Below are 70,498 nucleotides of genomic sequence, written 5' to 3' on the forward strand. Positions count from 1 at the left end.
ACCTGTAAGCTGACGGAGTTGACAAAACCACCAATTACCTCTAATGTGCGAATATAATATTATTTGTGAATATAGTGAAGGGTTAAACTGATATTTCAGGGTTTTATTTACACATAAATGCACATACATAGCATGCATTACATTATTTAACCATACGCATCTGACTTCTAGAGAATGGGCAAGCAGTGGTCTGCTTATTATTGTTACATGTAACTTTGCCAGCACTTTAATATATATATTTATTTATATATGTAGAGACAGAGATAGAGAAATGAGAAGCCTGTGTGTAGATTTTCACAACATCTGGTTATGAAAACTACATACTGCACCTAGAGGATTTTACATCCATCCATTCATCCATCAGTCAATCAATCATCCATCCATCCATCCATCCATCCATCCATCCATCTTCTGATCCGCTTAAACCCTCATAGGGTCGCGGGGTTTTCAATCAATCATATCAAGTAAATAAAAATCAGATTCTATAGTCTTATTCAAGTACATTTTTCTTTATTTCAATTTGTATTGTAGAAAAAATGGCCGGACAGAAATTGTCACTTGAGGAGTAAAGGAGAAGAAATAGAGAGTACCAACAAAAGAGAAGAGAAAAATTAAACAGTGACCAAGAGAGCAAGCATGCTATGAAAGAGAAGGAAAGACAAAGATGGAAGAAGAGAGTTAAAGACAAAAAAGTAATACAAATAGACGAGATGGGAGAGAGGACAAAAAAGAATTGGAGAAAGTATTGGAGAGAGGCACAGAAAAGGTCCAGAGAAAAAACATCCAATGAAGATGCAGTGCTGAAGGCACACAACCCACCAGATAGTCCGCAAGATCAGCATACTCCAGAATACAACGCCAGACACAGCAGATAGTCTCTCAGACAGGAAAGGGGGAGAAATAAAACGAGAAAAAGGCATTCAAGAGAAATAAAAATATATCGAACGGTTTTACACACACACACACACACACACACACCACTTTAAAGTAAATGGGTACTTACAAAAGAGGAAAGGAAAAGAAGAACAGGTGGATGAGAAGATGGAGAGCAGGAAGTGGTATAGGGGAGGCAGATGAAAACAGAAGGAAAGGAGGGCCCCTAGTTTCCCTTATTGTTTTATTGATAGTTGCAAACGGTATAATTTATAATAGTTAAAAACGTTGTATGTGCAATATGTGTTTTATAGTTTGCTTTACAGTAAGTTAAATACTCTAATAACAAGGAGTATTTTTAGTAGTAGTGTTCAAAGAGCAAATCTGTTCAATAATCAGCAATGCGCACATTTTTTGTCAACACCGTCAGATCTTCATCAACAGTGTTGGATGTATGTTTTTGTTAATTTTTTAAGAGAAAAAATATTCTTCCTTCAGTTTATGTTGTTTTTGTAATAAAGAACCATCTGATCTACATCCTCTTATATTTTATTTATTTAAGGAATTTGTTTTTACAATATTAAAATTAAAATCAAAGTTTAAAAATGCAAATATTTAGAAATCAGAGTTTTCAAAATAGTGTGAAATCATAACTAAGTTTATATATTGTATTTTGTTTTTTACATAGAGTAATTAAACATTATTATAATATACTTCAGAACTTCAGATTCTTGTATGATTGGAAGAATTAAAATTATATACTTTTTAGTGTGTCTGACGGAGTTGACAAAAATCCAGTTCTGAAGGGAAACATGTTTATTTGTTAAAAATTTGTTTTTATTTAGAACCTGTTCATTTACATGGTTAAATAGCTAAGACCTTTATCTGCAGAAACATGTAACTCTAATTGATATAGTGTGTATTTTTAAAAATATTTTTTTTAAACGTGTTTTGTCCCAACTCTCAAGAATCAGTGATATATATGTGTGTGTGTGTGTATATATATGTATATGTATATGTGGTGTGTGTATATATATATATATATATATATATATATATATATATATATATATATATATATATATATATATATATATATATATATATATATATATATATATATGTATACATATATACATATATATATACATATATATATATGTATATATGTTTTTGTATATTGTTATTTATATATTTAAAAATGTTAAATACATATATTTAAATGAATAAAATGCTAAATATTTCAGCACATGACTTTCTCAGTACTTGATAGTTTTAGTACATAACATAAAAGTACATGGCATTTGACATTTTAAAAGTCTTAAGCCCCTCCTGAACATGACAAAATCCTCGTTATTCCATGCTGTAGCGCAAATATTCCCTAGTTACTGGGGGAAATAGGGAGTACCAATATGGCGGCTGGTGGCTTCAAAGCGACTCGTTCAAACAGCAGCCGATTAGCACTCCAGTGTATTATATAGCTCAGTGTGGCCAACGAGCGGAGCGAAAAAGATTGTAATGTGACACTTTCTGAAGTGTAGAACCTTCATGCAGCACTTTTTTTCTTTTTTTTTTTTTGGAGCACAGCTTGCAAATCCAGTAATAGGTTTTTGCATGTTGTCTTACTGAGCTGACAAATCTGGGTCTCCGCTGATCGTCTCAGCGCTTCCCACCTTCCCGTGTGGAAAAGATGCGATCACAGAAAAGAGCGCAGCTCGAAAAGCCATTCAAAGACAAAGTGCTACATTCACAAAGCGCTAGAGCAGCTTTTTGTGCTAGTTTTGTCCACTTGTGATTAACTGGAAACAGACTGAAATCTGTTACAAGAGGAAGCATCAGCAGATCATATCACACCAGAGGGGAAGTGCACCACAGTTGGGCTCCTAGCTGTTCCTTTTTGGCTATGATCTATGTTTCTCGCGAGATGCCTCTCGACATGATTTGATGCTGATGTGCTGAAAAAAAGTTGAGGATGTCTTTATTTGGGAAACAGATACCAAAGTACAACTTTCCAAGATGCTCAACATTCCTCATTTTAACGCAAGGGCAAGGATGCGAGGGTTCTCATAAAAAAAAGTACTTTATTCTCAATTTTTTATTATTTTTTTTATTCTCACAATAAAAAAGCGTAGCTTGCAGCTTTGACCGGTGCATTGCAGTCAGTTCTCATTTAGCATGTCTTTTTTTTTTTTTCCAACTACCTTCTCTTTGCTTCTGCTTTTAAGACCCTTTCGGTGCCGGTGCTGCAAAGGTTGTGAGGACGCCGCTTGTGCCAATGGGTGGATGGGCTGAGGACGGTAAAGCATCATCGAGACATCAGGAGCCTCTACAGGAGGAAACCTCGGAGGACGAGCTGCCTCCTCACATACAAAAGGTAATAATAATAATAATAATAAATGTGTGGCAAAAGTCAGCCGTGTCATTTTTCTTCAAATTGTGCTGCCTTTTTGACGCATTTGTCTTATTTTTGTCTCGCTTTAGGTTACATAAGCCATATGAAGAAGTACTATCACAGAGCACTCATCCTCATCCTTCTCCATACCTGCACTTTGGTCTTCGCCGAGGCGTGAAAACAGAAGTGTGCCGCAGGGTTTATCAGAACCCCTTTAAACTTTTCAGAATTCAGCTGGATGCGTTGATGTTAATAAATGCAGCTGGACGTTAACAACCCGCGGACTTTTCTGTTCAAACAGGCTGAAACTGTACCGGTCACAGGAGGACATGCAGGGTCCAGTTATTCACTATAGCAAATGTCACTAAACATTTTCTGATGTCATATGAGTACAAAATGAAAGTCATTGTGTTATTGCGACATAGGGGGAAAAAAATGTAAAAACTCAGGACTGCAGGAAGTATCTAACTGTAATCCAGACCTCGTTCTTAATTGCTTTCTCTTTTTATAAAAAATCAGTTGCCTAAATCCATGATTTAAAAAACTACAATGGAATGATACAGGCATCACCAGGGTTTAATGTGTGTGTATATATGTTCCTGTACTAAACAGCAGGAAGATGAGCATCGTTTGGATATTTCAAACTCTTTGGACAAGTGTGTTTGCACAATTTAATTTTTTCCCTAAAATGATTGAAGAGTTAAATGTGGTTTAATTGGAGCAGATTTATGATCGTTCGGAATAATTCTTTATACAGAGCAGCAGCCGTCTCCGTGAACATACGCACATTAGAGATAATTATCAGGTTATTCCACATTAAACAATCCTTAAGCCAGTACTGTGGGTTATATGATGAATTGTGTTAATGTTCTGACCTGATGTGACCCAACGTATCTTCTTTTTCTTTATGAGGTCGTAAACGCATTTAAACTATTTTAAACAAGATCACATCATACAGTAGAACCTTGCATGGCTGTTCTGTCTCCTTAACATTTTGGAAATACGATAAAATAATAATTGCACTTTAATCATTTGTTTTAATGCCTCGGGTGTTTCTGTGTGGATTGTTTTTATATGCCTTTGTACATTTTAAGTTATTTCATGCATCAAAGGGATTGTGCCATGATGAGTGACTGCTTTGGACTAAGTATGTGTGCCTAATGTGCACCGGCATTGAAAAAGAACCACTGTAAGATGTATAGATGATGGTAAAATTAACTAATAACAGTTGATTTATGTTTTATAAATCCTGTATAGTAACGGTTTGTATAGTTGTAAATGAATCTATTAAAGACACATCAATTACTCTGTGTGCCTCCTTAAACATTTGTTCGCAGTTGATTACGTGTGGGCTGCAAAGCTAGTAGCTACGTAGCCAGTGGCGGTTCTAGACCAAATTTACCTGGGGTGGCCTAGGTGGGGCCTTTGTTTTTTTTCACAGGGGCACATAAAATAGTGAAAAAAATAATAAAACAGGCAATATTTAATTGTTTAATAATATTAAGTGAGCCACTTATGGCTCTGGATCTGCAGGTTTCAGACAACAGACTAGCAATTTAAAATTGCTAGTCTGTTGTCTGCAATCTGATGGACCAGTCTGGGTTTGCCAAGCAAGAGGGGTTCTGACTTTATAGTGCCAAGTGTAAAGTTTGGTAGCGGGAAGATTCTGGCGTTAGTGTAATTGGTCTTGGCGCCCCTTAGTTGGAGTAAATAGAACTGAATGCTTCAGCTTAGCCTACCAAGACATTTTGGACAACTCCATGCTCCTGACTTTGTGGGAAGACTTTGGAGATGGGCCCTTCCTCTTCCAACATGATTGGGCACCGGTACACAAAGCCAGGACATGGATGAGAGTTTGGTGTGGATGACCTTGATTGGCCTGCACCCAACAGAATACCTGTGGGATGAATTAGAGCGGAGACCGAGAGCCAGGGCGGCTTGTCCAACATCAGTGTATGACCTCACAAATGCACTTCAGGAAGAATGATCAAAAATTCCCATAAGCACTCCAGAACCTTGTGGACAGCCTTCCCAGAAGACTCGAAACTGTCTGTTGGAGAAGATTCTCAGTCATCCAGGTCATGATCGATCCAAAAAAATAAATCTACTTGCGAATCTAAGCTCTAACGAGGCCTTTCTTGTAGATTTATACCGCTTGGAACGCCACACTACTCCAGACATTTTTGAATTGTGACATTGTGGCATTGTGACATTGTGAATTTCTCCAATGTGAGATCAATAAAGCCTATCTTAAAGCCCATCTTATCTTATTGAGAAAGCTTCCTGGATGGGAAGCGAAACCATCTTCAGCTTCAGAATAGAAGTCCAGTTGTTTTGTTTTGTAACCTTTTTTTGTTGTTGAAACTGCCATTGTTACAAAGGGTGGACCCAGTGGATCAACAATTTGAATTTTACTTAAATTCATGTGAGTCAAAAGCTACATTAAAGACGTCGTATACTACGAGATTTTTCTTGATTCTGTTTTTGCTCTCAGTCAGAGCCCGGATAGCTCAGTCGGTAGAGCATCAGACTTTTAATCTGAGGGTCCAGGGTTCAAGTCCCTGTTCGGGCGGTAATATTTTTAAGTTTTTGGCACAAAATGAAGTTCCTTTTCAGTTTGGATCGACTTCACTGACATCGGGTATTCTCACAGACGCTATTCATCTAGTTCCCCCACCATATACTGGCCCGCTCATACCAACGCACCTCAGTCACGTGAGTTAGCAACTCTCCTCCAATGAGCTTCGCCCCTCTACGTTCTCACGTTGAATCGTTCAGCCGTTCTCGTGCCGCCTCACAACCGACCACCGAGCTCACTTTGGAGGTCAGCCAATCAGGGCGAAACCCTTCCAGGAAAAACGGTACGAAGTCGCGAGTTCGATCCCACCCGTCGACGTGTTGGGTTTTAATCGAAAAGTCCCCCACATTTGAAGTTTAAATGTTATTGAAAATAATTTATCGAATTTTTTTAACAATATTTTTAAATGATTTGTGCAAACAAGCGAAAAATAAATAAATAAATGTCCGCAATGTGGTACTTACCTGTAAACTGCATTGCATTGCTTTTTGGTTGCTTTATGCAAAGCTATGCTCAAGGTGTGTGACGCAAGGAAAAGAGCAGCAGAAATTCAGCAACTTAAAACAGTTAAAAACATTAGTTATACAGACAGATTTCCCCTTAAAGATGATTTTCAACTGATCATTTTCTTGAGCTGACGCTTACCTATTCCTAAAACAGCTGTATTATCTGCTAAAAACATTTCTCGATGTGACATCGTCCGTCCGTCCGTCTTCTTCTGCTTATCCGGGGTCGGGTCGCGGGGGTAGCAGCTTCAGTAGGGAGGCCCAGACGTCCCTCTCCCCAGCCACTTGGGCCAGCTCCTCAGGAGGAATCCCAAGGCGTTCCCAGGCCAGCCGGGAGACATAGTCCCTCCAGCGTGTCCTGGGTCTTCCCCTGGGCCTCCTCCTGGTAGGACGTGCCTGGAACACCTCTCCAGGGAGGCGTCCAGGAGGCATCCTGACCAGATGCCCGAGCCACCTCAACTGGCTCCTCTCGACGTGGAGGAGCAGCGGCTCTACTCTGAGTCCTCCCCGGATGACTGAGCTCCTCACCCTATCTCTAAGGGAGAGCCCAGACACACTACGGAGAAAACTCATTTCAGCCGCTTGTATCCGGGATCTCGTTCTTTCGGTCACGACCGAAAGCTCGTGACCATAGATGAGGGTAGGAACGTAGATCGACCGGTAAATCGAGAGCTTCGCCTTTTGGCTCAGCTCTCTCTTCACCAGAATGGATCGGTACAGTGCCCGCTTCACAGCAGACGCTGCACCAATCCGCCTGTCGATCTCCCGCTCCATCTTCCCCTCATTCGTGAACAAGACCCCAAGATACTTGAACTCCTCCACTAGGGGCAGGACATCCTCCCCAACCCGGAGAAGGCACTCTACCCTTTTCCGGTTCAAGACCATGGTCTTGGATTTGGAGGCACTGATTTTCATCCCGGCCGCTTCGCACTCGGCTGCAAACCGCTCCAGTGAGAGCTGTAGATCACGCCCTGATGAAGCCAATAGGACCACATCATCCGCGAATAGCAGAGACGCAATCCTAAGGCCACCAAAACGGATCCCCTCAACACCTTGGCTGCGCCTAGAAATTCTGTCCATAAAAGTTATGAACAGAATCGGTGACAAAGGGCAACCTTGGCGGAGTCCAACTCTCACCGGAAACGAGTCCGACTTACTGCCGGCAATGCGGACCAGACTCTGACACCGGTCGTACAGAGACCTGACAGCCCTTATTAAAGGGTCCGGTACTCCATACTCCTGGAGTACCCCCCACAGGATCCCTCGGGGGACACGGTCGAATGCCTTCTCCAGATCCACAAAGCACATGTAGACTGGTTGGGCAAACTCCCATGCCCCCTCCAGGATCCTGCTGAGGGTGTAGAGCTGATCCAGTGTTCCACGGCCAGGACGAAAACCACACTGCTCTTCCTGAATCCCAGATTCGACTATCCGACGGACCCTCCTTTCCAGAACCCCTGAATAGACCTTTCCAGGGAGGCTTAAGAGTGTGATTCCTCTTCGATGTGACATGACGTATTCAAATCTCTTTGCACATGAAAGTTTCTGCATAACTAATAAGAACAGGAAATATGCAGCAGGATATAATTGTTTAATAATTTAGCATATAATATAAAGGTGTGCATTGTCAGGGGAGTTTAATTGGTCATGTTTTTCAATCTTTCTCCAGTTTAATATGATAATCTGAAATCTGCCTTTTTTTGTTCCATTCTCTTTACTCTGAAACCCCTGAATAAAATTCACCCCAGCCAGTCAGCTTCAGAAGTCACCCAATTAATAAGCAGAGTTTGCGTCTATAAGTATATTTTAGTATAAATACAGCTGTGCTGTTCAGACATTTGAGTGTTGAAATCCTACTGAGCAGTGTTCAGGCCACTGTCCAAAAACAGAAACAGTATGGCAAAGCTACAAACCTGCCACCACATGAAGGCGCTCTGGCCATGAAAAGCAAAACAGAACGTTTTAGACATTATGTTTAAGGGGAAACTGACACAGCTCGTCACCCTGAACACGTTCAGGTGATGAAACCTGCTGGTGGCAGCATCATGCTGTGGGGAAACTTTACTTTAGCAAGTTTATAGACGCTGTTCAGTGCTAATGAGCGCATGGATTGGGGCTAAATGGAGGGCAGTCTAGGGGGGAAAAATGTCTTAGGCTCCAAAAAGACACATTACAAATAGGTTTAAGGTGCAATTTCAGTTAAAGGAGGTTCTACCAAGAACGGATTCTTCTTTTTTTTGTTTGTAACATATCTAAAAAAACAAAAAAAACAAAGACATGTCATTCTCTTCAACATCGCAATTTTTCACCATTTAGTGCTGGTCAACTGCTGAAAGAAAAAAATAACTCAATAGAATAGCCTTTATCAAACATTGCAGGGATGTGAACACTATGCAAGACACTAGTTTTTTTAATTCAGTGGAGTTTTTATTTTCTTAGATGCAGATTTGTAACTTTTACATAGAAACAAAAGAAGGAGAAACTGCAAATACCAGACGTTTTACAGAAAGTAGCTGCAAATGATAGCAGAAAGACAGAACTTGAGCATGTATAAGAGTCGGTATTAACTCTGGTATTTAGTTTTTATTGTTTATGATGGCCTTTCTGATAAAGCTCTTTCTCTGCTGTTTTAGGACTGACTTTAGATTAGATTAGTTTTGTTTTCCATTACTAAAAACTGTGTGCAATTCTGACTTTGCCACTCTCATGCCCAAACTTCTCCATTGCAGGACAATAAAGGAAATTCTTCTCTTTTTCTTTCCACAGTGACACCGTTTTCAGGTCATAAGGAGAACCGCTACCTTTCATGTTTTTTGGGATTGAGGAAATGGAAACAATTCTGGTTTTTCAGAATGTTTTTAACTCTTCGGTTATTGATCAAATGTGAGTCACTTACATGGCATAGTGTGATATAATGGTACGTTTCAGTTTGTCATAAAGTTTTGGGGAACGTGCGGCGACACAGAAGCAGTTGCTGCCCCCCCCCCCCCCGTGGATATCAGGTCGACCAACGGACCAGCACCTGGTCTCCGTCCTCGATGGAGTAAAACTGCAGCGTCTTTAAATCGCTGTCGATGTCGAACTCTGTCCCCGACATCTTGGGGCTGGTGTAGGTTAACCTGAGGTCCGCCAGCGGGACTTTCAGCAGCCTGTACAGCAGTCCTTTTACTTTCTGAATCACCATCGAGGCTGGCAGCTTCTTCTCTATGGGTCTCTGCTCGGCATGGTCGGGAAAGACGAACGTGATCTTCAGCAGCTGATTTTTCAGGGCGAACGAGTCGGGCTTCTTCAGCTCGCCCTCGTCTGGCGCGCCGTGCTTCTCGATTAGCGTCTGGTAACGTGGGTGCCGGCGAGCGAACTCCGCGCCGGGCTGATGCGGACCGCCCGCCTTCAGCCACTCCTCGCCGAACATTTTGATGTAGTCGAGCTCCGCCCCCTTCCTCTCGTTGGCGTTGATCTCGCAGTTGTTCAGGTAGACCAGTCGCCCCAGCTTGGCGATGATCATTTGCTCGGCGGTGCTTGGCTTTCCGTCGCTGCTCAACAGTTTGTTGCCCTGACATGATAACCTAACCAGGCAGGGGAGCTTGGCGAGGTCATCAATCACACGCCACTCAGAGATGTTGTTGTGGTCCAGAACGAGACTCTCCAGGGCTGAGAAGGGTGCCGGGCAGCCAGCCTGAGCGGCGTCTCCAAGCTGAATGAATGACAGTCCGGTTTGAGACAGGTTCAGGTGCTTCAGTCTGGGCAGAGCGGACAAGCTGCACACGCTTTCCTGCACCAAAGGATTACAGCTCAGATTTAGATGCTTCAGGGTCTGCAGGACGCCCTCGGGCCTCTGCAGCTCGGTTATGTTGTTATTTAGCAGAGACAGCTCCTCCAGCTGAGGCCACATCGGCGCACACTCCAGCACCTGCTGCCAGGTCAAATCACAGTCCTTCAGGGAGAGTTCTTTGAGGTTGCAGAAGGCTGGACGGTGAGCCAAGGGGTCAGAGGTCAAGCGGATCCTGTTGTAACTGAGGTTTAGTCTTTCCAGCTTTTCCAGTTGCTCTGTAATCGCCGCCACGTCTTCCCACGTGGACATGAGGGATCCGCAGAGTTCCAGCCACACAATGCTGGGCGTCGTTTTCCGGATTTCTCCAGCTGCCCCTGGTCCGTTGACTTCTTGGTTGTTCAGCATTACCGAGGGAAGATTCTCAAGGCTTCTCTCCCCAACAGCGAACCACTGCAGCTTCTTGCCGAAAACGGAGACCTCCTCTCTCAGCACTTCCTCCGTGTTGTACTCGTAGACCGTATGAAGAGCAGTCAGGAAATCCACCCCAAAGCTCACTTTCGGCGGACGGACAAAGGACCCTCCTTTGGGATTTCTGCACGTGAAATACTGCACTCCTTCGTGGCTGCCGTCATGTTTTCCTCGCTCCGGGTTATCCCACTCCACGCCAAGCCACAGACCTTCGTACGGGGGTACTTGTCCAACATAGCGCACCGTGGCCCGTTCCCCACCGCAGGCGATCCGCTTGCCCACAGGGTCCGTGGGCATCTCCGTTCCGGTCCGATCGGCTCTCATCAGTGGGCGGTTTCAGGCCAAATCTTCCAGAGGTGGCCAAGGTGGACTCACTGTTGGCAGAGGGGAAAAAAAGAAAGAAGAAGAATGAAACAAAAATGAAAGAATGAAGAATGAAACAAAAAGGGCAATTAGTTTATTTAATAGTTTCTCTATGTGAATTTATTTAGAGCAATAAAAAAAATACACACAAATTGAACAGTTTTGGAACAAATGAACTTCAAACTAAATATTTCACACGCTGCGCATGTAAAACAATAAACATTGGTACAAATTAGTTTTTGTAAAGCAACATTTTTTTTTCTTCGGATGTAAGAACGCTTCCTTATTTGTGTAGGAATGTATTTATTTTGTTATACATGGATTTCCACAGTAGGAAACTTCATTGAGCAGTCCCATATTCTGTTCAGCAGTCTCTCATCACAATGCACTGGCAACACCGTTTTCTGTAACATTATAACAGTATTCTGCGCCAAGGATTTCTTGCAAAATGGTCCACAAATGCATCAAAGATCCAACGTCTTTGCCCTTGTGGATTCACCCCTAGACTGCTAAGACGTTTCATCTGTTATGGTAAACTGGGGGTAGGTTCCTGTTCTCATTTTAACGTGGAAAAATTCAGCTGACAAGTGGCAGAACTCTCTGGGAATTTATAAAAATCCTACAAAAATAAGACGTTGAAAATGAGACCCCACATGCTTTTATCCGTCCCAAAGCTTGCGTACGCACAAAATGGCGCTTGAAACGTGCGTACACCACTTTCCACGCAAGATGGGCTCTATAACAAAAAAACTTGATCCACTTCACCATAAGCGTTCAAAACCACTGTGTCATTTATGCTTGCTCTGGTGACACAAATGACCTTTAAACAAAATTTTAAAAACGCCTATAAGCCATCTCAAATAAAAGTCTGCAGAACATTTTATCATTCCTCTACCCAATGATCACCAGGGTGACGTGTTTCAGGGATCAAATATTTCCTGGTCATTGATGATGACTAGCCAATATACCTTTGCATTTTGCTATAACCTACAGGGGAAAGTGGCTACTGGCTACACCCGCCTCCAGGTGCTGAGAGGCTGGTCTCCAACCCCCAGAGCAAATAATAATAATAATAATAATAATAATAATAATAATAATAATAATATGATCATCTTTTCCGTGACACCCAGTGCATCTGGTTTTTCAGCAGAATCAAAAAGGATAAAAACTCTCCTTGATTGTTCCATTATCACGGCACCTGCGTCCAAATTAAATCTTCCCCCGTTTTGAATCATGTGTTTAGTCTAGCTGTAAGATTGTTTTGATGTAGTCGCAGATGTCTTTATCTTGTTTATTTTGTTAATGGGGTTTCCCAGCGTTGTGTTAGCTTTGACAGCCTCTGGTAGTCCCTCCATGCTATCGTTGCTTGCTTTATATCTGTCAGACTTTGCATGAACCCCCAACCTCCTCCTCTTCCTCATCATCATCATCATCATCATCATCATCATCGTTCTCCTTCACCTTACGCTGTTCTTTATTAACAGCGGCAAAAATGACGTAATGGCCTTTTTTTTTTCTTTCTTTGTTTCCTCTGCTGTGAGGAAGCTTTAGAAAGTAGCTTAGGTGAAAACTGTGATCCTACCTGAATGTAGCTGGCTAAAAACATAACCGCTTCCTTTTTAATTTTCCAGTTAAAGTAATATTATATGAGAAAATCAAATCAGTTCATAACATTGAACGGGCTAGATTAAGCGTATGTTTAAAATAAATGTAGCCTGATGATTTCATTGCAGTACACAACAACTACACGCGACTATTAGCCAAACAACTTACCTCAGTTAAAGTCTTCTTCTTCTTCCTCCTCCTTGTCTTCTTCGGGTGTTTTTTGGCAGTTTGCACGCGGACCAAGTTAAACGGCTCATTACTGCCACCAACTGATTTGGAGTGTAGACAAGGGATGAAAGCAGAATATGTTCCTCCTAATAGGTTTCTATTTTTTAAAATTGACATAATTTTATCTTTTATCTAAATTATAACAATTCCAAAAAAATATTTTCAACTGTAAAGTTTTTTTTGTTTTTTTTTTCGTAGTGCACCTTCAAACTCTCTCCATACTCTCTCTGGTTCATGTGTGTTGCAAAGCATTAACACGTGCTGTAGCGATTCAGGGGAATTGCAATGATCACATAATCCTGTTGTATGCTTTCTACTTAAGTGTTGGATTAAGGTCTGTGTGACCTTTTCTAATTCAGTGATAATTAACTAAATTTTTTCCCCTGTTTTCCTTCCATGCCCTACACATTTTTGAATGCTGTACAAGTGTTTACCAGTATGACTTATACCCCAATTTTCCTGACAGATTTTTCTAACATTATTATTAATAATCATTTTGAATTTAGCTTTACTCACTGAAATCTGCAGCTCTACATTTTAAGATTTCAGTGGCTGTTTATCAAGAATGTCTGCATCTTCAACCCTCCACTCCTATATGTGCTGGGACCCAAACAAATTCAAACTTTCTTAATGTAAAGTTTGTGCAGAATATGATAAATCCAATCAAAAATAAATGTCCTTGTTGAGTTATTTGATTTAAGACAGATTTTATTGTCCGACAAATGGGGACAGCCATTTGCACACAAGCTTGTCTGATCTAAAGTTAGCTCAAAAGAAACACCAAGAAACAAGTCAATGCCAGAGTAAATATTGTACAATTATTTGTTATACGGTATACTCAGGTTAAAGAAAAGAAACATTCAAGTTTAACAGTGGGGGAAAAAAAACTCCAGCCTATTTACAGAACTTGAGATAATATAATATACAACATGCATGATAGTTCAGCAGCATCTCGAAGAAGCTAAGGCGTGTGGAAGTTTACCTTAGAGAGACAGTGTAAACGGTTCATGATCAGATCAGAACCCACGAAACCATTAGCATGTCTGTAAACAGTTACTGAGTCTGTTGTGGGCAGCAGAGATAATAAAGTCTAACAGCAGCTAGGAGGAACAGCCTGGAAAAGCGGCCCTCGGAGCATCTCGGATGCAGTAGTCTTTAAATAAAAAACTCTTCAGCTCTCCAACAGCGCCATGCCTGTGGTGGGAGACATTGTCCATCAATTATATTTTTCATCCAGTCCTTTTATCTCCCACCATCTGCACTGAGTCCAGGAGGCTTGGGACCCAACGACTGCTGCTGTTCCAACAGAGCACACCATAAAAGATGGCTGATGCCACCACAGAGTCAAAGAAGGTCTTCAGGAGCACCCCTTGCACTCCAAAAGACCTCAGCCTCCTCAGCAAGTAAGGTCTGCTTTGACCCTTCTTGAAAAGAGCATCACTGTTGTGACTCCATTCCAGTTTATTGTTCAGTGAACACCCAGGTACTTAAAGCTATAGTTAGTAATCCTGTTCCGAAATTCTTTTTTTTGTCCTTTCACCCTGAAAGTAGTCAATACGTTATATATTCAGAAAAAGGAGGTTAAAAATTCGATATCTGTGAGAGCTGCAGGCCTGTAAAAACTCTGACCAATCCCTGCCCTTCACAACGAAGAGTGTTATGTTTTGATAAGGGATGTATATTGTTGCTTTAGTATGTCCTGATTCTGGGTCTTTTGCTCCATCGATAAATAATAAAATTAATCTCCAGCTCTGCTTTTTTTTTTTTTTTTTTTGCCTGAATATGTCATATTGCAATTACTTGCTTTCACAGTTTTCCCTTTCAGATAATTACCTCTGTTATTTGATCCAGTGTGTCTTGTCTACAGGTTTTTGCCACTGTCCTGCCCTTGTGGAACAATAAAGGTATTTATTTATTTTTTGCTGGCAACCCAAGATTGTTTGTGCAGAAATCGAAACTCAGCCCCTCCATTATAACACATTTCCCCCGATCATACTCGTCTCTAATGATATTTAAGCACGACTTGAGACCTTCTTCTAAATATGAGACAGCATTGTGGCAGTAATTATACCTGTTATTGATTATGAAAATCTAAACACTCCTTGTGAGAATCAGAATAATTGAATCTCGAAATTCAAGCGCTCCTAACTTCAGGCAGTGAGACGGCATATTCAAACTTTCATGCTGAGAGGTAAACCCATGAGCCTTATTTAAATGGCTACAAGACCCGTCAATTAACCAGTGGTGACTAAAAACATCAATACGATTGGTCAGCCAGTCCCAGTGTTCAGTGACGTATTTGGTAGGCGGGGCTTTAAACGCAAAGTTCATTTGTCAAAAACAAACGTCCAATGTGATTGGACCGTTGGCTGAAAGAAAACTGGCTAAGGGCGGAGTCAACGCGACTTGGCGGCCATACTGAATGTTGTCTGTTGACAGTTGCTCAAACATTTCACTGAAATAAGTAAGTCTCGGGCAAATTAAGCAAAGCGGCTTTGCGTTCCTGCGCTCGGACGGATGGCCTAGGCCGTCACCGACTGCGCTGCCGAGCTATGGATGAAGCTGAACGGCAGAAGAAGTTAGAAGCTGGGAGAGCCAAGGTTTGTTGCTAACGTTCTGATGCTAGCAGTTAGCGCACTCTTTTGTCGTAGCCTTGCGTCTCTTCACAGCCAGCTGCGCCCACTTTTTGAAACTGTTTTACTTTTCTCGTAGTTCATAATTCATTTTTGGTATAAAAAAAGAAGAAAAAAAACTGCATTGGCCATGCATTTTGGTTATGCCTGGTTATTTAGAAAACGCAACATTACCTAGCTTGCCGCTATTAAACTGAATCTGCGTCTATATTAGTAACAGAAAGGTGTGCATCTTTATGGTTTGGAGACAAACCTATAAACTTTATAATTCGGGGCTTACATTTGAGGCAAGCTAGGGTAAAATGCGGAGGTGGCCGATGTGTCAGACTACAATTGCCGGGGCATTTTAATTGTTTTGTGGGTTTGTTGTCATAAGGGTCCTTAGAAATGTAGGTCTCACGAACAGCTGCAGGATCTGCTTCATTACCTTCAGCAACCTTCTAGAAGCCTAAAAGTTCATGTTTTCAAGTACCTAGTCCACACGAAATTGGGTGGTTTGGTGCTTTAGCACACACATTTTTTAACCTCTGTAAAATTTAGTACCTATAAAAGTTTGCAAATCTTGGTTTCAGTTTATGGTCTTTCAAATAGATTAGAATAGATTTACCAATGGCCAACTACTTGGAGATAAACTGGCAATAACAGGCCATTGTTTTTTTTGTTTTTTTTTATGCTGCTATCCTTTCAGCACTTGGCTGATCAATACGTTTATCCACGGGTGACAGATTGAATGAAGAGCATGGCATTTCTGGCCTGTTTAGGGGAGTGGATGTTTCTACCGCTTTAGGCTACCGCAGTTTGTGGTGTGGTTCAGGTCACCTTCGTTCACCTTGAAAACCTGATCCAGCAGGCTCACTGAAGGTTACGACGCAAAATGTAAACGCTTCATGTCCATAACATGGCAGTGAATTAGCTTAATGCAGATGCAAGCAGCCTCTTTTGCTAAACGTACAGTGTCTCCATCATGGCTGTCTTAAGGGTCGCCAAATAGCCTATCTGGTCAGTTCAGTCGTCTAAACCTGGTTGAACACAGACCGCCTGGCTTTCAACTACCACCATCAACAGAAAGCATTCTGCAGGCCCAGCATTTAGGAAAGACATAAACAACAAATGATAAGGGTGTTGATGGACCAATAACACATTATGTTTAGTGCTTAGAGCGATGGAGATTAGGGCTGAAAGAATTAATTGGATCAATCGTGATTAATTGATTACTGAAATAATCGTCCACTAATTTAGTAATGGAATCATTAACTGGAGTCTACAGACTCTAAAATGTGTCATTTGCAGAAAGAACAATCCATTCGGAGCTGTAATTAAGCCAGGACTGTACAAAATATATATACATTTTGCCTTTAGGGTGAACACCCTTCTTTGTCTGTTAATATGCTTTATCCAGAGCTCCTCAAGTGGCATCCTTTAACCTTCACCTGGTTCAAATTCTGTAAAAAACAAAAAACAAAAAAAAACAAACTTTTTGCAATTTGATTCTTAATCTGTTTATTTAAAAACAAAAATAGTACACGGGTTAAACAATTAGCAAAATAGTTGCAGTCCTAGTTATATTGTTTACTGTTTTGCAAAGTAGGGATGCGTAGATTGAACAGACGAGAGACGGACAGATATAGACTTCAGTTTGTAAATTACCAAGTTGTCAGCATAATTAGGGTTCTGTCTCTGCCATTAACAAAGCACTTAAAATATACAACAAAGAAGTTTTTTTTTTAGTTTAGTATGTTCATTTTTGAAGAGTATCTCTTTTTAGATTATTCGCTTTGTCGAAAAATAATCGCTAGATTAATGAATTGCTAAAATAATCAACAGCTGCGGCCCTAATGGAGATTGACCCATATTTTCTTCTCTCCTCTTCTCTAGTCATCACAATGTCTCACAATGAACGTCCACCCAGCTGACCAAAGTTGGAACGCTTATAGCCAGCTAAATATTGCGCTCAATGTTTTCTTTGCAAATACAATATTTCTAAAAGGGTATTGTAAGGTATTGTGACCCATGTACGGAGGCCTTAGTCCTCGAAGTGGTCGACCCGGGTCCGACTCCGACCCACGGTCCTTTGCCGCATGTCTCTCCCCCTCTTCCACCCCCCCTTCCTGTCTGCCTATTGTGTTTAAAAAAAAAAAAAAGAAGTGAGCCACTAGAGTTGTGAGAAATCTAAAAAAAATAATAATAAGAATATTTCTAAACGTTCTGCTATGCTGATCTGATATGTTGGTCATTGGTTAATGAATGTGTCGTTGCTGCTGTGTTTCCAGCGTCGTCACATAGCTGTTTTTACACCTTTGTAATGGGCCAGTGATTATGAATGACTTGCTACATTGTAAAGAAACAACAACATAAAACTGGGTCATTGGTTTGGATCAGCTAATTAGATAATATGCTCTGACAAGCCTCTGTCAGGGGACTCATATCCTCTGGCAAATATTGCTCAGGATTCAGTGCAGAACTACGTTTATTATGAAGCAGAAAACTTCCCCAAAAAAACTGAAATGAATTATTGGTATTTCCTGTAACAGAATTCAGCCGCCATGCCTAGAAGCCAGTCGGTAAGTATTGAAAGTGGGGAGTAGCCGAGGCTTTTTGCTTTGTGTTGGGGCTGATGATTGCTGCCGTTTCACTTTTACTGATCTCTATTGTGTTTTTTTTCGTGGTGGCGGCCTGTCACTATATTTCTCTTAAGTTATCATGTGAGTAAGGGCTGTTTTGGTGGCTTTGAGGAAAAAAATACTATGGTTTCACAGAATCAAACACATTTTTAAGATGAAAATGCTGATCATGGTTTATTTGCATTAAAAGCAAGAATTATTAATACTGCTGTAAATGTTTATTTAGAACAAACGAGACCGCAATAAGCATGTTTGCTTGAAAACTGCTTATAATTTTATTCACTGTTTGTTCTGTTAGTTTTTGAAACAATTACTGCTGCAAAAATGAAGGTGGAAAAAATGGCAGCACAATTTAGCAAGAGTTTTCAAACAAATATGGCTTAAAATGCTGAATGATGGGGTGTCTCGGGATGATTCTGCTGTTTTTCTAGAGCAACACAAGCTAAACAAGTGAAGGTTGCTTAACTGGTTGGACTTTCTGCTCAGGTGGACCATCGGAAGCTTAAAGGACCCGCCGCTTTGTGGCCATTAACATATCGCTTATTGTTACTGTGAAAAGCAGTTGTGACAGAAATGAACCGTGCTGTGGGATTTAACCAAACTCCAGTTGATGTTGACAAGCTCAAAATACTGTTATTATGATTGAGATTGGTACCTTTTTTTTTTTTTTTTTTCAAATCAGCTGTTGGCTGAGCAGCTGGACCAGTGGGTATAAACATAAGTCTTCATATTTTTTATGTGTTGAAAAATATGAATGCAATTATGGTGTGCTGTTTACCAACACAGTTGCACCACTGTTTCTGACTGATGTGAAGTAACCGTGTAGATGATGAATATTTTTACAGCAGTGTTTGTGAGGCTCTGGACTGCAGGTAATGATTGATTCATAACCAAAAGCCTGAATTTTAAAAAAGTTTTTAGCGTTACAGTTATTGACATGATTAAAAACGGCACGATAATGGGAGTTAACTTCAAGTCAATTTACCCAAAACGTTGGATCTGTCGCTCAACCAGTTAAATCTCAGTGTGCAGCAACAGGTGGGGTAGGGACAGCGGTACTGTCTGTGCTTACATGTGTGAAAAATCATGACTTATTCTAATATGTATTCTGGCATCTCATTAAAAGGACTTTCATCCACTAGAATTGATTGATGGATAAAAAAAAAAAAAGTTGTTTTCAGTCTGTAACTTTTTAAGACTCGGATACTGGTAACCGTCCAATGCCTTTTTAGCAGAATAAATAGATAATGGGTTCCTGTCCCTTTCTATCAACCTAGGCAATGAAGTATTTTAGCAAAAATTCCGGTTACACTTTATTTGAAGGGGTGTACACAAGACTGACATTACACTGTCATAAACATGACATAACACCTGTTATGAACATAAATGACTCATTATGAATGTTTAGGACTGTTGTCATTAATTGTCATTCGGTAAATTATGACACTATTAAAGCAAAGTTGACATTTAAAATGTCTTTGTTATGACAACTTGACATTAACAGAGACAAGGTTAAGTTTAGGGCTTGACTTGGGATTATTTTAAATTAAGGGCTTGATTTGAGATTTGGTTACGTTAAGGGCTTGTTAAACAATGTCAACTTAATTTTAATAGTGTCATAATTTACCGAATGACAATTAATGACAGTCCTAAACATTCACAATGAGTCATTTATGTTCATAACAGGTGTTATGTCATGTTTATGACAGTGTAATGTCAGTCTTATGTACAACCCTTCAAATAAAGTGTTACCAAAATTCCTAGGGTTTTTGCACTTTTGTGATGGGCCCGGCCGTCTCGATTTCACAGCATGTCTAACTGCTTCACTTTTTAGACGTAAAGCCTTTTGTCGTTGACACAAATCGTCCGCTGTTGTGAAAAATGTAAATGGTTGAGAACGTGGAGCTAAAACGACACTTCGTGGTTTTGTTTTTTTTTTTAAATGCGACCCGTGCTCACTGCCACGCTTGTCGAAGGCCACCCGGTCCTGGAGATTACAGACGCTTTGTTATGCTCCTGTTTCGCGCAGGAGATGTTGCTATGGTAATGCTTTTGCTGTCAGTTGCTCTGATTTTCTCATGTTACCACACTGGAAGCACAGTGGGTGCAAAGATTGAACGCAAATAAGGATTGGGGGAGGGAAAGGGACTTCTTTAAGCCAGTCGCACGGCAGGTTTTAGTCTTGGCTATACATTTAAAGCATTTTTGCATCCCCCCCATTTTCAGTGGGGAAGGCTCCAGCCTCGCTGCTTCAGTCAGACTCTGTGGTGCAGCAGTGGCCTTGGGCTAAACACAACTCATCTGGCTGATGTCTTCCTGAGATTTGATGTTCTGTGGCAGGTAGAAGCACCGAATAGCGCTATGGTATTATGCCATTTGTGAATGAGCCTCAATGAGCAGCAATTTGCAAGAATTGTGGTAGATGCTGATGGGGAATGAAGCTGAAAGAAGCAATCAGTGATTTCAATCAGCCTATTGCTGCATGGGAGTAGAAAGCAAAAACCTGCCACGTGATTTCTCACAGACACCGGAGCACTGACACGCTTGCAACACGCGGTGAAGTCATGCATCATGTATGTGAGTCACTGCACAGAGCAACAAGTAGGTCTCCAGGGAGTGTGTAATCTGGGATTGAATTGAGCACGCACGCTCCGATGGCGCTCGCCACACACGGAGCTTTGTCTCCTCCTCTCCGTGTGAACGCATCTCCAGTCTCCACCCTCTACCCTTGGTCCAGACGCATCCCATCATCTTTCAAGAGTTTGCGGATCTCTGCGCTCCGGAGGACGCTCCAGGATGGCGGGTCCGGCAGATTGCCGCGCTGCCAGCGGAGTACGAGAGCATCAGGACCATAAAACAACTGACCCAATATGAAGAGTGGGGGGGGGGGAATGGGGCAACTCTGACCCGTCTGCAGGAAAATAAGTCGATTGGACACTTTTGGATATGGATGGACGGCACAGAGACCGCTGCTGTGATCCGAGCAAGTCTGCTGAAGGAAGAGATGGGGCCGTGAGAAGAGGAGAGGGTGTGTCACGACGAAGGAGCGGACTGAAGAGAATCGGCAACAAAAAGGGATCCAGGAGGAGTTCGCGCTAAGTGAAATGGCTCAGTCTGGAACATTATGGAGTTATAGCTCACGGAGTGGCGGAGAAGACTTGAAGATGTTTCTAAAACTTTTGCTTGAGGAAAAATGCAGAGTAAAAGTTTTTTTTTTTTTTTTATAGTGCTCCGTTTCTGGTGTGCTGAGGTTATTCTGAGTCATTAATTCTGCTCGTCTCACACGGGGCTGCCGTCCTCCGGAGATTGGAGAATTTTTAGCATACTCACATTACTTTGAACTCAGCTTTCCGGGCAGGTTATGCTGTTCCCTATTTTGGGTGCGAGTTTGAGATTTCTTGCTTCACTGGCTCCCCCCCTTTTCCATCTAACTCTTCAATATGGGTTCCTGTTCCTTTCTATCAACAAATTCTGCACAACTCTGTATACACTTTGTGTGCAAAAAAAACCCTTTGTTTTAATTTAGTTCATACCTGGACTGAAGTCTTTTTTTTTTTTTTTTTCTTCATATTTGACTCCTGAGTTTTACAATGCTAGTGGTCTGGTGCTCTGTGATCCTGACCTACGTGTCCGTCTACATCACGCTGTCCTTCCTGCGCAGCTTGCTAGTTTCAGAAAGAAGCGGGCGAAAGGCGACGGTGCGGGGGCGGCGAAAAAGACGCAGAAGGGGAAGGGCCAGGCTGTCACGAAGAATGACGGCTCGACGCAAGATCGTCGCGTAGACGCACACCTGCGGCCGGCCGGCGCCACGGGACCGGAAGGCAAGACCAACCCGGAGGTATGGTCGGCTGTAGTTCTGCTGTGGAAATCAGACATTTCAGATTTTTGGGTCAAATCTTTCCCGCCTGACGTCACGCAGGTTCATCCACACCGCTGTCTCTGTGTTCTTTAACGTGTTCATGGCCTCTGTCTGAACGTACACTTTAGAGAACTGGGTCACTAACCATCACATTGCCCGTAAGGCCTGTTGTCATAGCAACCTGACCAGGATTAACTAAAGCATCATTTGCCTTTTTTTTCCCTCTCTCCTCCTTGTTGTTTACTCTTCTGTTTGTGTTCAGTCTACATGAAGGAACCGTTTGTTAAAGCAGCGTTTGTCATTTTCTTCCATATATTAAGGGAGCCTCAAACTCTGAAAAATCTGAAAATCAGCAGAATGACCAACAAGAGGATCAGTCCTCCAGTTTGGAGGAGCGAAGCCTTTCCCCCGTGGAGGACCTGAGAGAAGAGGAGCTGGCTGCACTTACTGGCAAAGAGCAGCTGCAGGTAGACGGGACAGACGGCTGGGTGTTACGGGTTCCTGTGCAGAAACGTACAGAATAATTCTCCAGGTCTGGATACTGCAAGTGTGGAAGTGGAAGACTGCTTTATTTCCTGTGCTGTCGTCTGCATGACGCATCCATCAATCAGTCGACTCGTTATAAAAAGGAGAGGAGGGTGCAAATCTGGAACGTGACCCACTCCCCTTCTTAAAAATCAAATTTGCCCTAAAAAATCTTTGACATATAGGTTTAAGCCAGAAATTAATCCTGACAGATGGAGAGCTCTCAAACGATAATATAATAATGAAAAGGGAGCAAATGACACACAAAAATGTAATTTTACTTTATTTTTTTTTTAATTTTTTTACATTTTTCAATTGTCATCTTATCTTTTGTTTCACTGTTAAACACTGATAAGGATTAAAAATCGCTTTAACAAAAAGCTTCGGGCCTTTTTCATGGCCATTTTGTTTATTTATCTTTGGTAAAGAGTTTTGAGGTCTTGAGGGTTTGTTGCCAGCAGGCCCGTATTAAGACAATGTGGTGCTCAAAGCCCCCCCCCCCCCCTTTACCCGTGCTGTCCTCCGGTCAAAAACATCAGACATAGTCAAGGGGATTTCTGTAATGTAATTTACTATTTACTAAGTTACACAACTACATGTAGGCAAATGAGCAGTGAGCAATATTCAAATATCTCATTTTAAAATGTTGAAATCAAAAAAATCTTTTATCATTTATTATTATTGTGACATCAGTGTTCACAAAACGAATAATGCATGGTCTTTCAACAATTTCAAGTAAATAATATAACAATTTATGAAAAATATATTTTTAAAGCATGTGTCATGTGGTGCCCCCCCATGGTTGGTGCCCCTGGGCACTGGCCCTCATGGATAATCCGGCCCTGGTTGCCATCAATATTCGGCTCCGCATCAAAAGTTTGGACTTTGGCTGGACAACTCCATAAAATTATTGCTTTCAATCACAACATATATGTTGATAAATGACCTAAATCTACAAGGGGTTTGACTCATTTTTGCCCTAACTATGAGTTGGACTACATTCACATTAGTCCATTCAGGTTCACGGTTACCAAAGCAAACACTCTGGACTCCAGATGTACCCGGCTATAGAAATGCCGTCTGTCACCTCTCTGAAAACCACAAGTTTTTAAGAAAGAATGAGAGCCTCTGTCAATGCTTGTTCCTAAATTTTCTCTGTGCCTGCAGCTTTTGCAGCAGGCTGTCGAGAAGCGGAACGAAATAATAGCCAAGCTCAGCCACAACCTGCAAGACGCCCTGGCCAGCAGAGACCAGGTGCAGCTGGAGGCTCAGTCTCTCGCCGGGCAGATTCAGGCTCTGCAGAAGCAGCTCCAGCAGGTGAGCACCTCTGAGCTGAAGCATCGTGGGCTTGAGTTATTGCTGTCGTCCAAAGCTTCATGTCGATAGTTGTTTTTCCCTTTTAATTTCATGCAGACCAGCGTGGAGTTCATGCGAATAAAAGGTCACTCTGGGGCCGAAGCCTTTGGCGGCGCCGATCATCACCCTGGCCTTTCCTCCCAAGCTCCAAACATCTGGCACAAAGAGGCGGCGTCAGAGGGATCGGGAAACGCCGGTCCTGGTTCCCAGCAGACGCCTGAAGGCTTCAGTACCGACAGCGACACGGAGGCCGACACCGTCCTGCACAAGCTGATGCTCGAGCTGGAAGAAGAGAGGAAGAAGAGCCAACGCCTAAGTGCCGAACTAGCAAAGGAGGTGGAGAAGAGCCAACACGTGCTCTCGCTGTTGGAGGAGGAGAAGCAAGGGAGGGAAGAGGAGCAAAACGAAGTGCATCACCTCCAGACCCAGCTAAGCCAAGTGCAAGCTCAGTGCCTTGTCATGCAGCAGTACAAAGAGGAGAAGGAAAAGCTGAACGGCGAAGTGCTCAGGCTGAGAAAAATGCTTCAGGAGGAAGAGGATTCAGAGAGGAGGTGTGACTCGGATACCGCCATTTGTCCCCGGGCTCTTGAGGAAGAAAAGGGGCAACTGGAGGAGGAGATGAAAAGGCTCAAAGAGGAGGTGGAGCATGTGAGGAAGCTGTTGGATCAGAGCGAAAGACAACTTCAGCAGAGGGAGAGAGAGGTGGAAGGACTCAAAGCTTATAAGAACCGGGAGAACCACGCCAAAGCTGCCTTTACCGCCGAGGTTACTAACACAGAGGAAGGCAGTCTGGGAAACGGACCCGAGGAGGGAGATCTGGACACGTCAGAACAAGGAGATATTCTGATGGAGCGGTACTTGTCCTCGGTTCCCCCGGCACATTCGCACTCTTCAGTGGTAAATGAAAGTTTCGAGCAGCCCAGTCAGCTGGATATATCTGCAGACTGCAGGTGACGGACGCTTCTGGGTTATTGCTTTTAAATCTATTGCTTCCTTTTTTTTTTTATATATAGCAATAAAATGTCCTCTTTGTGCCTCTCTGCAGCTTTGAGCTCAACAGCGAGGTTTTCGGCGACCAGCCCCTGCTGTCGATTTCAAACCGCGTCTGGGAGGAAAACGAGAACACCAGCAGCTCCCAGCCCGGCGCGGCAGAGGCCGGCGACTCCAGCGATCCCTTCGCCCCGCGGTGGCCTCACAGCCCAACATCTGGGGACATGGGCTTGAGTCGGGTGTCCGAGCCGCAGCTCGAGGAGACCAGCCTGGAAAAACAGCTGCTGAGCCAGCAGTGTTGGGAGCTGCGCGAGGAGCTGGCTCTGAAGGAGCGGGAAGTGGGCGTGTTGAGAGAGGAGGTCCTCAAGAGTTCAGAGGAGTTGGAGGAGGCACGGAGCAGGTAACGGAAACGGTCTCCCTTTTTAATGACATGGTTTTCATTTTGCATTATTAATCTAATCTTGCATATTTAACTGCAGTTGTGTTATAAAAGATTAAAATATGTTCACAACTTCCAAAAGTGTTACTACGGTTTAAACTTGTTTGATCAAAGCCAAGTAGAGCATGATTGTGAAGTGGAAAGAAAATGATGAATGAAATGTTTAGTTTTTTTTTTTACAAATTAAAAGCGGAAAGGTGTGGCATGAATTAGCATTCAGCTCTTTGAAAACCCTCCTTTTGTTCTGTAAGGGTTCTATGAATGCCATGCTGGTATAAACTAGGCCCGAACAATTAATCGCATTTTCAATATAATCGTGATTTAAAATAACGCAATTTCCAAATCGAAGAGGTCTACAATTTTTGGCTATGTAACAATTAGGGAATTAGACGCGTCCTTTAGGTGTCAATAAAATGTTTAAAGTGGGTTTGCCTCCACATGGAAGGGAAGAGAGTTGCAGCAGTGAGATAATCTAATTTTATTACTTGTTTTAGAGTTTATATAATCATACAAAGCATTAAGTACAGGTCAATCAGTTTAATACATAGACTTGCTTGTTGGTTGGACTTTGCACTTTATGTTCAACGAGGATTGATGTCCAAATCAACTAAAAGCTGTTCTCTTGAATAATATTCTGATCAATAGAAACATTAAAAGTTCATATATAAAATAGTCCTTGTTTACAAACATCTTTATTTAGAGGCCATTTTTGTTGCTTGTGGTTAATGCGGAGAAAAGAGTTAAAATTGCAATTTTGATTGAAATATATTGTAGGCAGAACGCAATCATTTCTGCTCCGAGTTTAGATGCTGTGGGTCTTTTAGCAACGGAGAGGAAACAAATTGATTTGTTGTTTGTATATATTTTAAAACACATGATAAATTAAACTGGAAAAAAAAATCGCATTAAATCACAAAATTAAGAAAAAATTAGATTATTTTACAAAATCGTTCAGCCCTAGTATAAACAGACTAAAGCTTTTGTTCCTGTTTGCAAAGTAAAGCCCGAGCTCCTTCACATCAGGGGAACGGAGTCTGTGGACACACATTTTTCTCCGTTTAGATTAAAGTCTGTGCTTTGACTGGGTCACTTGATCTAAAGCAGTCCCCTGTGCCGCTGAATGTAGGTTTAGGGTTGCTGTCTTTCTTTTCCAGTTGCTAGCAGGTTTGTTTACCGTTCAATCGTTTTGGTACGCCGCACTTTTCAGATTTAAACATGTGCAAATGTGTCGTTTTCCTCCCATTTCACAGTGATGCAGTTCTTTGAGTCGAGCCTGTAAAAAAATGAATTGTAGATGTTTGCAGAAATGGCCCATGTGTGTTGATCTACGGGAAGTGTGTATAAATTCTTTATTATCATGCACTAATATTCCCTAATTTATGACTTAAGCTTTTTTTTTTTAATGCCCTCGCCTCCTCAGGTGGGCCCAGGTCACAGAGGAGCTGCAGGAAGCGCTCAATGAGCTTGAAGAGGAGAGGGAGAGAAGGCGGCTTGTGGAGGAGGAGATGAACCTGAGAGCCCATGAGCAGGACGGCTCCATCAGCAAAGACGGCGCCTCGATGGAAGAAAGGGGAGAAGAAAGCGTGGGGACGTTAATGGGACAGGAAGCTGGAGGACCTGCTGAAGCCTCCCTCCTTCGTTTTACTACCTGTTCGTCCGAATATGCAGATGGGTTTTCAGGAGAAATGAATGAAGATGAGGAGGGAGAGGTTTCAGTTTTGGCTCCTCAAAACCAGGAGCAGCTGCTGGTGGAGAAAAAATCAACTCCGGATTCTACCGGAGACGTTTCAGAGCCGAGCGATGAGATCCAGGTCCAGACGTTACAGGTATGTCACAGCAATATGGGTTCTCGGTTCGTTACAAATAAAGATTTAGATTTCAAATAAAACAAATGACACATTCTGCGACATAAATTTTTTTATTTTTTATTTAATTTGCTTCCTGTCTGAAGGTTAACCGTGGCTATCTAGAGTCAGAACCAGAGGAGACGGAGGTGGAACAGAAAACCGAGTCAATCCTCTTAAGTCAGAAGGCGGTCGAAGTCGATTCTGCATCCGAAGAGCTCGAAACGACCCGGGCGCAGCTTCTGAAGCTCCAGGATGAAGTCGACAGACTGCAGCGAGAACTGCTCAGCAGCCAGGCCCGTCTAGACTTGGCTGGAAGAGAGAAAGAGGAGCTGGAGGCTCAGATTCACAGTCTGAGAGAAGACCTGGCCTCTCTGGAGGAGGCGCAGGCTCTGTCTGTGAAACAGAGGGAGGAGGAGAGGCGCAAAGAACAGCAGATGGACGAACAGATAAAAAAGATGGAGCAGGTCCTGGAGGAGGAACTCGAGCAGTTTGAGAACATTATGAAAGCCAAGGATGCCGAGGTGGGACATGCGCACTAACGTGATTTATGAATTACCCTCATTTGTTTGTTTTATTGATATGATCTTTAACGGAATCTAACAGTTGGCTGAAGAGAAGGAAAAATGGGAGGAGGAGAGGCAGGAGAAGGAAAAGCTCATTGATGCGACCCGTCTGCTGGAAGAAAAAATGAAAGAGAAGGACGAGGAGGTGAAGGCTCTCGTCGAGAAGCAGGTCCTGGCCGTGGCAGAAGCTTCGGGAAGACTCAAAGCGTCCCACGAGCAGGAAATAAGAGTCCTGGAGGAGAAACATCGGCAAGAGGTGGGATTTCTAAACTGTGTACGTGTTGTCTTCAGATTGTGGTGCTGAATGCCGTTTCTTCCTAAACGACCGTCTAGGTTTCCGAGTTGAACGACCGCCTGGAGACAGAGCTGCTGAAGCAGCGGGTCGTCATGGAGGAAGAGCAAAAGCGACAGATCAGCTTCATCAAAGAGGTCCCCATCACTCGCTCTGGCATATCTATAAGTTACCCTTTTTCTGCCATGATACGTTCTTTTCATTTTCTTTGCTTATTTGTTACTGTTTTCTTTCAGGTAACCGAACGGGAGCACGAGAGGATGATGTCTGAACTGGCGGCCAAACACAACGAGGAGCTTGAAAAGCTGAGGACAGAGGTGTCCCTGGAGCTGAGGGAGAGCATGGAAGCTGCTCACCAGGCTGAGATGCATCAGGCGCAGGTATGTTTCATATTGGACAGTTTTATTTGAAGAAAAGAGGAATATTTGTTAACTTTAATTATCCGCGTTCAGGTCCAGAAGACCTTGGAGCTTGAAGCTTTGCGTCTGAGCCTGACCACAGTTCACATGTCTCAGCTGGAGACGTCGCAGGCCAACATGCAGCAAGAGCAACAGTCTGCATTCGGTAAGCTGCAGGCCTCCATGAGGGAGGCGTTCACCCAGGAAGGTGCTCTTCTTCACGCCCGGCATCAGTCCGACCTGCACGAAATCCAACAACAGAATAAGGAGCAGCAAGAGAGGCTGCAGAAGCTGCACCAGCAAGAGATCGGTGGGTAAAAACAACTCGGGACGCTTCTCTGCGCGTTTGTTCTGGAAGTGTTTGCATTAATTGTTTTGTCATGTATTTGACTGTTTAGATGAGCTGAAGCAACAGTGGGAGGCTCGTTTTGCTCAGGAGAGAACCTCAATGCAGGAGAAACATGATGAAGAAATACAGGTCAGCTTGTTTTTATCTATATGATTTCATGCATTGCAAAAATATAGTAACTCTTTACATTTTATCACTTCTTTTATGTGATAGAAAATAACACGCCGTTATTTTATTTTTTTGTTTGAACAAATAAGTGTGGTACTCATTTGTATATTCAGGGCCAGTCACTCTGGGTAAAGCTGGTTTTATCCCTACCAACTTTACATCTAGAGACTGAAATAGCACGTATTCTACTTTAAAAGAGTAGCTCAAGATTTGTCAGCTTAGATGCAACATCAGTTTTTCCAAGTCTTCCCAGCAATGATCAGTCGGTAAGTCTGCACAGCCCAATGCGTGAATATGATTGGATGTAAACCATGTAGTGCCGTCCAGCTGGAAGGCGATCCCTTGCTCCTGTTTCGAGTGCCCACTTTTGAAGATATTTGCTTTTATACAGGTTTACCAATATGCAATTTACAAAACAAATGCAAGCTTTTCTGATTTATCCGCTTTCTTTGCATTTCGCAATTGTGAGCTGCTTTGTGTTAAAAAAAAAAGAGATGCATTGAAGCTATACTTTTTAAGACTTGTGCAAAGCACCCTATCACCTTTTACCTTATTTAAAAGCTAATAAGGATATATATGTATTGTTAGGCCGTTAGAGCACAGTGGGAGATGGACGCTGAAACCGCCAGCCAAAGGTCTCTATCAGAGATTCAGAACCGCCTCAATGCGACACAGACAGAACTGATCAACGCGCAGGCGACCCTCGCAGAAACCAGGGCAGCTCTGTCTCGGACCCAGTCTGACCTGCAGGAGGCCGAGGAAGTCCAGGCTTCCAGTAAGGAGCAGGTCCAGAAACTAGAGGAAGAGCTGAAGCAGGCCTGGGCCGACAAAGACGCTGCCGCCAGTAAGTTTTGTCGTGGTAACTTTTCTTTTTCAGGTCTTGGCAAAATTAAACGTTATATAGTTTTGAGTCTTTAATAAAAAAGGGAAGTTTCAGTGCTAATTATGCACTTTGGGAAATTAACTAACCTTTATATGTTTTTATTCAACCATAGAGGCATAGAAAATACTAAACCATTTTTTTAAATTGCCTCGTTATTCTTCATTTTTGTACTTTTGTTCCTTCTGTTTTAATAAAAACTTCTTGCTTTATGAAAACCTCTTAGATTCTTTGGAGGAGTTGATTCATAGTCATAAGACAGCCCTCCTGGAGAAAGAGCAGCAACTACTCCACCTTGAGGAGAAAGAGCAGCAACTGCAACAAGAGGTCAGTTTACTTTAACGATAAAAGCTGAATCTCATTTCTCGTCTAAAAAATCACAACATTTGGTCCTGGTAAATTTAAGGTCTTGCAAGAGCTCATTTTTTTTGCTCTTTCGTGTCAATCTTGGGTATCAAAATAATTTATTTAAATAATCTGACCCATAATATTGCTTTAATCTTTAAACGTATGCGTCGTCATTCAGGTGATGAGCCTTCAGGAAGAGAAGACGTTGCTTAAAAAGAGCTCAGAAGAAGAAATGGGTCGGCTGTGGACGCAGCTGGAAAGCATGAGAGCTAGCCGTCAAGAGCTGGGAGGTGAGATCAATACAGCAACCTGACACCTGCAGAGCCGTCTGTGTCTTTTATCTTTGATTTCTTTAAACAAGTTTCTATGAAATGGTATTCCTGGGAGTGAAATGGAACAGAGAAAGTAAAAGTCAGCACCATTAAAACCCCATTTTTGTTCTTCCTGTATGTGTTTTTTTTTTTCCCCTCGTCCAACAGAGCTGAAGGAGCAGCTTGTGGCTCGCTCATCTCAGGTCGAGGACATCGAGCGTCTCAAGACGGAGTTCAGGGAGCAAAAGCGAGAAATCAAAGGGCTGCATGAGGCCGAGCTGGAAAACCTCAGGAAGTATGAGAACATACCCACACACTGAGGCTCGAACACTAAACCTGGACCTAGGCGTGTTTTTACTTCATAAGCTGTAGTATTTGAAGTGACCTGCAAAAAAGCTGTTTCAAATACTAATATTAACAATAATATTTTGCTAAAATCTTCTAGCAGAATTTTAGGGTGAAGTGAATTTCCACCCAAATTATTAGACAGGTCTGTGCTAAATTAAATATTTGTTATGCAAAGCTTCCCAATGCTAAATATACTTTTTGTAAATCTGCAACCACCAGAGGAACTCGTTTATTTTCTCTGGGCCTGCCAGAGTTGATCAGGGAGGGGGGGGCAGAAAGATGCAAACTATTAAGGATTCCTTCCTTGATTAAAAACATTAAAATACAACCTGAACCACGTATTGTCAGAAGTAACAGGGTAACAGCATCACTGTCCAGAAACTGTTCTGCTGTGGGATGCTTGTGTGAGAATTTAAGAGCCCCTTCTGAAGATAGTGCTATGCGACAGAAACTGTAAGCTATGCAGAATATTTAAACATTTCATGGTAGTTGTATGATTTGAAAGAGACTGAAATGTAAAGCTGCTGGTTTTCTTGCATTAAGAAATTTTGAATAAAGCATAGCAGCAGTCCAGTTTCCACTAAATCAAGGTAGAAACGGGTTTATATCATCATAATGAGTATGAATTATACATGTCTGTCGACCAAATTTTACTACTCGAAAAATGTGTAGTTATTGTGTCAAATATTGCTATTTAATGTATAAAAAAGAGGCTTTAATCAATCAACAATACTTTTAATTTCATTTATTAATATATTTTCCAATATTTCTGTTGTTTTGCGCTTCAATAGAGTAACAAAAGTAGACCAGATATTATTTGATGAGTGGCGCAATCTGCTGCTCTCGGCTTCCAAAAGTGCACTTTTAAAATGGCGTCGCCCTTAACGAGGCACAATGCGTTTATTTCCATGGCAACGTTCATACATGTCAATTAAACCACTTCAAACTGTGTTTTTGTTATTTATCTTTTTACTTTGGTATACCCTGATACAAACGGCCCATGCCTCCTTCGTACTCCATTAACAAGCATCTCCTGATGTCGTGCTTCCGCAGGTATTTTGAGAAGCGGCTGCACGCATCAGAGGAGACCTACAAAGAGGAAATAGCTCTGCTCCAGCTGAGGTTGGTGGAAAGCGCCCTGGAGGAATCCGTGATGAAAACTGCAGACGACCGGTACGTCGGTATTCCTTCGTACGGCGCGAAGTTTCTCCCGTGCAGTTTGACTATTGAACTTACTACGGTTTCCGTTTCAGTGCCCTGCATCACCTTCTGGATGAGGAACAGGATGCAAGAGATGCTCGTCTTATTCACACCGTAAGGATGTGATGATGTTTGAAAGCAGAACGATTTGATGTTTCGTTCATTCTACATCCTTGGTTCTGTCAGTAGAGATGCATCACTGTGTTGGTTTTGTCTCATGCAGGAGTTGGTCGACAGCCTAAGGCGTGAGCTGGAGGAGAAGCATGCAGTGGACCTTTCCCAGCTTGAATCCTCTTTGGCTCTTTCTTATAAAGAAGAGCTGCAGCAGGTCAGCCGCCATGTTTGATCCATGCGAGCCAAAGACTCGCGTTAACGTCACAGTTCAGATTTTTAGTTGTTGTTGTTGTTTCCGCAGGAGCGCTCAGACCTCACGGACCATTACTATCAGGAGCTGCAGGAGATGAAGACTCGCCATGCCCTGGAATTGGAGCAACTGCGAGCCAGGCTTTCTGAAAGCCATTTACAAGGTGCCTCGCTGGGACATTTACACAAAAAGAAACGCTCGCTTTTTTTATTTTTAAAGGTCGTAACGTTCAGACAAATCTCCCCGCAGATCTCACCAGAATGCATTTGGAGGCAGAAAGGCAGGTAGAGGTGAGAGAATGAATTCAGAATCTTTTGATTTTAAATGTTTTGAGTCGTCTTTGCGGTTTTATGTCAGTGTTTTATTCTTAATCAGGTTGAGGTAGAACAGAGGATGTGGCGTCTCACTGAGGAGCTGCACACGAGGATGACGATCATCCACAGCCTTGAGAACAACCTTGCTAAAGAGCACAGAGGTGATCCCGAGGAGGGCGATCTGAAGAAACTAAGAGAAGAGCTTCGACAGAAACATGAAAACGAGATCTCTGCTTTGAGGTCAGACCTTGAGTGGGAGAAGAAGTGCCTTGAAGAAGCTCTTGACAAAGAAAGAGAGAGGAGGAAGTCTCTTGAAGCTGCTCTGGATGATGATGAAGGTACGCTCTCTTTCTATACGAGATGCGTTGGTTTAATTTGAGTTTAGTTTTTAAAAAAAGTTTCTCTTCTAGGCCCACAGCTTCTAATGGTGAAGGAAAGATTGGAGGCTGAGTATGACGACAAGCTGCAAAAGACAAAGAACGTCATGGCTGTAGAAATCAAAGAGCTCCAGGTTCGGCTGCAGGAGCAGAACGAGGAGAAGCTTCGATTAGCCCAACAAAGGTCAGGTCTATCTTCTTTTTTTCTGTGATTTATTTCAGACATTTAGATTTTATATTCTGAACTTAAAGTCCCTGGGGGTAGTATTCCTCCTCTAGCTATTAGAGAAACATGGTGTTGATCTGATTTCTTTTGCTGTCCTTTTAAACTGGTTTTTATCGCCTGTGTCTCCAGGTTCCAGGAGGAGAAAGTGGCTTTGGAGCAGCATTTGGCCCAGAGATATGAAAAGTCTGTGGCTGAGCTGGAAGACAAACACGCCGCTGAGCTCCAACACGAGAGGACGGCGCTCCTAAGCAAGCGCTCAGAAGAGATGAATGCCCTCGATGCCAAACACAAAGCACAGCTAGACTCACTCGGTGCCTGCCACAGAGACCAGCTCGCAGCGATGGCGGTTGAGCTTGAAAAGAAGCACAAAGCCGAGCTTGTTGCTCTGGAATCAGCCCTCCATGCTAAGCGGACAGAGGACCTCAAACAAATGGAAGCTGCTTTTCAGGAGACCAGTCAGGCACAGCTGGAGGCTTTGGAAGCAGATCTGTGTCGCAGACACCAGGAGGAGCGGGATGAGCTGGAAAAGAGAATGCTGGGTAATATGGACACTCTGGAGGCTACCTACTTAAAAGAAGTCCAAGTAAGTAGATACAAGGCAATCCATAAGGTTGAGTTTACTCTAGGCACTGCATGGAGGTATGGAGGTGTGTTTCCTGTTAATAGTTTTAATTCATGAATTCAACTTTATCACAGGCATTGCGCGATGAGATTAATCTACTCGAGGAGAAGCATCGCCAGGCCCTGATTTCCCAGAGTTCAGAGCACAAACGGCTGATGGAGCGTCAGGCCGCAGAGACGCAGTCCGCCAGGGAGGAGCTGAAGAGAGAGCTGGCTCAGCTACACATGGACAAGTTCAAGGCTATGGCAGCTGAGCTTAGCCATGTTCACAAGGTAGGAAGTGATGGTCTCAATATTGATCATAAAAAAACATGTTGACCAGAGTACTTGTTAACTTTTCACTATGATTTGTTTTACAGACAGAGCTGGCTGCCCAAAAAGAGACTTTAGATACAGAACACTGCAAAGCCTTGGAAGCACTTAAACAGCAGGTACAATAACCCTCAAATTACATGTTGTTGTTGTTGTTTTTTTTTTTTACATTTTTATGTCAGAAAGCCAAAAATCAGAAGCTTACGTTATGTACTTCATTATTTTTGACATTACTTTTATTTGTTTTAGTTTTAATTCAAATGTAACTTTGAATTTAGAAAACTGGTTCACTCAATGTAGACCCTGCTGTTTTAGCAATAAATGTGAATGCTAAAGTATGCGCATAATTATCTCTAACTTAAAATACTGAAGAGAGTCGATCACATCAGGTTATGCCTTTTTGCTGTAAAAAGTTTAGCTTTCATACAATTTGAAGTTGCTGGTCGAGATTGTTCAACTTCATCCCTGAAAAAAGTATGTCTGATAAGTTGAAGTGCTTTTTTATTATTTTTTTTTATTTTATTTTTTCCAGTCAAAAACTTCTAGTTCGTGGCAACCAACAACATAAATAGTTTAGAACCCTTCTATTAAATGTTTCAACTAAAACCAAATCCTATACTTTTTTTTTTTTTTTTTTCGCCCACAGGTTTTGGAGCTCGAGGAGCAACATAGCGCCGCCCTGCAGGAGGTCTCACACACTTACAGCGTTGAAAAGGAACAGCTAATAGAACAGCACCAAAGTCAGCTTCGGGTTCGTGTTTAACATGAATCAGCATCGCAGCATCGTAGTGTGAAAAAGCATCTTCGTGATTGTCCGTGAACTCAGTGACCTGAGCTGTGAATGCTCTTTAATGGTTGCCACTAAAGGTCTTGTTTGTGGGTCTTACTGCCCATTAGAGAAGGGATTACACTAGAACATTGTTTATCCTCTTTAATGCCACATTTGCTCTGTAGATGCTGAGTATTTAAAAATTTTTTTTTTTACCAGCTGCATACTGTGGCGCTGAAATTGTGTGAATTTCTGTTGTAGGAGCTGAGGGGAACTTCTGCACGGGAACTGGATGCTTGTCGCAGGGAGCTTGAAGAGGAGTCTGCAAGGCAACGGCAGCACTTCCTGGAAGAGGCGGAGCTCCTCAAGGTTCAATCGGAGGAGCGACTTCAGGACAAAATTAATCAACTGAAGGTGAAAATTAAGATGATTCAGGAACAGAACAAAAACATTAAGCAGCTCAGAAATGTTAAACTGATATCTTATATTTGAACCAGTGTCTTTTCCAGATACATTTTTTTAATGTTGTGTTGTTACTGGAATATTGCATTCTTGTTGGAAATGTTATGTAATGGCAAAAGATAATCCAGAGCTACAGTGTGTGCCGGGTGCGATGCCCCCTCTAAGCTCCAGCTGCACCAGTTCAGTGGATAGTTCCCTCGCTTGGACTCTGTCCTGTTGGAGCTTTACTCAAACCCAGTTTCTCATAATCCCACCATCATATATGTACGAGCCTCGATGTCCATCTGTTTCCATTCTCAATCTGAGCTCTTCTGGGCGATGTTTTTCCGGTCATTCATCTGAACCACAGTTAAATGGGATGGATTGAGGGGTTTTTATCCTTTAATGCTAGAGGCTTTAAAGCAGGAAAGATTTTTTTTTTATTTTTCAAACAAGCTTTTAATTGTTGACCATTTGAAATATGCAACCAGTCATTCGGTCAGATGGCCAGAGATCTGAAGGAGGTATAAATTTATAAGGTGTTGCTGCTTTTTTATTTTAATTTTTATTTTGCTGCATCTTCTAACTCATGGAAACGCATCACTGCTCTTGTTGAAGACTGAATTTGAAGAAAGGAAAGAGGTGGAGCTTGAAGAATTGAGGCGGAGCTTCACATCTCAGCAGCAGGAAAAGGAACAGAGCTACACAAGCAAAATGAGCCAGCTCACCACCCAGCTGCAGCAACTAGACGCTGTGGTTACCCAGGTAATGGAAACACTTGTACACAAAACCCCCTTGCTAGCTTTTTATTCACATGGTGCAAGATATTCAAGTTCTTTGGTAGGGTTGGTAATGCTTTTTGTTTGTTTGTTTGTTTTTTTTGGTGGGGGGCAGGCAAAGTCTTTTTCTGCAAAATAATTGCATCCATCCTCTACAATTTTCTGCTTCCTTTGCGTCATATTATGACTTACAAATAACAAAATCCTAAATTGATGTTACATGTATAGTGGTAATGATGGCTAAAACTTATTATTCTTTGACAATTGATGTGTAATTTATAGCCGTTTAAATTTCTGAGGTTTTCAATGGTTATTTCAGCAACCAGTTGATTGACTTTACACCGGTTCGTTTTCTGAGACGTAAAGGTATATAGCTATGTTATATGCCTGTACCAAAACGACCAAAATCCAGTTGATTGTGATACAATAAGGCTATATACTCCATGCGTGCATCCAGATAGTATTTTATAGTCCTTTTTGAGACTTTTTTGAAACCCAGACTTGGCGCCATCTGCTGGCAGTACCACAGAACTGCTAGAAAGTCAGATGGTCGGCATAGACACAGCTATTAAATAAGGCCCGACTGAGCCGACTGTGCTGTAATGGCTTGTGGAAAACAGACGCTCAGCGAGGTTGAAGACCAACCCGACCTACTCCCATTTCAAATTCCAGTGAGTCCTCCACCGGAGCCTCCTTCCACAAAATCAATGAAAATTACAGCTTCTACCAAACGCAAACAAGGACACAGCATCACAGTGAGAATTTTTTCAACGACATAAATAAAAGCGAAAGGATAAAACCTTTTAAGTTAGAATGGGAGCAAATTAAACGCATTCGAATGCCATATTCCTACACCCCCACCCCCCCGCCCTAACATAAGTGACATAACATGATGTTGTAATGGCAAATATACACAGAAAAGGCTATAATTACTAACAACTTTAACAAAAACAACTTAAGACAAAAATAAATACTGCACCAACAAGATATAATTATTCAGAAGAAATGTTGAATGCAACCAGAGTCAGTTACAAATGTATACATTTAACAAAATGTCTAATAACATGAATATGTACCTTTTTTTTTAAATATCAGAGTATGGGTTTTAAAAAACTAGACACGTCAAAAAGCCCAGTTATCAATGGGTTTGTAAAATCCTGGTTGTTTCTTCTGAAGATTACTGAAACATTTTCCTGTCTTATTTGTGTAACATAGTTTGGAGAAGTAGTCAGTATATAATATACCAGAGGCTAGCATTTATTTTTGAAAAAAATAAAATAAAATTTAATATGAAGGACTTGGCTCCCGTGGCTTTTGGTGTCAATTTATATTTCTATTTTTTTCAAAATCAGCCCCCCCAGCGTTAAAGGTGTTTCTGTTTATATTTGTTCCCATGGCACCTTTTCTCTTTAAAGTAAAATATTAACATACTCTCGGGTTTCCATGAGGCTGACATAGAAAGCTTTTAGCAGAGGAGGTGGAGGCTGTTGCCATGGCGGCAGCATTGTTTTATGGAGCCAGGTGGCTGCTAGAGATGGATTAGGGAGGGAAAAGGAGAGGAACGAGAGGGAAGACATGGTAAAACCACAGGGAGAGAAAGAAGAGGCAGAGAAAGGAAAGGTAAGAACAGGAACTTGTGAGCTGTGAAGAAGCTCTGTCTGCATTCAGATGAATTGAAGTAGAAACTAACTGCACCGACTTGACTCAGATAAGTTTTATCATTAAGAGCGGGATGTCAGTGATGCTGCTGGACAAGGATGCCGAAGGATTACGGTTGGGGCATGTGTGTTTTTAGCTGCTTTTAACGAGTAGCTGTGGACTCTGTGATCTATAATGGTAATGAACAAAAAAACAACAATTTGTTTTAATTTCTGAAAATTTATTTTTAGGGGGTTGTTTTTTTTTTTGCAGGGTTTTTTTATGTTCTCCAAATTTTTAAGACTTTTTAGAGACATTTAAGTTGGCGCTTCACAATATATTGTGATATATTGTCATTGCCGTGTCAGTGTCTGGAATATTCATAACACAGCCACTGCAAAAACTTTTCTTATAATGACTATATCTATCCTTGATTTGAGCGGGTAAATAATATTATCTGCCAATGGAATAAGATGTTTGCACTTAAAATGGGAACAGTCCATCTCCATCATCTTACTTTAAGTGCAGGATGTCTAATTATCTTATTTTAGGGGTCAAAATAATTACTCTATTGGCAGATAATATTATTTACCTGCTCATATCTAGGACAAAAACACACATTTTAAGAACATTTTACTTATTTTTAGGTCCGTTTTTGCAGTGCTGTGCAATATTTAGCCTGTTGGACAGGCTCTCAAGGAAGCAGATGCTAACACCGGACACAAATGCCATTGCCCAAAATGCTAAAGGCAACATAAATAATTGGCATATATCACAACTGAAATTGCCATGGCAATATCTACCAGTATTGTTTACAATGCAAGGTTTTCTAACATCGTGCAGCCCTAATTTAAGTGACTTGACATGAGCGATAAAACAGAAGAACGAGGAAGGAGGGAACACTTAGTTCGGGGAGTGAAGCAAATAAAACCTGTCTCCTCCTTCAGCTGCGAGAAGAAATCGGGTGCCTGCAGGAAGAGTTGCATGGAAAACGTTCGGAGATGGAGACGTTGGACACCCTCCTTCAAAGAAGGGAGCGAGAGAGTCAGGAGGGGGGCAACCTTCTCAAGATGCTCACTGATGACTTACAGGATGCTAAAGAGGAAAAGTAAGAATCATTTCTTTATCATATGTATTATTTTTGTCACAGGGTGAATAAATTAGATGCGTAAAACATAGCTTTTTTATTTAATAGTTCAGGTTATGATATAAGTGACAAGTTTTAAGCACTGGCAGACCAATTGTTTCAGATTTGAGTGCTTTTGATCAAGATTACCTGTAATTCCTGACAGCACTTCAGTACATCTGTCATTTATGGCTGCAATAAATGTGTTCTCTAAACACACTTAATAGGATTTTACCATCTTTTTTTCCCATGACAGGAGCAAACTGTACCATGCAAATGAAAAGATGAGCAAGGTGCTGATCGAGATGCTGCGCAGTGTCATAGCAACGGAAGAGCTGATTGGTCAAAAGATCAACATGAGGATCCAAACGAACGAGCAGACGATGCGTAAAAGTTCAACAAGGAATAAAGATCAAGAGTCAGGTCTGTTCACGTCAGACTTAAACTTTAGTTCCTTATTTCTGGAGTCAAATGGTTGGAACAGTATAAGAAATTCTGACTTTTTTGTGTTCAAGAAGCACTTGCCTATTTATTTATTTATTTATTTGTGATGAAATATGATTTTGTTTTTCTTATTTATAGGAATTTCAGTAGCAGATTTGACATCAGAAGACATGGAACTGAGCCAGATGCTCTGCGAGAGTCTGCTGGTCACCGACACGCAGATCAATCCTGGAGGAGAAGAATCGGCTCTTAAAGCTTGCAGCAGATTACGTGTAGCCGTGGAGACGCTCCTGGACCTGCTTAACCAGGCTCACGCCCAGGTAAAGAAATTACACACACGGATGCATTTATTTGAACACTTTGGAAAAACGTGTAAGGAGCCTTAAAACTAATCAAGAATCTTTCATCTCTGAATGCACACATAACACACAGTTACCAATCAAAATCAGCTATGGGCAAATGAAGAACGGGTGGGTGGGATCAGTGGCAACGCTTCTGGGCCTTTTCTGGACTCGTGCAGCATAAAGCGTGTCCAGATATACAAAAAAATTAAATATATATATATATATATTTTTTTTTTTTTTTTCTGATAATAGGAAAGCCCTTGAACTTTTTTGTGATGACTCCAAAGATCCCAATCTGCTGTAGTTGACCCATCATTGCCTAAAAGAAAGGAGCCTATGTGTCATGTCAGAGAAACCAAACATTATGGGTTATTCATTAGATGTTCCTTAAAAACTCTGAACAATTTTCAAAAAATCCAGTAGAAATTAGAAAAACGCTTGAGTCACATTCCTTTTAATGACATTTGGGGTGGTGCCAATAATTGTGCCGCCAGTGATTGTTTAAAAACAAATATTTTGTAATATTTAGACAAAACTCTCGCTACTTATGCTACTGCAATGAAAGCTTTAATTTACTTCAAGGTCTTTATCCACCGTTTACAAGGAATCCCAGCGACTCTGTCCACATCTGTAACTAATCTTGGGGTTTCTGTCTGCTTCAGTTGGAGCAGACCTGCAGTGTTCATCTCACTCTTGAGGAGAAGTTCTCCCAGGGCAGAGAAGACACCACCCAGCTCATTGAACAGCACAAGCTAGTGATGAAGCAGCTGGATGAGGAAGCCAAGCTGAAGAGTTGCCTCCAGCTGGAGCTCCACAAGGCAGAGGGTCAGCTATACGCCGTTGTTCACTTTAAATCAGCTCCCCCATTGATTCGCTGAGGGCATTCTTTTGATTTTATCTGCTTGTTTCTTTTAGGGCTTCTGGAGGGCTATGTGGCTGAAAAGGCCGCCTTAGAGGAGTCTCTGCAGCAGAAGGAGGCTCTGGAGGAAAAGCTTGTGGAGGAGCTGGAGGACCTGAAGGCGAAGCTGCAAAAGATGCAGGGTCTGAGCGCAGAGCTTGAGCTCATAAGAGTGAAGTATCAGGAGCTCACCGAGGAGCACGGCATCCTGCTGCGCCACAAGGAACATCTCTCCGCTGGCCTTGGGGAGAGAGAGAAAGGTGAGCAAAATCAATTGAAAACCATGGAACAAACGAAGAAAGACGGCGGAAAATTGTGTCTGTGGCAAACTTTAGCTCCGATTTGAATTAGCCTGACCATACACTTATGTAATATCTGTGCTCAGATGTGCCATCTCTCCGTTGGCCATTGGCTCAAATTAGATCCTGACGCAGGTTTGTGGGTCAGAGTGGAGTGTGACTGTGTGTTTGGGGGGGGGGGGGGGGTTACTTTGCAGTGTAAGGTTGCTGTGCCATTTGTTGTTCCACTTCCTTTAGCGGTATGTGTAACTGTATGTATTAAAGCAGGCTCTGTTATGTTGTTTTATTTTCTGGATTTAGCCAGAGACTTGTGACCTTTACTTCACCCTTCTTTTTGCTTTCTCTCCAAGCCTTGCTGGCAGAGACGGAGCGTCTGACCCAGGACAGGCTGGACTTGCAGAGGCAGGCGGAGAAAGACCACAAGTCTCTCTCTCTGCGCCTCAGGAACCTGGAGAGAGAGCTTGAAGACCAGGAAACCAAACGCCTGGAGAAGGAGCTGCAGCACAAGAATCACACCGAGGACCTCAGTCAGCGTGTCCAAGCACTGGAGAAACAGCTGAAACACGATAGGCAGTTTATAGAGGCGAGTTTTATAAATACTGTAACGGAAGGCGACGCAGGGTGTTCTCGTATCTTGCATTTTCGGTGCTTGACTTTTGGAGTGTCACGCCTTTGCATCTTGGACCGTCTTTCACGTAATCTGTCGTAATGCATGCAGGAGCAGGCCGTGGAGCGCGAACACGAGCGAGACGAGTTCCAACAGGAGATCCGCAGGCTGGAGGATCAGCTCCAACAGACAGGAAATGTAGATAACAAAGCACACAAGGTGAGCGCCATTAGCACTAATCTTCCAAGCCAGCCTTTTTTTTATTATTAATTAATTAATTTTTTTATTTTATTTTTTTTTTACATGATTTAATGCAGATCATTTTGCCCCTTCGTCATTTTGTACCTTTTTAGTTTTGAATGTAAAACTGTATAAAGTGGTAGATTATATGTATGCATTCAAGTAGGTATCTTCTAAATATTTATTCTCCCTTTTCTAGTTTTTTTTTTGTTTTTTTTTTTGTTTTTTTTTTACATGCATCTCTTTTGTCAGGGTTTTTGATTTTAAAAAAATATATATAAATGGAGTTCAACAATGATGTGTACATGAGAGTTGAGAATTTTTCTGAATATTTTGATAATTTAACATTTCATCAATAGAAATAAGCTGCTATGCAGTGGTGAAGTGCTTGGTAGGAAATGGCTTATTTACAGGGAGGAAAAAGCAAAGTGTGGATAAAGAATTGTGGAATAGGTGAACTAATCCTAAACTAATTGGGACCATAACTCCTGATTTTGACTAAAGCATTCGTTACTTTTACTAACTCAAAATAATCTTGTGTTTGGGTTGTCGTGTAACTACCAGAAATGATCTTAGAAAAAGCAGTTTTTACCAACATAAATGCACAAAGCAGCAGAAATTCTCACGTTAAAGTTTAAACTTGTTTGATTTGCGGTGCGTTTGTGTTTTCTACATATAATTTGTTTGTAATTTGCCAACTGGAACACAGTTGGGTTAACTGAATGATGCATACTGTATTTTGTTTGCCAATGAGCCTGACTATTGCCATGTGTTTATCCCTGTGCTGAATGGATTGCTGTAGTTTGAAGACTTGCTTCTGCAGGTATGAAATCTGACTAGTTTAATTGCCATTGCTCCTCTGACACTTTTGCATGATTTCCCTTACTCCTGTGTAGCCATCTGTAGTCTTTTTAACTCCGCTCGCCACAAGTCCGTTGTTTTTCCCTGTCATTCATTAGCCAAAAGAATATTTTCAACATGTTTTTTTTTATTTTTTTTTTATCTCTCATTTCTTTCGGGAATGGTTTAAAGTTGATTCTCTATCACTGGCTGCAAATCTGGCATGGCTTGTACAACTTTATTGTAGATCGTGTAGTTTTCCCTTTTTCAAATCTAACTCCTGTACCTGAAACTTTCAATGTCCGTGTCTGAGATTGAAACACACGTCTCCGTTATCGCTGCAGGTGGAGAGCCTTCAAGCCATAATCCGAGATAAAACCGAAGACCACGCTTTCTTGCTGGAGGCCAATCAGCAAGCGCAGCGCGATCTAGCAGAACGCAATGAGGAGATAGACAAGCTAGCGGGACGAATCCGAGAGCTGGAGCAAGCGCTGCTCAACAGCGCCGAAAGCGTCAGAGCCGTCAGTGAGATGGAGCAAGAACTGAACAAAGCAAAGCTAAGGGAACAGGAGCTCGCACAAGTAAGAGCTGCTCAGCAGTATTTACAACCTTTTTATATATATAATTTGTCCTTTTTCATTTTGTCACATTAAAACCACAAACTTAAATGTATTTTTATCAGGGTTTTGTGTGTTCAGTTGTTTTAGGTAATAATAAAATTGCCCTTTTTATAAAGTCTTTTACACTGGGACAAACCATGCATTTGTATTTAACCTTCCAGAGTCAATGCTTTGCAGAACCACATTTTACTGAAATTACTGCAAGTGCTTTGACTCAAGTGACTACCAGCTTTGCTCAACTAAACACTGAAATATGTTGCCCATTGTTGTTCTTTGTAAAGAAGTCAAACTCAGGTGGCTTGGAGTGTGTCTGTGAACATTGATGTTTCAGTTCTTGGCACAGATTCTCGATATAACGTTGACTGGGTCTTTCCAACACATTGATGCGCTTTGATGCTTTTAAACTGCGTTGTAGCTCTGGCTGCGTGTTTAAGGGTCGTCCTCCGGCTGAAAGGTCAGCCTCCAAGTCTTTTGCAGCCTCTTATAGGATTTCTCCAGGGTTGCCCTGTGACTAGCTAACCTGTCCCTGCTGAAGGAACGATCTGCACAGCATCATGCTGCCACCACCATGTTTCACAATGAGGAGGGTTTGGGCTGATAAAGGCTGAAAAGTTCAGTTTTGGTCTCATCTGACCAGAATGTCATTCAACAGAAATTTGTTGTGTCGCATGCATGGATAGATGATGAATTGTGGCGCGCTGCAAGTGGGACTTCTTAAAAAAATAAATGTATTCAGTAGACTGTGCTGGATTTTAATCAGGGATGTTAGAGTTGAGGGCTGATTGACTGCACTCCACACATTTCAGATTTACACCATCTCTACATTCACATAAAATCCTAATTTACTTTGAGTTTTTTTGGTATTAAAGTGACAAACCTGAATGAGTTTAAAGGGTTTTGAACACTACAGCGACACTCTCTCGGGGGGGAAGGTGTTTCTCAATCATCCTCTCTCTCTCTTCCTATAAGGATAAGCTTGTTCTAGAGCAGCAGCAGCTGTCCAGCAGGCTCCAAATCTCGGCTTTGCAGTCCAAACTGGATGAGACCAGGCACCGTTACCATGACAACTCCCGGGACCCCACCCATGAGCTTAGGGACGCCTTGGATGCTGCTCAGCAAAATCTACATCGCAAAGAGCAAGAGGTCTGTTGGATCCTATGCAAAACTGTTTAGTGCATTGAAATAGACGCCAGACTTGCATGTTTGACTGCAGCGCCACCTTATGGAGGAAAAGGGAATGGTGGCACATCAAGTAAGACCAATCTTTGTTTTGTTATTTTTGGCTTTCTGATTGATCGTCACCGTATCTCTTAGGTTGAGGTCTTGCTTGGCCAGTTGGAAAACTTGCAGAGAGACTCGGACCAAAAAGAAGCTGAACTGAAACACCTCGCAGCTCAGATCCAGCTGCAGGCGAATAGAAACGTGGCGCAAGTTCAGGATCTCCAACAGGAAATTTCTACCCTCAAAGTAAGAACTGTTTGGTCTTGACGTGAATGAATGAAAGTTTACGTCGAACAATAACGATGAACAAAAAAAAAAAAAAAGACATAAAAACACAAGACATAAATGTACAGAAATTAGTTTGAAAAGAGGCAGGAAGAAGTATTCGCTTATTTAAATCATACTTTTAATATACAATGTACTTCAATATAGTCATTAAACTCCACCAGTCTGTATTGTATAAATATACCATACACATACTTAACTTATATTATAATAAAGATTACATTTACTAATAAGTGATTGTTATAGAAATGTATATTATTACTGTAAATCTGATTACGTCTGGTTATTTTCTCATGTGTAAATTAACCTTTCCGGCTGTGGTAGAAGGTAACTGGATATCCGGAAACGGACTCATCATGACACGAATAACTGTATTAGTCTAACCTTCGTCTTTTTTACGTTGACAATTCGTATTGGACGTGTGAGCAAACTGCTGTGTTTGATTTGAAGGAGACCATGTCCACCATCGCTGAACTAAATGAGGAAAATAAACTAATTCAGGATGCAGAAAATGAGGAGGAGACCCTCCCTGCAGCCCTGCTTCAGGAGAAAAACCAGGAGATCGATCATCTCAACTGCGAGATCCAAAAACTGGAACAAGAGCTGGAGAGTGCGAGGCACAGCAAAGTTGGCGTAAGCATCCTGACCCCGGGCATCTCCCAAAACTAAAGTTGTGTTTGTGCGTTAAGTTGGTGGTCTGACATGTTTGTTGTCCCTGTATTCTCACTTCTCAAGGCTCTGGAGGGTGAGCTGGAGGATCTGCGATCTCAGGTCGAACACCTCCGGTCTGAAATCGCAAGAGTGCGCCAGGCAAAGCAGGAGGAAGAGGAGCGGCTCCACGAGGTCATCAGCACGCTGCAGGCAGAGCTCGCCACCCTGGGTCCCAACGTGCACGAAGTCAGCGACTCTCAGGACGGCGACAGCATCAACCCCTCGCCTTCCCCCAGCCCCGAACCTCACGCGGAGACCCCGCAGGAGAGGAGGGGAGGCCCAAACAGCCTGAAGCACGAGATCAGCCTCACGCATTCCGCCGCCTCCTCGTCTCTCCGCTCTCGTCTCAAAGCCCTCCAGAGTCAGTTAGACGCCGCCGTGGCAGAGAAGGAAGGACTGGAGCGCCTGCTGCTCACGCAGGAGGAGGAGTACAGGGCGCAAGGAGAAGAGTTCGGGAGGAGGCTCGGAGCCGAGAGGGAGAAGCTGGACGAAATCCAGGGTCTGCTCAGGCTGAGGGAGACGGAGCTGGAGCAGGAGAAGGAAAAGAAACGACTGTGTGAGGAAGAGAGGGACAGCTTGAAGGTTGAAGCTGAAGAGGCTAAGGCTACGCGTGAAGAGAAAGCCCTCCTGAGCTCGGCTGTCCTGGACTTGCAAAAGAGCGAACGAGAGCGAGCGAGAGAGCTGGAAGCTTTGAAAACCAAGGACCACGAGATGAAGCTAGAAATGGAGGTCCTCAGAGAAGCCGGCCTCACTCTTGAGAGACGCGTCCAGGAAGCCGGGGCAGAAAACACGGAGCTGGAGAAAGTGGTTTCTGAGGGAAGAGAGCGGATCACAGCCCTGGAGGCCGTGAAGGGGGAACTCTCAGCAGAACGCGAGGCGCTGAGGAGAAGAGAGCGTCAGCTGCAGGAGGAGATCGCAAAGCTCAGAGAAGAAGTGGGTGCGATGAAAGTGCTCGTCCAGGAGCTGACGCTGAAGCTGAGAGAAAAAGAAAGCAGTGAAGAAGAGCTTCAGAAGGAGGTTCTGGTGAGTGACTTGCTCTGTTAAACCAACAACACTCCATGTGCTCCTTATCGAGTACCTTCCTCCTGGTGCCCCCCTCCTCCCAAGCTCTAAATCCAAATATAAAAGCTGTTTGCTTTTTGTTTCTAGCCCCCCCTAGTGTTCAACCTGCATTGATAGTATTGTCTTTTGTGAATGGCCTTTGATTTTTAACCCATGAGCTCTCATAGACCTTTTAGCTAGCTAGACAGCCATAATACCGTCTCTGCCCACGACCTGCTTGTCCTCAAAACTTCAAAAATGACCTGATGACACTGTTCAGCTTTATGTCGGACTGGGCACGTCTTAGCCGTCCCCACAGTGGGGGGTCAGACGATGCAAACGATGATCCAAATTTCTGACTTTACAATCAGATAGATATACCCGTGTAACATAGCAATTTTATGCGTTTTAATCTTAGAAATTCTTTTTTTTACTTGAAAATTTACGACTATTTGACATCAGAAATCCAATTTTTTTTCTTGCAAAGATATGAAATTAGTCTTACATTTTTTTTCTTGTTGAAATTTGCTCCTATGGCTAGTAATATATATTTTTTTAATCTTGTAAAAGCCACTGCACCCTATCAGCGCCTAAACTCCTTAGAAGACCCAAACCCTTTTCCTCTCGATCGATGACCACTTGAAAGTAACACGTCTTGTTGAATAATGACATCTGAAACAGAGATTATACTTTACCACTTTCAATCTAGTCGAGCCAGAGAAATGGTTTTACAGAGATCAGCTGAGGCTCTTAATGAATACCGACACAGGAAATAAGGGATAGCATAGAGCCCTGAACAATTACAATCATTTTTCTCAAACACGGAGGGGCTGTGCACAACCTCACATGTTGTCAGGAGACAATCACTGTCGGCACTCAGGTTCTAGCTGATGGATCATGAACCAGTATTGTCTCCAAAACTGAACCAGTGTGCATCTGCTCTGAGATAACCAACCTTTCCCTTTATCCCTCCCAGCCTAGCAAGGACATATGATAGGATATGGTGTACAGCTATATCTAACAATCAACACTAGTCGTCATACTTTATTTTTGTTTTTTATATATATTTTTTGGACATTAAAAGAATAACGTTATAATGTCAGGCATACAAGAATATGAGTATAAACACAAGGGCTAGACTGTTTTTTGTAAGAGTTCTCATAAAATTACTACTATTTTCTCACAAAAAGGCCTTCATTCTTGTACTTTTTAAAGAAAAATTAAATAAAACACCCCCCCACCCCACCAAGAAAGGATAGCCAGTCTCTAGCACTGTTATTTTAGGGGTTGCAGCCTGATAAATTTGGGAACCCCCATGTTAGACCATTCAGATTTATATCCTAAAACTAGTTTTTGATGGATTTAGCTTTCTCTTTTTTTTTCAATTTAGCGATTTAGTTAAAAAAATGTCTGGAGTAAAGTTTGCATTGGTTTAGCCATTCTCATGCAGAGTCCACTCGTAACTTACAGTTATGGTCCAGAATGTGTGACCCTAACAATACTGCCACCTACTGGTGGCTGGTAGTGATTTTATTTTAGCAGAGTAGCGGTGCAGATACTTTAGAGTTGCAACAAGGGTCTCCACGTGTATTCCATGTGAAGCTGCATTATGAAATGTCCAACATCTAAAACAATTGTTGGACAAGAGCGGCCTCCTCTTGATGATTTTAATCAACTGATCCAGGAAATGGTCAGTATTGGCGTCACTGCTAATTATAGGCATAGTGCCATAAAGTTGAATTAGAAATTCTAGATTCGCCATCTGTGGCACCAAGACCTGGTCTTTGTGATTCTGGGGTGCAATGTCAGAAAAACAGGGAAGGAAATTAGCCAAACAAACCTTCAAAAATTAACTAAAAATACAGGAATTACCAGAAAATTCACAAAACATCCCAAGAAGATCGAGCCTGGGTTTAATCTGAGCTAGATTGTTGTCTTTTTTTTTTTTTTTTTTTTTTTTTTTGTCCATAAAGAAAGAAGAATAATTTTTGTTAGCAACTAGCTAGCATTAAATGTTCCACAAGCAACGTTTACATGGACGAAAGTAATTGGAATAAAGAGCCAATTGGAATAAAAATGCGTCACCTAAATAAGCTATTTGTAATATTGTGATCGGATTAAGATCAGTCAGAATGAAATCGTAATCTGAAGGAGAGGGGAGGTTTATGCCGATTGATAATCCGATCAGCGTGCATATTAACGCTTGTCAGGCTCAAGTTATTCCCAATGTGGCAAACAGACCCAAGTGCACGCCTGACGTAAACATGACGTATTTCCACGTTGGTGAGTGGCAGACATATGTTGGAAAGTAAAACTGTCAGGATTCCCGATATAACCTTTCTGTTTGGAAAAATAAAAAAGCTCAAATTGTTTCTTACTCAGTAATGTTTCAACTGTAATTAGAACATCATGCAAGTCCAGCCTGGGCGATCAGGAGGCAAACAAACTCATATAATACTCCTTTGTTTACTATTTTTTGTTGTTTAGAAATGGAGGAAGTACTTCTTCTACTGTGTTTTTTCCAGAGGTTCTATTCTGAATAAAGCCAGGTGCATATAAACGCACATTATAATGGGATTAATTGTGTGCCCATATAAACTGTACAATCTGATTATTTAATCCGATCCTGTTTTGTGCATGTGAACACAGCTATTGTCCTGCATACACAGTGATCCCACCAACACCTTGACAGTCCACATTTTTACCTGCAGTGGTCCAAATGATTTGGATATAGAAAAGTTGGCTTGAATTGCAAACTTCTGTTAAAGTCGAGTGATGAACGATTATTTGGACGAACTTTGCCGATTGCTTGTTTATTTAAACCGCTTTCCTTCCCTCCCTCGTCACACAGAGAGCCTCTTCCACTGCAGTGTTTTTTGTTTTTTTCTCCACTGGTGTTTCCAACTTTAGTTTACTGGAACGTTTTATGCATCTGTGTCGTCTAAAAAGAGTCTTTTTAGCGAAGGCTCGTTAACTCGTGGAGTCTGACGTGAACTCAACCCAAGCTTCAGTCAAAGCGAGCAACATGGTGTTGCTTCCCTGCCTCTCTGCAGCAGGCGGGATCACATCTGGTTGTGGTTAGGGGGCGTCGCTATTATGACGTCGCCTAAACGCTGAGGCTGTAGAAACGTCCTCGCACACGGAGGAAGTTGCTTTTAAAATGAGGAAGAATGAGGAAAATCTATGCCAGCTCATGGTTTTTAACACTCCGCAGCAGTTTTAGTTTGGTTCTTAGTTGCTCTGTCGTGACGGGATGTGGTGAGACGCAACATTTTCTTTTTAAAAGACGCTACTCTCGCTAGGTTTGGTTTGTAGGCATTGTTATTCTGCCCAGCTTTGCTTCTAGTTGGGATTGTTTTTCGCCCTGTACCTCCTTTCTGGTGTAAATATTCTGCCTGCTTTAGTTATTTAAAATGGAAACACTTCCTGCACAACAGACTCGGGCATTAATTTCGCTGCCAACATGTTGCAATGCTCCAGTTATCTTGACGCTCGTGAGCATTTCTGTGTAAGCTGTCAAATGAAAAGCATAGGATGTGAATTCAGACGCTTAAAGCCCACTTCTCTTCCGTCAGACCCACGCGGACGTAACCCTGGCCAAAGCAGACGCTGCCCTCAGACAGAAGGAGTCAGAGTTTGCCAAGCTGAAGGCTGAAAACGAGGCTCTCAATGCCGAGCTGGCTGCCGTGAAACAAGCGCTGAGCAGCAGCTCCGAAAGGGCCGCGGAACTTCACCAGAAGGTGGGGGGAGCGAGAAGACCGGTTCTCTGTCGTTCGTTCGGGCTCGATCGGTTCTGACGGGAGTCGTTTCTGTCCTTCAGATCAAAGATCGAGATCTCGTTGACCTGGAAGCTGAGAACGAGCGAATGAGGGCAGAGCTTGAGCGTCTTCAGGAGGACGTGGTTGCACAGGAAGAGGAACTAGCCTATCAGCGGCGAGAACTGGAGCAGCTCCGGCGACAACAAGACGCGGTTCCTCACCACCAGGACTACCGGATCAAAGGTAAATGTAGCGGTGACTTCCAGTGGCAGGAACTCTCCACACAGGACTGCGTTCTGTCAGGTTTCATAGTAACTTGTGTTTTTCTCTCAGATATTTCTCACGGAGCTTTTGAGGAGCTGCTCACGGTCTCACGCGACGAAGCCTCCCTGAGCTCCCCGGAGGTTTTGAGGAGACTCGAGCGCTCCGAGGACCGACTCAGAGAACGGTTCCACGCCTCCGTTCTCGATTCCCGTCTGTCTGAGCTCAGCGGTCTGAACTGTACGGGCCCCGATCCTCCCCAGGTTCAAACCTCTCCAAGGGTCGCGATGGAGCCCCCGCACTCCAGGACCATCACCCCAGATCCAGCCACGCAGAGCACCCACTCCCCGGGCTCCATGTCCGTGTCTGACCACTTCTCCGCGCTCGATTCCCTGGACCCTGACAAAGTATGCAGTCAAGTAGTTTTTTTTAAAGAAACCTTTAAACAGGGTGCTTGCGCAAGTCTTGAAAGTCTTAATAAGTATGGAATTTTGAAACACTGTTTTCCAGACCTTGAAAAGTCTTGAATTTTGTGTGAAAGTCTTAATAAAGTATGGGGAAAAAAATGTGTGGTAGAATTTTACAGTATGCTCAAAGGCATTGTGAAATGAGAAATAGGAAGGTAGGCTATAAAACTATAATTTTACTAACTGGTCACGTACTGTATTAGCCTAATGGAATCAAACACTTGTTTGATGTGAAATTCATGTACTTGTGATTTTCATGTTTTGAAACGTTTTCATCAGTAAAAGCATAATTTACTATGAATAATGCATTTATTCATTGAATACTAGCCTATAAAAATTAACATTTCTAATAAACAGTTTGTACAATCTCAACCAATGAAGTAGGCAGTAGGCACACAAGTATACAAGTACATAAAGTTAAGGTCTTGGGAAGTTTTAAAAAAAGTCTGGAATATTAATTTGGAAAAAGAGCAAGCACCCTGTTTAAAGTTTGGGGCAGGTGTGCTAATCTGTGTCAATCTGTCTTTTATAAGCTGGATGAGTTGGAGGAACTGGACCTGACGGCTCCTCCGTCCCCACATGGATCCATTTCCTCCTTCTCCGCACAAGAGTGGAACAGCGATGGATACGGGAGCAGTGAGTACCTCTGCACCCCCGGCAGCTGGGAGCATTGGACCGCTTCCTCCGATTCTGTGTGTGTGGAATATCTGTCGCCCGGGTCTCGGCTGGTTTCTGAGACTCTCTCCCCTCTTTCTGTCATTCAGACGTGAGCTCAGAACTAGGAGCCAGACTGAGAGTGGAGCTGGAACAGACGGAAAGGCTGGACGCTCAGTTCGTTCAGTATCTCCGCTGCAGAGGAATCAACCCCACAGCCAACACCGACAGCGCCGCGGGGAGCATGAGCTACAGCGACGACCTGCTGTCGCCCGAGCTCCAGGTAGGCGTCGCTCGCACCAGAGCTTTGTGACCGTCGCGAACATGAGTTTAACTCTGCGGTCTCTGTCGTCTTCTCGCAGGGTCTGTTGAAAAAGGTTTACCAGGAGAGCTGCAGGATTCTGACACTGAGCCAGCGTCGCAGCGCACCTTCATCTCAACCCAACCTTTCAGCGCTGAAAGCGTTCTCGTCGGGTCGGACCCAGCACGGCTTTGAAGATGGCTCCACTGCGCTGGAGCACAGGGACGACTCGGCTTCCTTTAACCCCCCCATGAGCTGGCAGCAGGAGAAGCGAGCCTTGCAGGAGACCGTGGTGGCTCTGAGAGAGCTGCTCTGTCGAATGGCACAGAGACAAACACAGGTGAGCTTCCATGATTTACTGAGCGCCAAAAGGCCATCAGTCTGGAATCTGGAGTAGAAACGGCTCATTATTTTTTAAAGATCTCATCGAGGTTGATCGTTTTGTTTTCATCTGTTAAATATTTTTGTCGTCTCTCTTTTTTAAGACCGATTTCACCGATGAAAGCTGGAACAGAGGTGTGCTGCAGTCTGATGGACACGTTGAATCCCAGCTGAGGGCGGAGCTGGAGGAGAACCAGAGACAGCTGAAATGTGCCCACGACGCTCTGCAGGAGCACAAGAACAAAATACTTTCACTCGGGTATATTTCAGACATTTACTTTATCTGTTTGTGCCAGTATTTAAAATACGCTTTGAAAGCTAAGCCCGGGATTTGTTTATTCGTTTTCTCCAGGTTGGCAGTAGAAGAAGCGGAGGAAGCTCTGAGATCTGAACAGACCAGGTTCCAGGAGCTGCAGCAGGAGGTGGAACAAGAAAGAGCTCTGAGTCTCCGTAAAGACCGAGAGACGGAGGAAAGGAGAGAGGTCAGACAAGAAACAGAAAACATGAATCAGTCTAATCGTTTTCTGTTATTTTATCATTTAGTGGGGTAAAAAAATGTACTTTTTCAGGAGGATGGCTGACATAAAACATACGGATTTTTAAGTAACCAACACTGGAGAAAATATAAGTAACAATTGCACTGCAAAATTGAGCTAAAAGTAAGTAAAATGTTCTTGAAATTAGTGCATTTTTCCCTAATTTGAGCGGGTAAATAAGATTATTTGCCAATGGAATAAGATTTTTGCACTTAAAATAAGAACAGTTCATCTCCATCATCTTATTTCAAGTGCAGGATATCTAATAATCTTATTTCAGGGGTAAAAAAAAAAACTCATTCCATTGGCAAATAGTCTTATTTAGCTGCTCAATTATAGGAGAAATACATTTATTTCAAGAAAATCTTACTTACTTTTAGTTCCCTTTTTGCAGTGTGTGACAATATTCTCTGTTTTGGGGGTTTTCAGACATCGTTAATTCACATTTTATCATTGTCACAATAAATTTAAACTCTTTCTCATGCTGAACGATTCGATAAAGGCCCTTCGTTCGTGTTGACGGGTTCAGCACGTTAACTCAATAACCACGTCGGTGACGATGAAGCTTGCACTTTAATGGTCACCATCAACAAGACCAACCGAACTGCTCCCTTATAGGGCTGAACAATTAATCGCATTTTCAATATAATCGTGATTTAAAATAACGCAATTTCCAAATCGCAGAGGTCTGCAATTTTTGGCTATGTAACAATTAGGGAATTAGACACGTCCATTAGGTGTTAGTAAAATGTTTAAAGTGGGTTTGCCTCCACATGGAAGGGAAGACAGTTGCAGCAGGGAGATAATGTAATTTTATTACTTGTTTTTAGAGTTTATATAATCATACAAAGCATTAAGTACAGGTCAATCAGTTTAATACATAGACTTGCTTGTTGGTTGCACTTTATGTTCAACAAGGATTGATGTATAATTAAATTAAAAGCTGTTCTCTTGAATAATATTCTGATCAATAGAAACATTAAAAGTTCATATATAAAATAATCCTTGTTTACAAACATCTTTATTTAGAGGCCATTTTTGTTGCTTGTAGTTAATGCGGAGAAAAGTCAAAATTGCAATTTTGATTGAAATATATTGTTGGCAGAACGCAATCATTACTGCTCCGAGTTTAGATGCTGTGGGTCTTTTAGCACCTAATCCACATAGCGAGGAAACAAATTGATTTGTTGTTTGTATATATTTTGAAACACACGATAAATTAAACTGGGGAAAAAATCGCATTAAATCACAATATTAAGAAAAAACATCGCAATTAAATTATTTTACTAAATCGTTCAGCCCTAGTCCCTTATAACCAGAACACCGCCGTCTCCAACTTTTCCCGCCCGCTTATCCCCCTCATCCACCTCACACAGGCTCAGTAGGTTACGTGCAGCTTAACACAGGCAAACCATGAAAGTCGGCACGCCTTGTAAAAAACGATTCCTTCCAGCCGCTACAGCTGAGATTGACCAGTGTAGGTTCAGTTTTATAAACCCTTCGTATAACCCTCCCTGAAATTGTCGCTGCTCCCAGTTCAGCATCGGTTTGATAAATGAGGCCCAATGTTTCCACTGATTACATGTTTGAAACTAAATCCTAAAATCTACCTTTTTTCCCCTCATTTCCAGGCTGTTCAGGTTTCCTCTGAGAAGCTCAGGTGTGAGGTTCTGTCTCTAAAGGGTCAGGTCGAGCAGGAGCGAGTGTCCTGCAGCAACCTGAGACAAGAGCTCCAAATCGAGCAGTCCCGCAGCGTGATGTTAGAAAATCGTTTGGAGGACGCGCAGAAAGAGCTGGACGAGGAACGCAAACGTTTTACCCAGGAACAACAGCGCCTCGTGCAGGAAAAGTCTGACGCGGAGCGCCTCCTGAACGAAAGTCGCTCTAAGCTCGAGGAGGAGAGGCGGCGCTGCTTCCGACAGATGGACGAGCTGAGCCGCCGACACGAAGCGGATTCCGCCAGAGATCAGAAGTTCCTGTCGGATTTGCGCTCCCAGCTGGAGCAGGAGCGAAGGCAGGCGGAGGACCTGGCGTCTGTGGCGGACAAGCTCCGGGCCGAGCTGCTGCAAAGCAGGAGGAAACGGGAGGAAGAAGACGGAGCGCGGCTGGAAGAGCTTCAGCGGGAGAAAGAAGCCGCCGCCAAACACAGAGTGGCGGCGGATGCCTTGAAGGAGCAGAAACTGGAGCTCAGCGCAGCGCTGGAGACGGAGCAGCAGCGGTCCAGACGGCTAGACGTGGAGCTGTCGGAGCTGAAGGAAAGGCTTCAAGTGTTGAGGGAAAAGGAAAGGGAGCGAGATGACGAGTTGGAGAAGGAGAGGAGGAAAGAAAGGCAAGAGCTGGTGGAAAGAGAAATGCGAGAGCAGAGGACCAATAACAAACTGGTAAGTCATTGGCATTGAGCCTCTCCTATGCACACACAGCATTCCTGCTATGTGGAGTATACTTAGGTACGATTAGATCTATACAAGCACATCGCATCTTAAATGTCTCCTACCAAAGATGGAGCTGGAGTTACTGAGGCGGAGAGACCAGCAGCGCATGCAGGAGCTGCAGCAGACCCTCACAGACCTGGAGAGGGAAGAGAGAGAGATGGCCGCCCAGAGGCTGTCAGGACAGACGTCAGCACCGCTACGCCATAAAGCGGTGTCCCCACAGTGTCCACGCAGCTACGCCCACACAGACGGGGCCCAAGCAGGCGTCTCGCCGCAGCACCAGCAGGTATTTAAAACGACCATTAGCTGGGATCAGTTTAAGGTAGATTAGGGATGATGGTGGCCGGTCTAAGGCTACGTTCACACTGCAGCCTCAAGTGACCCAATTCCGATTTATTTTGCCAAATGCGACCTGTATCTGATCTTTTTATGACAGTCTGAACAACACAGATCGGATTTTTTCAAATGCGACCCAGGTCACTTGGATATGTGGTCCTGAATCCGATACGTATCTGATCTTTAAATGTGACCTGTGTCTGTACGGCCGTGTCGCATTTATCCGACCTGTACGTCACCGATACTCGACAAACGTCACTATTCTGCGTCCTGCTATGCAGAAGCGGGAAGAAAGACGACATCCATAGCGGACTACAATGAGAAGAGCAGTCAGTGGAGGGAAAGCTCCGGTTAGAAAATAAACTAATGACCGCAAAATGCGCAGCAGCATTATAATCCATGTTTACTTCCGCAAACACTGAGGACGCTTGCTACGTGTGACGTCATCGCGTCCTCCAGTGCGCATGCGGGACACTTCGGTTGAACACATTCAGTTCACACAGGAGATCACATACAAGTTGCATATATTTGGAAATGTGAACGGACACGCAAAATAATCCGATTTCACAAAAAAATCGGAATTGAGCATTAAGACCTGCAGTGTGAACGTAGCCAAACTTCTCTTTTTTCAGCAGCTGTAATGAAAAACGTGTGTTTTTCCTCACTATAGAGGGCGTCTGCATCATCATCATCATCCAATCTGTTGGAGACCGTGTTGAAGGAGAACGGCGAGTTGACGGAGCGTGTGACCGCCCTGAGTCAGGAGAGAGCCACGTACAAAAGTAGACTCGCCGGCCTGGAGAAGCAGCTGCGGCGCACCGAGGCCGAGCTCGCCAAGGTCACGGCAGAGACGGAAAATCGACCCGTCGGTGATTCGGTCATCCAGAGCAGGGTCAGTACGCGCACAGGAGCTCCCCGCTGTCATTTTAGCGTCTTATTGTTTGACCGTGTCGATAAGAGTTTCTGTTCTGCATTTAAAGCTGCAGCGTTATTACGAGCGCTACCTGCGCGCTGAGAGCTTCAGGAAGGCTCTGGTTTACCAGAAGCGATACCTGCTGCTTCTGCTGGGAGGCTTCCAGGACTGCGAGCAGGCCACGCTGTGCCTCATTGCTCGTATGGGGGTGCGGCCCTCGCCTCCCCTCATACCCCAGCGCCGACCCCTCTGCAGATTCAGGGCTGTGGTCCGAGTGGTAATAGCTGTGTCAAGGTAAGGCGTAAATGAGGCGTCTCGTCTCTCTGAGCCTTGTGACTGAGACGAACTTCAACTTGTGTTTTTCTTCATAGAATGAGGTTTCTGACCAGGAAATGGCAAAGAGCGATCAGAAGGGTGGCCTTACCTGGAACCACCAGCAGCCATGCTCCAGGTCACAATACACCCACTAAGCTCAAATGTATATCAGGGTGCTTGCTCTTTTTCCAAATTAAAATTCCAGACTTTTTCCAGACTTTTTTAAAACTGATATTTTTTTTCCCAAGACCTTAACTTTATGTACTTGTATACTTGTGTGCCTACTGCCTACTTCATTGGTTGAGATTATACAAACTGTTTATTAGAAATGTTCATTGAATACTAGCCTATAAAAATTAACAAATGCATTATTCACAGTAAATTATGCTTTTACTGATTAAAACGTTTCAAAACATGAAAATCACAAGTACATGAATTTCACATCAAACAAGTGTTTGATTCCATTAGGCTAATACAGTACGTGACCAGTTAGTAAAATTATAGTTTTATAGCCTACCTTCCTATTTCTCATTTCACAATGCCTTTGAGCATACTGTAAAATTCTACCACACATTTTTTTCCCCCATACTTTATTAAGACTTTCACACAAAATTCAAGACTTTTCAAGGTCTGGAAAACAGTGTTTCAAAATTCCATACTTATTAAGACTTTCAAGACTTGCGCAAGCACCCTGTATATACACTAAAACGCTCAAGGAAGAATGCTTTTACAGAGCAGCGAGTGACTCCGTCTGTCTTTGCCTTGTCTTTTGTAGGAACCAAAGTGGACGTTTTACGGCAGCAGCAGCCAAGAATAAACTCTGACTCTGGGCAGAACAGAGACAACAGCGTTCCCCAAAGAGACTCCGTGTCATCTCAAGCTCCCCCTGGAAAATCATCATTCCGGCTGCAGAGGAGGTTTGGGCTACTTTAAAGCCACACTTTTTAAGTTTGTGATACATTTTTTTTTTTTTTTATTAAATCAGTTTTTTTTTCTCTAATTGAACTCTTTTTCTCTTCAGGCCACACTCTAATATCTCTATAGCCTCTGCTCACTCTGCCGCAACGTCCCAGGATCCTGAACGCTCCCTGACAGAATATATCCACCATCTGGAGAAAGTACAGCAGCGCTTGGTGGGAACTAGACAAGGTGAGCTGCGTACCTGGACGGCGTACGACCAAGGCAGTAATCACATAGTTGTTAGTATCTAAACTTTAATGGTCGCCATCAACCGCACCAACAGTCCACCCACGTCAAGCATTACAGCAACTCCTATGTTTTTCTATCCCCCCACACCTCACACGTTACGTACAGCTAACAGTCTTCCTGGGAAAATATTTCAATTTAAAGGGGACATATCTTGCAAAATCCACTTTTTTTAATCCTTAAATACATTTTGTTGTGTACGTGGAGTCTCTAGGAGTGCAGGAAATTTGCAGGTAGTCTCTTAATTTGCTGCATAGACATATTTATATTCTGTTTGGGTTAGATTTTTCAAGCCTTTTGAGTTTTCGATTATGTTTTTAAACAATTGCATTGCAGTATTTGCTGGGAAACTGCTAAACAAGGTCATGGACTTCCAGATTACCAATTTTGCAAATCTACCATCTTTATTTCCTGCAGTGATTTTGTAGTCCAAGCTGAAGGGCCTCCTTTAGATTTAAAGAGACGGCACCAAAACAAGTTGCTCTGAGACGCGCCTCAGAACAAAAGGAAAAAGAAGAGCTTGTGGAGCTACAATAATGAGGAATTCAGATCAAAGCATTGCTGTTCCACTTTATATAGATCACTACTGAATGGTTTCAATGTGAAAAGGAGCGATTTTAAAAGCATGATATTTCCTCTTTTCCTGGGTTACCTGAAAACAGCAAAGCGCTGAAAGTTTGTGGGTTTTTTACTACAAACTGAATAAAGATGCTAAAGATCATAAACAGTAATTTTAAGAATTTTGAAATGGAGGGGATTCATTTTTATCCAGTTGGCAAAAGGGCATTGAAATGGCCCTGTACCACACCAAAGATTCAAGGTTCATCACTTTGTTGAATCATTTGGGGAACGTAGTCAGTAACACCCACTGACTGTTCAAGCACTTAAAGGTTAATATGTTTAAAATGTAAGGACGGCAATGTAAGCGTGGCTTACATTGGCGTCCTTCCTCGAGTGACGTAAATCCAGGACGAGCACCAAAATGTCTCTTTGTGGAGACGCGCTCTTGTGGGTTTTTCTGGTTTGTGCAAATAGCCCACACAAAACAACCAACTCACACTTCTGATTTTTCTGGAAGGTTTTAACTGAGGCCCCACACCAATGCACAAGTTTTAACATGAAAAGGCAGATTTCCAGGTGACTACTCCTTTAGATTAAAAATGTGTATCAGCCCTGGCTCTTACAATAAACTCACATACACAGAAGATCATATTCTTACCAAGCCATGCACAGACATATATACGTAGACGCGTCATAGGGCGCAGGTTCGCTCGTCATCGTCACTGCCATATTGTATGTGGCAGAAAAAAGTTGAGCTCTGTTATTGTGAACGTGGATCAGAGAAGATGCCTCATTCTTGTGCTGCAATAAATACACACACACACACACATATATATATATATATTTGTGTGTGTATGTGTTATGAATATAAGGATCAATTTGTTAAATCTAAACATTGTGGTCTTCATTATTTCATAAAACCGTGTCACATGTGAACCTTTAGGAACAGACTTTTTGGGTGAGTATTAAAGAGGTAAAATTAATAATATGAGGAAAAAAAGTCCTAGGTCAATAAAGTAAAAATAAACAAACAAACACAAAAATGATAATGTTATGATAAAAACATCATATTATGAGAATTAAGGGGGAACATTTCCAGAATAATCACAATTTGTGGAATTATTTCACTCCTGGAGTAATAGGGCCAGGTTAGATTATTTTAAATATTTTTATTCTTTAGGAGAATAAATTCAGGAGAATGAAGCTAAAGGGATACGAAAATAAACTTCTAATATTACAAAAAAATACTACGAATACAAAGTATATTTAGAGATTAAAGTCCCTCTGATACTGTTTAAGTGACTGAGTAACTGCAGATTTGCCACATTTAAGATGGCGGACGCTCTGACGCATCGCAGCATAGGCAGAACCCGCCCAATGACGCGTCTACTCTTATATTATGTCTATGAAGCCATGTGACATTGAAATTTAGGTTATGTAAACATTGTCGTACTTATAGTAATACTACTGCTAGTCGTACTAAAACCATAGTAAAAAGTTTGGTATTCTATGTCTGGTTTCCCAGGGCATTAGCTGTGTTTTTGTTACAAGTGTATCTTAATCAGTGTGTTTGTTCATGATTCTAAGGTCTAATGATAAATGAAGCTTTCCGAATGTAAATGTTTGTGTTTTGTGTTTTTAGGTCCGTCCGGCCCAAAGTAACCCAGCCACCAAAGACTGAATGTTGCTCCAAACTGACAATGCCTTAATGCCTTGAAGGATGTTTATAATCTATTTTTTTTTCTTTATTTCACATAATTTCTTTTAAACACATAAATTATTTTTGTATTTTTTAATGTAATTTCCTTTTGTATGCTGTTTTTTGAAGGTTGTCCTAAACATGCAGCTTGAACAAAAGTTTCTTGTGATTTTAAATAGCGCTTCATGTTGTTGTGTCCTGCTAGAGCTGCACTGGTTTCATACAGGAGCTGAGAGACAGACACTCTACGCCGAGGGAGCAGATCGGCGTATGAAGATAAACTGCATATGCTTGTTTTTTACTTTAACGTTATTAAAGAAGACACTATGCTCTCTTTACTCAAGCTGAACGTTTCCGAAGATTTTAATGAAATATTGAGTTATACCAAATCTCTCAAAGTTCAATACTGAGCCATTAACTCATATGTTCATGGAATCCAATTACATTTTTATCAAGATTAATTCAACTTGTCACATTCAGATTATGGTATAAATTCTGATTATAAACCCATAAAAGTCAATTCATCATTGAGAGTAAACAGGTCACACTAGCACACATCAAACTGGGGAATACTTGCTGTTTTTAATCTTGAATCCTAAATTTTGATTGTCTGCATTTTACATCTAAATACCCCAGGTACCATTTTCTTTCCAAAGATAACCTGGGAGTTATCTTGATGACCTAAATTTAGTCAATTCAGAATCGCTGCAGAGTCAAAGGACAGATCTACCATCGGATATTGGCTGTATTAGCCCCATGGGCTTCACTGTCTAGGTTTTACATGTTTTTTTTTTTGTTGTTTTTTTTTTTTTAAATTAACTCTTAGATGAAAAGTTGATTACCAGCTCTTCAGTTTTCTGTCTCTGACTCTTGAGCCCATGAGAACCCAGGCCCACTTCTCTCTCCTAAAGTATAAACTGTATAATGGAGACTAAATGGAAGTCATCAGTGACATTTCTGGGAATAACATCAATCCATTCTAGTTCGTAACACTGGGAATATATTAAATAAGTTTTGCCTGTTGAACATAAATCAACGCCACACTTTTAGTGTATTTTTGGCACTTGGGGAAAAAAAAGGAATAATGGAATGTCATAATTAGAGGTTTTGAAGACATAATTTCAACTTCCAAAGACATGATTTCATCTGTCATAATTTTGACTTTCAAACTCATAATTGACTATCATTCTTGATTTTAATTTACTTTAAAACATGTCTTTGTCCAAAATTACAACTGAAAGTCAAAACATTTTGAAACCCATCACTGTGAAAGTCAGAATAGATTTACAACTCATAACTAACACATTGAATCTCACAGTTATGATGTAACAAACCCCCCCCCCCCTTTTTTTTTTTTTTTTTTTTTCTTCTAGGGGACCAGAATGAGCTTCCATGATTCATACATTGTTACAGAATAATGCAAATTATTTGAAATGCATAGAGTATGTGAACACCTAGAAAAAACAAGGTGGTATTTACAACATCAAGCAACAAGCCGGGGGTTTCCTGCATCAGTACCAGTGCATCAGTAAGAATGAATCACTGATCCAAAAGGTTCTGGCACAACTTCATTGGTTCTACGATGCATGAAGAGGGTCAAAGATCTGCCGAAGTGAAGCGTCCAGCGGCACTTGAAGCACTGAGGAACCAGTTTTATTAGAGCAACATGTTTTGGCTTGTGGCCTTCATTGTTCTTTGTTTAAAGAAAGTATATTACAGTTAAAAAAAATTAAGCCATCAATCACACATTCCCACATAAACAGACTGACCAGTATTTAAGGGGATGACTACTTGACCGGTTGACCAACAGGATATTGCAAAAAGTATTCAGTCACCCAAAAGGTCAAAATCAGGCGTTCTAATCGCCTTCATGGCCGCGGGTTTATAAAATCAAGCACCTAGGAATGCAGACGGTTTCTACAAACATTTGTGAAAGAAATGGGTCACTCTCAGGAGCCTATCTCCAAACTTCATGTGGCCTTCAGATTAGCTCAAGCACAATGCATAGAGAGCTTCATGGAACAGGTCTCCATGGCCAACATAATAAACGGGGGAAACGGCGTAGGAAGCAGTGGTGTAAAGCACACCGCCACTGGACGAAGTGATGAATCATGCTTTCTCATCTGGCAATCTGATGGATGACCCTGGTTTGGTTACCTGACTCCGCCAGATAGATTTGCTCCGCATATCCATCTGGAAACCTTCCGTTGAAGTAATTTTGGGAAGGGGCGAAAATACTGGTTAGCTGATTGGCCTATGTTGGTGATAGACGGGCCAAATGAACCAATCAGATTCGTCGTCGCTCTGTTACGAGCGAAGACGAAAACACAACCACAAGCCAAGCTACTCCTGCTGCTGCAGGTAAAGGCTCATTTGCTCAGCAAAGAAATACTCTGTAATTCCGATAAAACTTGCTCGATAGCCACGCTAACGCTAGTTTCGTCGGCTGAAGTCGCCATGTTCTTTAGACTGAACTGTCGCTCCTCGTTGCGTCTCGTTGCGTCACACCTCAACCCGCCTCAAAGCCAACGCTGATTGGACGTTCGTTTGGTGAACGGCTCCAAATTTTCTTTAACGGAGGGTAGCCAGACTGATCTGCGAGTGAAACCTTGAAAGCTCGCGAGATCAGGATGGTCTCACGAGGCTACTGGTTTGGTGGTTGCCAGAATGAAAAGTGACATGTCTGTGTTTAAACCACTGAGCTATATAATACACTGGAGTGCTAATCACCGTCTGTTTGAACGAGTCGCTTTGAAGCCACCAGCCGCCATATTGGTACTCCCTATTTCCCCTCAGTAACTAGGGAATATGTGTATGGAGCCAGATGGGTCTCGATATTCACAAATGCACAAATAAATCCACACACACACAGGACAAGATCCACGCAAGCACAGGCCCGATTCATGCAAGCACAAAAAAATCCACACATGCACAAAAAAATCCACACGTGCACAAAAAAATCCACACGTGCACAAAAATATCCACACGTGCACAACAAAATCCACACGTGCACAAAAAAATCCACACATGCACAAAACAATCCACACGTGCACAAAAAATCCACACATGCACAAAACAATCCACACACACACAGAACAAGACCCACACATCCACAGCTCTAGGCTTTAAACCTCACAGCATTTGTGTGTGGATTTTTGAGACTGTCCTGCCGTCTTGGGATTCACACAAGCATTTTTTTTAAACAGAGAGTGGTTTGCAACCAATCAGAAGCCTCCCTTGTATAAGCCAATCACTGGAAAGTACTCCACGTGGGCTGACTTACTCATAAGCCAATCACATTCAACCTGTTCAGGAAGCGCGTAGTATGAACACAATGTGCTCTCAGGCTTCAGCGGGCAGCAGCCGTTTGTCTCCCTCTCTCTCCGCAGGTGTTTGCACATGAGCGGAGGCGCCCAGCTGCAGGTGTCCGCTCCCCCCCCCCCGGCCTCAGAGCCGACGTCAAAAAACGCTTCTCTGCTCCCTTCAAGTCGCTTTGGATCCGCCCGCAGCGCTCCTTGGTCTCTGAGCTCCCAACATCTAACTCCTCGGGCCTCTTCCGTCTGATCTCCAGCCGGCCAGCAGTGATTCCCTCCGAGCTCTCATCGGCCTCGCCGTACAGACAAAAACTTTTGTCTTTACAAAACTTTGTAAAGACAAAAGTTGCGATTTTTCTTCAATAGCTCCCTGGTCATGTGACTCATTAAATATTTCACTGACTCCAAATCTATGTGAAATTGTTATGTCAATGAAACTGTCCTTTGTTTCAACATCAAGGTTGTGCCTCATCTAGCTAATGTAGAACAATTTCACACAGATTTGGAGTCAGTGACCTGGAAGCTATTGAAGAAATATTTAATTATAAATAAATCTTAAAATATAAAAAGGCTTAAAATGGAATAAAAATGTGTGGCCCATCAGGCTAATATAGAACAATTTAACACAGGTTTTGAGTCAGTGAGTCACATGACCAGGGAGCTATTGAAGAAAAATCCCAACTTTTGTCTTACAAATATCTTTAAAAAATTAACAGATTAAAATGGAATAAAAACAGTGTGCCTTACAGATGTTATTTATTGGCATGATTTTATATTCGTTTTATCTTAGCTGATCCCAAGAGATGAAATTTATTGATTTTTATTTCTCAAGAGTGCTTAGTTCCCACAGCGTGTGAGAGGAGGGAGCAGCTGAGAGATGCTGGCTGAAATCGGGGTCCATCAGCCGGATCAACCGTGAGCGAGATGCCGCTGATTCCGCGGAGCTTTAATATCCAACTTTACCGCCCTATCCGCCAGAGGGCTGGCGGGACATGGGCGCCAGAGGCGAATCGTCAGAGCACAGGAGAAGCAGGTAACGGCGAGGCCGATGAGAGCTCGGAGGGAATCACTGCTGGCCGGCTGGAGATCAGACGGAAGAGGCCCGCGGAGTTAGATGTTGGGAGCTCAGAGACCAAGGAGCGCTGCGGGCGGATCCAAAGCGACTTGAAGGGAGCAGAGAAGCGTTTTTTGACGTCGGCTCTGAGGCCGGGGGGGGGGGGGGGGAGCGGACACCTGCAGCTGGGCGCCTCCGCTCATGTGCAAACACCTGCGGAGAGAGAGGGAGACAAACGGCTGCTGCCCGCTGAAGCCTGAGAGCACATTGTGTTCATACTACGCGCTTCCTGAACAGGTTGAATGTGATTGGCTTATGAGTAAGTCAGCCCACGTGGAGTACTTTCCAGTGATTGGCTTATACAAGGGAGGCTTCTGATTGGTTGCAAACCACTCTCTGTTTAAAAAAAATGCTTGTGTGAATCCCAAGACGGCAGGACAGTCTCAAAAATCCACACACAAATGCTGTGAGGTTTAAAGCCTAGAGCTGTGGATGTGTGGGTCTTGTTCTGTGTGTGTGTGGATTGTTTTGTGCATGTGTGGATTTTTTGTGCACGTGTGGATTGTTTTGTGCATGTGTGGATTTTTTGTGCACGTGTGGATTTTTTTTGTGCACGTGTGGATATTTTTGTGCACGTGTGGATTGTTTTGTGCACGTGTGGATTTTTTTATGCATGTGTGGATTTTTTTGTGCACGTGTGGATTGTTTTGTGCACGTGTGGATTTTTTTGTGCTTGCATGAATCGGGCCTGTGCTTGCGTGGATCTTGTCCTGTGTGTGTGTGGATTTATTTGTGCATTTGTGAATATCGAGACCCATCTGGCTCCATATATGTGCGCTACAGCATCGAATAACAAGGATTTTTTCCTGTTCAGGGGGAGCTTAAAACTTTTAAAATGTCTAATGCCATATACTTTATGTTATGTTCTAAAACTATTAAGTACTGAGAAAGTCATGTGCTGAAATATTTTGCATTTTATTAATTTAAATATGCATATATAACATAAGTATATAAATAACAATATACAAAAACATATATTTACATATATATATATATATATATATATATATATATACACATATTTTTATATATATATGTATATTTAATATGAATAACATGTAAAATATTTCAGCACCTAATTTCCTAGTAGTTGATAGTGTTAGTACATCCACTGACTGTAGAATTACCTGTGAAATGTTTTCACACAGCCAGAAAACTGCTTGTTGTTGCAACCAAATTCTATGGGATTCTGTGAAAGTAGGGAGTAGCAAGATGGCGGCCAGTGACTTCAGTTTTTCGGCAAAATCAGCACTCCAGTGTATTATATAGCTCAGTGGTTTAAACTTTGGAAAAGGGGGGGGGGGGGATCCTAGTATTAGGGTTATCTGTCAGGCTGTGGGCTTGGCCCCTTAGTGAAAGGAGAATCTGAACGCTTCAAGAGGTGATTAGTACCTGATTGTTCTCAAGTTCGTTTTCCTTCTGGGGCTTCACATCATATCTTTGATAATAATATTCTTAATCTGGTCACCAAAAACAGTCTGTGTGACTATTGGAGATCACAAAATCCCACCCCAACTCAATATACTTGGTTTAATTCCTCCAGAAATGGCCAATGCTCAAGAATAGACAACTGGTTAATTTCTAATAATCTAATCAATGATATTGGCAAGTGTGAAATCTCAGCATCGCCTTTAACTGATCACTGTGTAATTTCCTTGTCTATCTCCTTAATCAAAGAGGAAGGTCAAACATTAATCTGGAAATTCAACAACAATCATTTCTATAATTACTTTTTTTTGTGATGAAGTGAGACTATTGGAGAAATAGACCAGCGGGAAATGACAAGCTTGAGCAAGTGGGCGTGGTTAAGAGGTGTCAATCCAAATAAGCAAATCCTTCACAAAATAGCAAAGATATGAACAACAAAACATTATTGAGTCCATAAATAACTGTTGCAGCTATCACTCGAGCTCTGTGAATTGGAGAGGGGGAGAAAAACTCTTATTTCAATATTTTAGGAAAACAGAGACAAGCTAAAAGAAAAAAGCAAAGCTAAGATCATTGGTGTTGTAACTGATGATTTAGCTATTTTTAAGTTCTACAGCAACTTGTATAAGATGCACATTTCAAAAGAGATTGGCTCTGGGTTTTTTTGTTTTTTTTTAAGAAATTTTAGGGTTATATTATACAATTGCTGCGACAGACTGGCGAGCTGTCCAGGGTGTACCCCGCCTCTCGCCCAGTGAACGCTGGAGATAGGCACCAGCACCCCCCGCGACCCCATGAGGAATAAAGCGGTTTGGAAAATGGATGGATGGATGGATTATACAATTGTATAAGGATTTAAAGAATCTAACTGAAGGTGAATTTGGGACTGATGAGTTTAAAGTAGCAATGGAAAAATGCCTTGGGGTAAGTAGGCAGGTGTTGATTGGTTGACGGTAGAATTATCCTCATATTTCTGGAATGATATTAGGGTAATGCTATACAATGCCTTTCAGGAATGCATCTCTTCAACAAACCTTTCTCACACAATGAAACACGGTCTCATCACCTTAATCCCAAAACGCAGCAAGGATAAATTATTACTGGATAAATGGAGACCTATAACACTTCTGTGCAATGATTGTAAACTCTTGGCTCATGTTTATGCAAACTGGTTAAATAAATCTTTACCTCCTTTAGTGGATGAGTGTCAGTCAGCTTTTATAAAAGGTAGAAATATACATAATGATATTCAATTAATTCTTGAGCTGCTTGATTATTGTGAGCTAATTAAGACTGAAAGCTTGGTTTTATTTTTAGATTTTTATAAAGCCTTTGATATAGTAGAACATCCTTTTCTACTTAAATCCTTACAACACTTAGGTTTTGGGAAAAGCTTCTGCAATGTAATCAGAATGTTTTACACAAATATCTGCAGTTGTGTCTCCCTTAATCCTGGATTGGCCAGCAGGTTTGAAGTGAAGCGAGGTATTTGACAGGGGAGCCCAATTTCCCCAAAGCTGCTCATACTGACCACTCAGTTACTGGCCCTAACGATCCTAAATGACCCCAATTCCCAAGACTATATTTGATAAAGAGTTCAAAATCAGCCAATTTGCAGATGATACAGTCCTGTTTTTAAAGGATAAATCTATGATAGCCAAAGCCCTTAATATTATCTCATTAATTCCCCAGGCATCAGGACTGTGTCTGAATATTGATAAATGTGAAAAATTACCTATTCAGCCATGCTCTGATTCTATTACAGCTTCAGTAAGTGTAAAACCGAAATGAAATATTTAGGAATAAATATATCCAAGAATATAATTAGAAGAGAAGACTAACATTTCTGATTGTATCTCTAACATGAAAAGATCCCTTAGTCAACCAGAAACATAACTATATTTGGTAGAGCTATTCTCTTTGTACATATCTCCTCAAAACATCAAGAAAGGCAACTCTATAATATTTAAATAAAATCTATTATACAAAAAAAATCTCAGCTTGTTAGTGAATATAATAAAGGTGGCGTTAAAGCCCTGGATTTTTAATCACTTGTAGGAACCTTTAGGAATAATTGGCTCAAAGCTTGTTTAACACAATCTAATTCCATGTGGTTTCGTATACTCTGATTGATATTTAAAGAGCAAGGAAGTATTGATTTTGTATTAAAATGTGACTTTGAGATTTGTAAAACTCCTATTAATTTAGCTAGCTTCCACAAACAAGTTCTTTCTTTTTGGAAGATGATATTTACCCACAACTTCTCTCCCCGCAAGTCAACGTTATGGAGTGATTCCTGTTAATAGATATTCAATATTTTTTAGAAATTTTTTGAGTGTGGTATTCTATTGGCATCTGATTTACTAAATTCAGATGGTAATTTTCTAGACCTTATGTCATTTTCAAAGAAATATAATTTAAACTGTACAAAATAAATACCAGCAAGTTTGTAGGGCTATTCCAGTGGCTTTAATGTAGCTAATATATAACCCTATGCTAGTTTAAGTAATTAAACCAACATTACCTGGTCTAAAAATAGACAGTTGTAATCTATTAGAGAGTAAGTTTGATAATAAAGCCATTAATACTAAATTTAAATCTATTCTTTTTCATGAGTATAATTCGGAAAACATTTAAATGCTTTTAATGGGGATTGATAACATACCAGGTAGCAATGTTCCTTTTGTGTTCCTTCATCATATTAAACAATTCACCATGTTTTTATTTATTTTTTTCTTGCCCTATATCAGTTAATTTCTGGTTGTAGATACACATCTGGTTATCACTAAAATCAGGAATATTCCACATTCTGAATTATCCCATATATTGTTTTAAATGTACAACCTTGTTATTCTTTTGGGCAAATATCATATACATTGTAGCAATTGGAGGGATATACTGCCATCATTCACAAAATGTATCACTTCACTCGTGTCAGAAATCTAACATTTTTGTAAAGATTTATGAAAACATCTCCCTCTTTTTACTATTTTGATGAAGTCCTTATGTGGCCTACGCCTCCCATGTTGGTATTTTGTCTTTAGTGTTCAAATGTAAAACAATTGTGAAATTTATTTAGTCCTACCACCTTCCATTGTGTTGTTATAGGTATCACTTTTGTCTTTCTTTTGGTTGTTGACATGTATCCTTTTGGTATTATATAAGTTCTTAATAAAGTATATTTAAATTTATAAAAAAAATTCTTTATTTCGAGACACAAAATAACAAATCAAGTAAAAAAACCTCATGTAATTGATTGACTACTTATATATTTTAATGTTATCCACTTAATTTATTTATTGCTCTTTAGAGCTGTGATTTTAGATTTTATAATGTAATAAATATCTATGTTAACAGAACTGTACGGAAGAGAATTAGGGCCATTAAAAAAAAACATAAAAGTCTATTTAATTCTGACTTTATTCTCAGAATTCTGACTTGGGTTTTTTTAAAGGCCCTAATCCTCTTCAGTATCTTTGGGTCGACGTTGGTTAGTTTGTTTTTTTAATCGGAGCGCACCGCCCGTGATTGGTTCGTTCTGTTCTACATAGCTCCGCCCAAGCGTTTCCCCTTGCAACACCAAACATTCGCATTACGTCGTGACGCACGTCCTCTGCGTTTTCACCACACACGCTAAGCTAAAGCACCGATGGCTGTTGTGTCGTAGATTGGCGTTTGAGGTTTTTCCCCCTGTGGAGAAATAGTCCTGGCCCGCGTGGAAGACCTCGTTCCATTTTTCTCGTACTTGTCTGGCATGTATGGATGGATAGTTGACGGAATCTCTTCACTCTTTGAGCCCGTCACCGGGCAGAGCCACACCGAGTGGCCCGCGAAGCGAAGCGGCAGCGGCAGCAGCGGGGAAGGAGCGCGGCGGCAGGACAGCCACGGAAGACCGGCTAAACGGAACTACAAGTGGTCGGTGTTATTCTGGTAGCTAGTGGTTTGATTCCGGGCGCGCTGTAACTCTTCTGTCGTGATTTTTAATTTCAGGTTTGTTTGTTTGAGGCTTAACCTGGAGGCTAAGGTTCACCTCAAAATAGAGGGCGGGACATTTTGAGAAAAAAAGAAAAAACGGTTAACGTTAACCGTTAATGTCGATACCTTGGGCCGCCAACCTGCGACTTTTAAACATGAACTCCGCCTGAAATGTTTTCGTATTTTGTTTGGTAAAAAAACTAAACTGTTGTTTAACTATTGTACACGTTTCCTGTGAAGGAGAGCAAACTCACCGTGTTGACATTTGTAAACAACAAAAAGGCTTTTTTTTTTCTGGCAGGCCTGCCACAGAACCTTTAGGTTTGGCTATTTAGATGCCCTTTAACGCCCCACTCGCTGTTTGGATAATTTATTTATTTATTATTAAGTCATTTATAATTTTCATTACCTTGAATGA

General features: G+C 42.0%; 4 protein-coding genes and 1 non-coding gene across 8 annotated transcripts in view; 4 read left to right on the top strand and 1 right to left on the bottom strand.

The window, feature by feature from the left end:
- The window catches only part of atg9a (ATG9 autophagy related 9 homolog A (S. cerevisiae)), a 15,360-nt gene extending 10,787 nt beyond the window's left edge, over window positions 1-4,573 (top strand). For all 3 annotated transcript variants that reach the window (XM_012881035.3, XM_036150708.1, XM_012881034.3), the window contains 2 exons: window positions 3,099-3,247; window positions 3,355-4,573. In XM_012881035.3, coding sequence (XP_012736489.2) covers window positions 3,099-3,247; window positions 3,355-3,363 — 158 coding nt within the window. In that variant the 3' untranslated portion in view covers window positions 3,364-4,573. The remainder of the gene's footprint in view (window positions 1-3,098; window positions 3,248-3,354) is intronic.
- A 1,191-nt stretch (window positions 4,574-5,764) lies between these two features.
- Window positions 5,765-5,837, top strand: trnak-uuu. Its single transcript has one exon. It is a non-coding gene; the product is annotated as a tRNA-Lys (tRNA).
- A 3,352-nt stretch (window positions 5,838-9,189) lies between these two features.
- Window positions 9,190-12,810, bottom strand: tbce (tubulin folding cofactor E). 2 transcript variants are annotated; one of them, XM_012881038.3, is made up of 2 exons: window positions 12,726-12,810; window positions 9,190-10,963 (listed from the first exon to the last, which is right to left on the bottom strand). In XM_012881038.3, exon 2 carries the CDS (start codon window positions 10,911-10,913, stop codon window positions 9,348-9,350), a length of 1,566 nt encoding a protein of 521 aa, XP_012736492.2. In that variant the 5' UTR covers window positions 10,914-10,963; window positions 12,726-12,810; the 3' UTR covers window positions 9,190-9,347. The 2 variants fall into 2 exon arrangements, with proteins under 2 accessions (XP_012736492.2, XP_021163488.2); XM_021307813.2 differs by lacking the exon at window positions 12,726-12,810 and adding an exon at window positions 12,535-12,710.
- Window positions 12,811-15,164: 2,354 nt separating this feature from the next.
- On the top strand, window positions 15,165-60,425 carry pcnt (pericentrin). The gene is made up of 59 exons (XM_021307805.2): window positions 15,165-15,385; window positions 21,701-21,877; window positions 22,219-22,365; window positions 23,591-23,740; window positions 23,837-24,729; window positions 24,825-25,169; window positions 26,629-27,034; window positions 27,160-27,576; window positions 27,659-27,874; window positions 27,952-28,047; window positions 28,147-28,290; window positions 28,363-28,618; window positions 28,707-28,786; window positions 29,414-29,669; window positions 29,932-30,032; window positions 30,232-30,343; window positions 30,533-30,659; window positions 31,766-31,885; window positions 31,966-32,026; window positions 32,136-32,240; window positions 32,328-32,439; window positions 32,526-32,566; window positions 32,652-32,928; window positions 33,001-33,151; window positions 33,323-33,776; window positions 33,890-34,087; window positions 34,174-34,245; window positions 34,773-34,877; window positions 35,157-35,309; window positions 35,955-36,101; window positions 38,701-38,861; window positions 39,136-39,302; window positions 39,462-39,643; window positions 40,330-40,492; window positions 40,583-40,825; window positions 41,215-41,447; window positions 41,583-41,690; window positions 42,514-42,534; window positions 42,896-43,132; window positions 44,141-44,314; window positions 44,486-44,638; window positions 45,128-45,310; window positions 45,413-46,411; window positions 50,005-50,169; window positions 50,250-50,430; window positions 50,521-50,855; window positions 51,449-51,551; window positions 51,680-51,852; window positions 51,932-52,210; window positions 52,356-52,510; window positions 52,604-52,733; window positions 54,419-55,168; window positions 55,287-55,505; window positions 56,226-56,447; window positions 56,536-56,762; window positions 56,840-56,919; window positions 57,559-57,700; window positions 57,805-57,932; window positions 60,193-60,425. The coding sequence occupies exons 1-59, from the start codon at window positions 15,338-15,340 to the stop codon at window positions 60,210-60,212; spliced, it is 12,300 nt and encodes a 4,099-aa protein (XP_021163480.2). The 5' UTR covers window positions 15,165-15,337; the 3' UTR covers window positions 60,213-60,425.
- A 9,271-nt stretch (window positions 60,426-69,696) lies between these two features.
- Window positions 69,697-70,498, top strand: part of senp2 (SUMO specific peptidase 2) — a 9,525-nt gene continuing 8,723 nt past the window's right edge. Inside the window, exon 1 of the mRNA XM_012881060.3 lies at window positions 69,697-70,020. Within this exon, the coding sequence (XP_012736514.2) occupies window positions 69,860-70,020 (161 nt within the window). The 5' untranslated portion in view covers window positions 69,697-69,859. The remainder of the gene's footprint in view (window positions 70,021-70,498) is intronic.

The sequence above is a fragment of the Fundulus heteroclitus genome, chromosome 19, assembly GCF_011125445.2.
Source record: "Fundulus heteroclitus isolate FHET01 chromosome 19, MU-UCD_Fhet_4.1, whole genome shotgun sequence".
Taxonomy (NCBI): Eukaryota; Metazoa; Chordata; class Actinopteri; order Cyprinodontiformes; family Fundulidae; genus Fundulus; species Fundulus heteroclitus.

Coding starts and splice junctions, on each gene's coding strand:
- tbce (XM_012881038.3), bottom strand. CDS start 10,913: ATGAGAGCCGATCGGACCGGAACGGAGATGCCCACGGACCCTGTGGGC.
- pcnt (XM_021307805.2), top strand. CDS start 15,338: ATGGATGAAGCTGAACGGCAGAAGAAGTTAGAAGCTGGGAGAGCCAAG. Junction 21,878..22,218: donor AAGGCAAGACCAACCCGGAG/GTATGGTCGGCT, acceptor CCATATATTAAG/GGAGCCTCAAACTCTGAAAA. Junction 44,639..45,127: donor AGGAAATTTCTACCCTCAAA/GTAAGAACTGTT, acceptor TTTGATTTGAAG/GAGACCATGTCCACCATCGC.